Source organism: Oryctolagus cuniculus, chromosome 5 (assembly GCF_964237555.1).
Source record: "Oryctolagus cuniculus chromosome 5, mOryCun1.1, whole genome shotgun sequence".
Lineage (NCBI taxonomy): Eukaryota > Metazoa > Chordata > Mammalia > Lagomorpha > Leporidae > Oryctolagus > Oryctolagus cuniculus.
Window position 1 is genome coordinate 60324027 of NC_091436.1, and position 71035 is coordinate 60395061.

The 71035-nt window shown below is 45.9% G+C and overlaps 2 protein-coding genes and 1 long non-coding RNA gene across 5 annotated transcripts; 1 reads left to right on the forward strand and 2 right to left on the reverse strand.

Annotated features, from left to right (window-relative positions):
- Positions 1-19226: 19226 nt before the first annotated feature.
- Positions 19227-32718, reverse strand: MFSD4B (major facilitator superfamily domain containing 4B). The gene is made up of 4 exons (XM_051855406.2): positions 32579-32718; positions 25731-25899; positions 22524-22640; positions 19227-21249 (listed from the first exon to the last, which is right to left on the reverse strand). The coding sequence occupies exons 1-4, from the start codon at positions 32636-32638 to the stop codon at positions 20147-20149; spliced, it is 1449 nt and encodes a 482-aa protein (XP_051711366.1). The 5' UTR covers positions 32639-32718; the 3' UTR covers positions 19227-20146.
- On the forward strand, positions 28994-47355 carry LOC103349863 (uncharacterized). Of its 2 annotated transcripts, none has more exons than XR_011388584.1 (3): positions 28994-29127; positions 36327-37828; positions 47075-47355. It is a non-coding gene; the product is annotated as an uncharacterized lncRNA (long non-coding RNA). The 2 variants fall into 2 exon arrangements; XR_517975.4 differs by having other exon boundaries at positions 36327-36436; positions 47075-47213.
- LOC100351165 (sodium-dependent glucose transporter 1) lies at positions 36200-53373 on the reverse strand. Of its 2 annotated transcripts, XM_070073698.1 has the most exons (5): positions 52349-52477; positions 41849-41998; positions 41329-41497; positions 40038-40154; positions 36200-38094 (listed from the first exon to the last, which is right to left on the reverse strand). In XM_070073698.1, the coding sequence occupies exons 2-5, from the start codon at positions 41870-41872 to the stop codon at positions 37097-37099; spliced, it is 1308 nt and encodes a 435-aa protein (XP_069929799.1). In that variant the 5' UTR covers positions 41873-41998; positions 52349-52477; the 3' UTR covers positions 36200-37096. The 2 variants fall into 2 exon arrangements, with proteins under 2 accessions (XP_069929799.1, XP_069929800.1); XM_070073699.1 differs by lacking the exons at positions 41849-41998; positions 52349-52477 and adding an exon at positions 53111-53373.
- Positions 53374-71035: the final 17662 nt, after the last annotated feature.

Consider the following 71035-nt stretch of genomic DNA (forward strand, 5'->3'; position numbering starts at 1 on the left):
ACATAAAAACACTTCCAGGCAATAGATGTTTTACATAAAGGCCCAAAAGCACAGGCAACAAATGCAAAACTAGACAAATGGATTTTGTCAAAATAATAAGCTTCTGTACATCAAAAGAAACAATCAATAGAATGCAGAGACAAAATGAGAGCAGACATTTAGAAGCCATTCACCCAAGAAAGGGCTAATATCCATAATATACAAAAAAAGCAACGTAGGGAAGACATGGGCAAAGAATGTGAACAGATATTTCTCAGAAGAAACACAAATGGCCAATAGCACTAGCCATCAGGAAAATGTAGATGATATTCATTATACTTCAGTTAGAATAGCTTTATCAAAACACAAAACTGGAATGGATGTTATGGCACAGTGGGTTAAACTGACACTTGAGATGCCAGCATCCCCTATCAGAGCGCCTGGTTCCAGTCCTAGCTACTCCTCTTCTGATCCAACTCCCTACTAAGGCACCAGAAAATGGTCAAAGTACAGGAAATGGAGCTCCTGGCTCCTGGTTTCAGCCTGGCCTGGCCTGACCCTGGCTGTTGCAGGCATCTGGGGAGTGAATCAGCAGATGAAAGATCTCTGTTTAACCCTCCCCCACCCACCTTGCCTGCTGTAACTGTGTTTTTGAAAGACAAAATGAATGAACATTGACAAGGGTGTGGAGAAAAGGGAACTCTTACATACTAGTGGTGGAAATGCAAATGAGTGCAGCCATTATGGAGGGCAGTGTGGAGGTTCCTCAGAAAACTAACAACAGGCCCACACATGACCCAGATGTCCCAGTCCTGGGGAAGTGAAAGCAGTGTGTCAACGAGATGCCTGCCCTTCAGCATCCACCGCAGCACTATCACAACAGCCAAGACTTAGAATCAACCTAAGGAGCCGTGGATGGATGAGGGGATAAAGAAAATGTGGTGCAGCTACACAATGGAATATCATGTAGGCATAAAGAATAATGAAAACCTGACATGTGTGGCAAAATGGGTGCACCTGGAGATTATGATGTTATGTGAAATAAACCAGACACAGAAGGACAAACACCGCATGTTTTGAAAGATCTATCTGAACTTGTAATAGTGATTACTAGAAGCTATGAAGGGTGGGGGTGGGGAGATAGAGAGATGTCGCATAACAAGTTCCAAAACCAGGTTAGATTTGAGGGAGTGATAAGTGCTGTGACTACAGTTTCACAATGGTACCTTATAACGACCTGAAAGAGAGGACCTGACAGGCTCCAAACATAAAAGAAAACCATACACACAATTTTAAATATTGCACGATACCCCATAAAAACATGCAAATGTCACAGTAATCAAAAATGCTAGTAACTGGCCGGCGCCGTGGCTCACTAGGCTAATCCTCCGCCTTGCGGCGCCGGCACACCGGGTTCTAGTCCCGGTCAGGGCGCCGGATTCTGTCCCGGTTGCCCCTCTTCCAGGCCAGCTCTCTGCTGTGGCCAGGGAGTGCAGTGGAGGATGGCCCAAGTGCTTGGGCCCTGCACCCCATGGGAGACCAGGAAAAGCACCTGGCTCCTGCCATCGGATCAGCGCGGTGCGCCGGCCGCAGCGCGCCGGCCACGGCGGCCATTGGAGGGTGAACCAACGGCAAAGGAAGACCTTTCTCTCTGTCTCTCTCTCTCACTGTCCACTCTGCCTGTCAAAAAAAAAAAAAGAAAAAGAAAAGAAAAAAAAATGCTAGTAACTAACAAAGCAGAAGTAGCGAATACGTTAATTAGCTCAAGTAATCATTCTACAATGTATACATATTTCAAAACATGTTGTACATGATAAACACATACACTAGTTCTTCAAAAAGCCTGTGGAAAATGGGATGACAAGTTTCCTTTGGTGGAAAACTTTTGAAACCTATGTACACCCTTTGGGGTGGTATCTTCAAAAAGTTCATGGAAAACGCACATTATGAGAAAACTACACATGGATTTCAAAATGTCATTGCAACACAATAAACTTTTCATTCCATTCTTCCACAAATATTTGATGTACCCTCACACAATATTTAGCAATTAAAATAAATTAACTTCAGGGGTCCATGCTGTGGCATAGTGGGTAAAGCTACTGCCTGCAGTGCTGGCATCCAATATGGGCACTGGTTCGAGTCCCAGCTGCTCTATTCCCAATCCAGCTCTTTGCTAAGGCTTGGGAAAGTAGTGAAAAATGGCCGAAGTCCTTGGGCCCCTGCACCTACGTGGAAGGCCTAGAAGAGGCTCCTGGCTCCTGGTTCCTGGCTTCGAATCAGCCCAGCTCCGGCCGTGTGGCCATGTGGGGATTGAAGCAGCAGATGGAAGACCTCTATCTCTCTCTCTCTCTCTCTCTCTCTCTCTGCCTCTCTGTAATTCTGCTTTTCAAATAAATAAATCTTTTTAAAAATATATCATAAAAATAATTAAAGTTATAATAAAGCAGAGGTTTTTCATTTTTAAAAAACATTTTTGTAAATGAAGAGATGTAAAAAATGGAAAGATGAAAGATGCACAAAAATAACAGCACAGTGGCACGAGGTGGTGGGGGTGGGGACGGAAGGTCTGGGGTGAATAAGTCTATTTTTAAATTCACCTCTGTTACTACTTGAGTTTCTCTTTTTCTTTCTTTTTTTAAGATTTATTATTTATTTGAGAGGCAGAGCCACAGACAGAAGAGGGAGAGACAGAGGTCTTTCATCCACTGGTTCACTCCTCAAATGGCCACAACAGCCAGAGTTGGCCCATCCAAAGTCAAGGGCTGGGAGCTCCATTTGGATCTCAGTTAGGCAGTTGGCTCTGGGAATGCCATGGTTCCTTCCATGGATAGGGGAGGTTTGGGAGGCTGAGAGTGCATGCCCTGCCCCCTGTGACTTCGGGAGACCTCTGACCTGTGACTGTGGGAATTTTGTGACTGTGTGATAGGGCATGGAACAGGGTGGGGCTGTAATCACTGTGTCGGGCTTCAGAAGCTCAGGGTTCCATGCTTTCCAAGGAGGAGCACACACATCCTTTGTGCAGCTCACGTGCCTGTGTGGGTGAAGTGCCTAGATACTGTGGGCTCACCCTGGGTGGCTGGTTCACCTTGGCAGAGAGGGGCTGACACTGTGATCATGCCAGCTAACACAATCATACCCTCTCCCTGCTGATGATAGAGATCCACCATGCCCAACTTGGTTTTTTTTTGTGTTTTTTTTTTTGTTTTTTTTTTTTTTTGACAGGCAGAGTGGACAGTGAGAGAGAGACAGAGAGAAAGGAGAGAAAGGTCTTCCTTTTGCCGTTGGTTCACCTTCCAATGGCCGCCGCTGATCCGATGGCAGGAGCCAGGTACTTATCCTGGTCTCCCATGGGGTGCAGGGTCCAAGCACTTGGGCCATCCTCTGCTGCACTCCCGGGCCACAGCAGAGAGCTGGCCTGGAAGAGGGGCAACCGGGACAGAATCCAGCGCCCCGACCGGGACTAGAACCCGGTGTGCCGGTGCTGCAGGCGGAGGATTAGCCTATTGAGCCGCGGGGCTGGCCCCAACTTGGGTTTTACCCTGACTCTTGACCACCCTTGAGCACTGGCCGGAGCTCCCTGGCCACACCTAGCATTTGTCTGGGGATATCTGCTGAAGGAGCAGACATTCCACTGAGCCACAGAGGTATATTTCAAAGATAAAAGCCATCAGAGGAGAAAACCAAGAAGTGTTTCCACAAATGCCTAAAAATAAATGTAGAGATACAACATGAACAAGAAAGACAATATGACTTCTCAAAAGGAACACAACAACATTTCAATATTAGAATGCAGACGAAGAGACTGATGAAATGCCTGAAAAGGAATGCAAGAGAATGATCAAGACACTACTCAAAAAACAAACAAAAAAGACCAGCAAAGCACATGTATTAGTTAAAGAAATCCATTAAAGATGTGGCTGAAAAATTCTGCCAGGAGATAAGAGATATTGAGGAGAAATCAATCTGAAATATTAGAAATGAAGAATTCAATATGTCAAATAAAAAATACAGTGGGAAGCCTTCACAACAGACTTCATGAGGCAAAAGACTATCCATGATAAAGACATTTGGAAATACCTCACACACACATACACACAAAGCAGAAACACCAAAAATAATGTTCAAGATTCATGGAATACTATCAAACATAGGTATGAAAAGAGAAAATTAATTAGAAGACTGATTCAGTGAAAAAATCACAGAAAACATCCTTAATTTGGAGAAAGATATGGACGTCCAATAACAGGAAGCATATAGAACCCCTAATATGGGGCCAGCGCTCTGGCGCAGTGAATTAAAGCCCTGGCCTGCAGCACCAGCATATCATATGGGTGTTGGTTCGAGTCCCGGCTGCTCAACTTCCAATCCAGCTCTCTGTTAATGTGCTTGGGAAAGCCGAAGAGAGCCCAAGTGCTTGGGTCCCTGCACCCAGGTGGGAGACCCAGAAGAAGCTCCTGGCTTCAGATCAGATCAGCTCCAGCCATTGCAGCCGTTTGGGAAGTAAACCCAGAGGATGAAAGACCTCTCTCTCTCCCTTCTCTCCTCTCTCTCTTTCCCTCCCTCCCTTCCTCCTCTTCCCCTCCCTCTCCCTAACTCTGTCTTTCAAACAAATAAAAATAAGTCTTAAAAAAAAAAGAACCCCAATAGACATGAACAGAAAGGATCTTCACTACAACATGTTATAGTCAAACTTTCAAAAATAAAATATAAAGACTCTAAAATGTGCATGAAAGAAATGCCAGATTACTTTCAAAGGATTTTCAATTAGACAGCTGATTTCTCATCAGAAACCCCAGAGGCTATGAGAATGGAGAGACATAGTCCAAGTCCTAAAAGAATGAAACTGTCCAACCAGAATACTGTACCCAGCAAAGCTCTCATTTACAAATGAAAGTGAAATAAAGACCTTATACAGAAACTGAAAGAATGTGTCACCACTCATCCAGCCTTACAAATGATACTTAAGGATCTACTACAGAAAGGAAGGAAGGAAGGAAGGAAGAAAGGGAGGGAGGGAGGGAGGGAGGGAGGGAAAGAAAGAGAAATAGAGAGAGAAAGAGAGAGAAAGAAAGAGAGAAAGACAGAGAGACAGAGAGACAGAGAGAAAGAGAGAAAGAGAGGAGAGAAGGAAAGAAAGAAAGAAAGTCATCATGAAAGAATGTGAAGACAGAAAATCTCCTAGCAACGTACAAAGCAAATCCAAAACAAACAATAGGATATTTATGGAAAAATGGCAGGACCAAGTCATTACTTATCAATAATAATCTTGAATGGCCTAAATTCTCCAATTAAAAGATACATACTGGCTTAATGGATTAAGAAACAAAGACCCATTTATTTGCTGACTGCAAGAAACATACCTCACCAACAAAAACACATGCAGATCAAAGTGAAAGGATGGGAAAAGACATTCCATGTTATCAGAAAGCAAAAAGAACAGGAATAGCCATCCTAATATCAGACAAGATAGACTTTAACACAAAAAAACTGTTAATAGAGAAAAAGAAGGGCATTATGTAATGATTAAGAGATCAATTTGGGGGCCGCACTGTGCCACAGCAGGTTAACACCCTGGCCTGAGGTGCCAGCATCCTATGTGGATGCCGGTTCGAGGCCCAGCTGCTACACTTCAGATATGGCTTTCTGCTATGGCCTGGGAAGGTGGTGGAGGATGGCCCAGGTGGCTCCTGTGCCCACATTGCGGGCCCAGAGGAGGCTCCTGGCTTTGTTGCAGCTCCAGCCACTGTGGCCAACTGGGGGGTGAACCATCGGATGGAAGACCTCTTTCTCTCTCTCTGCCACTCCTCTCTCTGTGTAACTCTTTCAAATAAATAAATAAATATTTTTTAAAAAAAAGAGATCAATTAAACAGGAAGATACAACTATAGTACATGCATATGCAACCAATGCCAGGGTGCCTGGCTATTTAAAAGAAATGTTAATGGATCTAAAGGCAGACAAAGACACCAGCACAATAATAACAGGGGACTTCAAAACCCTAATTTCATCAATAGACATATCAATTAGGAAAAAAGTCAACAAAGAAACAACAGAGCTAATCTATACTGTGGACCAAATGAAATTAATTGATATCTACAGAACATTTCATCCCACACCTGAAGAATACACATTCTTATCATCAGTGCATAGAACTTTTTCTAGGATAAACTACATGCTAGGCCACAAAGCCAGTCTCAAGAACAAAAAACTGAAATCATATCATGCATCTTTTCTGACCAGAATGGAATGAAGCTGGAAATTAACTTAAGAAATTCAAAAAATATGCAAACACATGGAAACTGAACAACATGCTCCTGAATGAAGAGTAATTCAATCCCATCAAGGTTGCATGTACCAATGCCATCTCACTAGTCCCGGTGATCAATTTCTGTTCACAATTGATCATAATGATAGGACTAAGAGCCAAAGGGAGCACATAAACAAGACTAGTGTCTGCAAACACTAGCTGATAGAATAAAAAAGGGAGAGAACGATCCAACATGGGAAGTGAGATACACAGCAGACCCATAGAATGGCAGATGTCCTAAACAGCACTCTGGCCTCAGAATCAGCCCTTAAGGCATGTGAATCTGGCTGAAAAGCCCCTGAGAGTATTACAGGCATGGAAAACCAAAACACTCTGGCAAAAAAAAAAAAAAAAACAAAAAAACAAACAAACAAAAAAAACAAAAAAAAAAAAAACACAGGTCATCAAAGAAGGAGGTACCTTTCTCTGAAGGGAGGAGAGAACTTCCACTTTGACTATGACCTTGTCTAAATATGATCAGAGTTGGTGAACTCAAAAGGCTTCCATAGCCTTGGCAACTCACGACAAGAGCCTAGGGTGATTACTGATGCCATAAACAAGAGTGTCAATTTGTTAAGTCAACAACAGGAGTCACTGTGCACTTACTCCTCATGTAGGATCTCTGTCCTTAATGTGCTATACATTGTGATTTAATGCTATAACTAGTACTCAAACAGTATTTTTCACTTTGTGTTTCTATGTGAGTGCAAACTGTTGAAATCTTTACTTAATATATGCTAAATTGATCTTCTGTATATAAAGAGAATTGAAAATGAATCTTGATGTGAATGGAAGGGGAGAGGGAGCAGGAAAGGGGAGGGTTGCGGGTGGGAGGGAAGGTATGGGGGTGGGGAGCCATTGTAATCCATAAGCTGTACTTTGGAAATTTATATTCATTAAATAAACGTTAAAAAAAAGAAATCATAAGGGAAATAAAAAAATTCATCAAAATGAATGAAGATGATAATGCACATAAAAAAACTTACACCCATGTGAGAGACCCAGAAGCTCCTGGCTCCTGGCTTCAGATCAGCGTAGCTCCAGCTGATACAGTCATCTGGGGAATGAATAGGTGGATGGAAGACCTCTCTCTCTCTCTCTCTGTCTGTCTCTCCTTCTCTCTCTGTGTAACTCCAACTTTCAAATAAATAAATAAATAAATATTTTTTATTTGATAGAGTTACACAGTGAGAGAGAGAGACAAAGAGAAAGGTCTTCCTTCCGTTGGTTCACCCCCCCCCCAAACAGCCGCCACAGCTGGCACTGCGCCAATCCAAAGCCAGGAGCCAGGTGCTTCTTCCTGGTCTCCCATGTGGGTGCAGGGGCCCAAGCACTTGGGTCATCCTCCATTGCCCTTCCGGGCTACAGCAGAGAGCTGGACTGGAAGAGGAGCAACCGAGACTAGAACCCAGCGCCATATGGGATGCTGGCACCACAGGTGGAGGATTAACCAAGTGAGCCACGGCCCTGGCCCCTAAATAAATATTTTTTAAAAAGCTTATAGGATATAGTACAAGTAGTGTTAAGAAGAAAGTATAAAGAAATTGGAAAGGCATCAAATGAATGATATAACTGCATCTCAAGGACGTAAAAAATAAGAAAAAAATAGGAGGAGAAAAAAAATTAAAATAGAGAATAAAAAATTGAAACCACCCAAGAAATTATACAAAAATCAGTAAAATGAAAAGTTGGGGGACTGGTGCCTGTACCCGCATGGGAGACCAGGAAGAAGCTCTTGGCTCCTGGCTTCGGATCGGCATAGCTCTGGCTGTTGCGGCCATTTGGAGAATAAACCAACAGAAGAAAGACCTTTCTGTCTGTCTCTCTTTCACTGTCTGTAAACTCCACCTGTCAAATAAATTTTAGAAAGCTGGTTTTTTGAAAAAATGAAAAAGATTGATATACCATTGGCCAACCTAAACACAAAAGGGGGGACCAAAAATGAGAAAATCAGAGATGAAAAAGGAGATGTTACAATGGAAACCACAGAAATAAAAAGTATCATCAGAAATTAATGCAATGAGCTATATGCCAACAAACTGGAAATTTGGAAATGGATAGATTTCTGGACACATACACTTCACCAAAATTCAGTCATGAAGACACAGAAAACCTAAACAGACCAATAACCAAGATGGAGACTGAATCAATAATAAAGACCCTCCCAACAAAGAAAACCCCAGGACTGAATGGCTTCACTGCTGTTTTCTGCCGAACTTTTAAAGAACTAATTCTAATTATTCTCAAACTACTCAAAGCAAATGAAAGACAGGGAATCCTCCCAAACTCCTTTATGAGGACAGCATTACTTTAAATCCAAGATCCAGAACCAGACAAGGATTTTCACTTTCAGCACTGCTATTCAATATAGTTCAAGTTTTAGCCAGAGCCATTAGGCAAGAAAAAGAAATAAAAGGGATACAAATTGGAAAAGAGAAGGCCAAATTATCCCTGTTTGCAGATGACATGATCCTATATAGAGGGGAACCAAAAGATCACCAAGAGACTCTTGAAACTCCTAAGAGGGTTTGGTAACGTTGCAGGATAGAAAATCTACACACAAAAATAAATAGTCTTTGTACACACAAACAATGCCATGGCTGAGAAAGAACTTGTAAAATCAGTACCATTCACAATAGCTAAAAAAAATTAAATGCCTTAGAATAAATTTAACCAAGAATATGAAAGATCTCTACAATTAAAATTATAAAACATTAAAGGCTAGAAGAAGATATACATGAAAAAGTGAAAGAATCTTCCATGTTTGTGGATCAGAAGAATAAACAGTATCAAGATGTCCATACTATCCAAAGCAGCTTACAGATTCAATGTGATTCCAATCAAAATACCACTCTTCCCAGATTTAGAAAAAAAGTTGTTAAAATTTATATGGAAACACAAGAGACCCCAAATAGCCAAAGCAATCTTAAACAACAAACAAAGCTGGAAGCATCACAATAACAGATTTTAAGACATACTGCAGGCCTGTTATAATCAAAACAGCCTGGAACTGGCACAAAAAATAGACAAGTAGTCAATGGAACTGAATTGAAACTTGATAAATGAATCCACGTAACTACAACCAACTAATCTTTGACAAATGAGCTAAAATCAATCCCTAGAGAAAGGACAGTCTCTTCAACAAATCATGTTGGGAAAATAAGATCTATGATGCAGAAGTATGAAACAAAAATCGACTCACAATGGATTATAGATCTAAATATATGACCTAATACTATCAAATTACTAAATAAAAACATCAGAGAAATTCTGCAAGATATTGGTACAGGCAAAGACTTCTTGGAAAAGACCCTAGAAGCACAGGCAATAAAAGCAAAAATAGACAAATGAGATTACATCAAACTAAGAAGCTTCTGCACTGCAAAGGAAGCACTCAACAAAGTGAAGAAGCAACTGACAGAATGGGAGAAAATATCTGCAAACTATAATCTATAAAGAGCTCAAGAAACTCAATAACAATAAAGCAATCAAGTTAAGATATGTGCAAAAAGACGTGAACAGGCATTTTTCAAAGGATGAAATACAAATGGCCAACAGCACATGGAAAAACGCTCAGGATTATTAGTCAGCAAGGAGATGCAAAGAAAAACCACAGTGAGATTTTACTTTACCCCAGTTAGAATGGCTACCATCCAAAAACCCACAAACAATAAAGGCTGGTGAGCATGTAAGGAAAAAATGTACCCTAATACACTGTTGGTATAAATGTTAACTAGTACAGCCATTATGGAAGACAATATGGAAGTTCCTAAGAAATCTGAAAATAGATCTACTATATGACTCAGCCATCCCTCTCATGGGAATTTACTCAAATGAAATTAAATCAGCATATGAAAGAATTAGTTGTACCTCCATATTTATTGCAGCTCAATTCACAACAGCTAAGATATGGAATCAACCCAGATGTCCATCAACTGAAGACTGGATAAAGAAAATGTGGTTATATATACATTATGGAATACTACTTTTCCACAAAAAAAGAATGCAATGTGTCTTCTGCAACAAAATGGATGCAACTGGAAAGCATTGGGCTTAATGAAATAAGCCAGTCCCCAAAAGACAAATATCATGTTTTCTCTGATACATGGTAGTTAATTTAGAATTACCAAAAAATGTATAGGAATGAAATGGACATCTAATGATTTGCTATTATTTGGCCCTTGTTTATGCTCTGTGGAACTGTGGTCTTTATATTTTTATTTGTTGATTATTATAGTTAGTAGTACATTAAGTCTGTAATTATAAGTGGTCTTAAATTGTTTTTACAAAAAAATTAATGAAAAAAAAAAGGAAGGAAGGAGGGGGATTGAGGGAGACCTAGAAAGAGTGCATTATATTTATCAGCATTGTATTTATAAAATACATGAAATCTTTTCATTTTATATTAATAAAATATTTTTAAAAAGAAATCACATCTGGGCAGAGATCACCCTTTCACCATCACCCTACATAGAAGCTACTTTCATACTGGCTTGTCCATTACAATCTCCCTTAGCACAGACAGCGAAATGGCTGCTGGGTGAGTAAATGGGAAAATACCACCCTCCAGATCATCATTAACTTTTCCCCTGGGATACAGAAGAGGAACTACAGCCAAGCTTCCAATCTGTCCTTAGGGACCACAGTGCATTACCCAATGCTGCAGGCCCAGGGAGCCTGCTAGTAGTGGTGATGTGGTCAGAAGTTACCCACAGAGCCCACTCTTTGCCCCACCAAATCCATTGAGATGAAGTTAAGTGGAAGGACAAATAGCCCCAGCCGTGGCTGCCTACTGGAAAGTAATGGGAACCCACATTACACAGATTTATATATTATGTCAAGTGAAACTATAATGTAACTATCAGGTATATTCATTGTGATTTAATACTATAACCAGTACTCAAACAGTATTTTTCACTTTGTGTTTCTATGTGGGTGCAAACTGTTGAAATCTTTACTTAATGTATACTAAACTGATCTTCTGTATATAAAGAGAATTGAAAATGAATCTTGATGTGAATGGAAGGGGAGAGGGAGCAGGAAAGGGGAGGGTTGCGGGTGGGAGGGAAGTTATTGGGGGGGAAGCCACTGTAATCCATAAGCTGTACTTTGGAAATTTATATTCATTAAATAAAAGTTAAAAAAAAAACTATCAGGTATATGAGGAACTAAAACATACCAACATTCCAGAAATATTCTTGAATGATTCCTAAAAGAGAGATGCAAAAGGCATTTTGTATCACCAATAAAACACAATGAAACATCTTATTGACATAAATTTTATTGAAATCAATATTTTATAAATAAACTCTTATCCTGTGCAAAGCCATGTAAACAGTGAGGAGTCACACATTCAGATGTATGGAATATTTAATGTATAGGAGTGCCACACTTTTAAGTACCCAAAATGAATGCTACTTAGTAAACACCTGGCTAGAAGATCAATCTGCAAAATCCCTGGGTTCAGTTCAGCACTTTACCCGTGAGTACTGATAATCACCTTTAATTCACCAGACAGCAGGAGATAACAGAAAACAGGAGCTTTCTTCCTGTCCAGTTTTCCTTCATATGCAGTGCACAGAATTTGAGGCATCCACTAAAGCAGCATAACTAAACCAAGCTGCACGCTGTTCTTAAAAAAAAAAAAAAAAAGACATGTAAAGAACACATATGACCAGCAGCCAGCTCTCCACGCTGACGAAAGCAGGGGTTCACAACCTTGGCTGAGCGTTACGATACTGGGACAACTTTGAAAATATCAGCGCTGGGGCTGTGAAACAAGAACCCTCTTCCTCAGCCTGAGGGTACTCAGAGCTGAACCCCAACAGCCACTTCAACCATCAGTGCCTCCTCTCAACTGCATGGAGTGAATCCCAAGACTGGTGTTGGTCTCCTTTACTGGGGTTTTCTTAAAGAAGATGTTAGCTCTATCAGTGAAAAGGCTCTGGACTAAATATTTTTTATAAAACTCAAAATCAAGAAAACAGGAAATAATGGAGCTGAACAAGCACCAATACATACCAGGAAGCCAAGAGCTTGGCTACTTGACTGTTTTGGAACTGCCTGACACCTATTAAGTAAGCATCCCTGGCTCTCCAGCTAATAGAAACGCGGTCACTGCAAATCTTACTTGAAATAGTAAAACACAAGTTCGGGGAAGGCAAGGATGTCAATCTGTTTTGTCCTAGTGCGCTGTATATTCCCAGGGCTCTGACTACTGGACATGGCAAATGCTCATTCAATAGCTGTTAAACAACTGAAAGTCACGAACTTGGAAGCCGTCTGCATCATAGACATGACAGCTGTCATACCTCTTGCAAACTGGGAATCCTCTTCTAGGTCATTCAGGTAGAAATGCTACCCCATTAGGATGGAGCTTTTCTTCCCCCCAGCCCTGTGTGGTAGGCTCTTGCTGAAAAGTCTGTTATGTGATGTGATTTCCAGTGATTGAAAGGATGAGTCAGGCCTCCAGTTCCAGGGCCTGACCATCGGCACACACTCAGGCATCTCTCTGCTGTCTGTGCCGGGCCCAGCCCTGCCCTGGCAACAGCAGACACAGGAACCAAGGACAGGAGAGTAAGTTCATTAGTACTTCGTCTACTGAGCCTAGTTCATGGGAAGCTGCCAATAACTTGCCCAAGAACTGATCACAGATTGGAAGTTGAGATCACAGAAGTCTAAGGTAAAGCCTGACATAATCTTTGTTTGAGAGGATTAAGCTGTTTGGATGCCTGACAGCATCTCATACGGGAGTGCCAGCTGGAACCCCGACTGCTCCCTTTCTGATCCAGCTCCCTGCTAACATGCCTAGGAAGGCAGCAGGTGGTGGCACAAATACCTGAGCCACTGCCACCCATGTGGCAGACCAGGATGGAGATTCTGGTTCTCGGCTTTGGCCTGGCCCAGCCCCAGCTTTCGTGGCCATGTGGGGAACCTGCAGACAGAGGCCTCTTTCTCTGTCACTCTGCCTTTCAAATAAATAAATCTTTTTTTTTTATTTAATAGAGCACTAAGCCCTTGACCATAATGTAAAATAAAGAGAGATTATCTCAAAAGTGAAGGTAAGAAGGGGAAAAAGAGAGAAGGAGAGAGGAAGTATCATTATATTCTTAGAATTTTATCTGTGAACTATACTGAAACCTATTAAAACCTTTAAAAATTAACACACACATGCGCACGCGCACCCAGACACACACACACACACACAGGTTAAAGACAGAATTACCGCATGACCTAGGAATTCCGGTCACAGGTATGTATCACAAAAGAACTGGATGCAGGGTCTCTGGAAGGCATTCCCACCTATGCCACCACACCAATGAACTTTGCAGACATTATGTTAAGTCAAAGAAGCTAGGCAGAAAAGGACAGTGTCTGGCTTTGTGGCACAGGAGGTTAAGCCGCCACTTGAAATGCCAGCATCCAATCTCAGAGTCCCAGCTCGAGTCCTGGCTGCTCTACTTCCTATCTACCACCTGCTAATGTGCTTGAGAAAGCAGTGGAAGATGGCCCCTGCACCCACACAGGAGACCTTGATGAAGTTCTAGTTTCCTGGCTTTGACCTGGACCAGCCTCAGCCATTGCAGCCACTGGAGAAATAACCAGTAGATGAAAGCTCTCTCTCTCCTGCCCCTCTCCCTTTCTCTTACTCTGCCTATCAAATAAATAATTTTTTAAAAAAAGAAAAAGGGCAATTCTGGTATGATTCCATTTATATGAGGTACCTGAAGCAGTCAAATTCCTGCACAGAGAATGTAGCTTAGTGGTTGCCAGGGCCTGATGGGTTGTGCAATGGGCAGCTCCTGCTTCACAGGCACTGAGTTTCAGTTGTGTGAGATGAAGAGATCTGTGGATAGATGGTAGTGAGGGTGGCCCGACAATGTGAATGTCCTCAATGCCACTGAGCTTAGAAATGATTAAAACAGCCAATTTTATGGCATGTCTATTACTATGACTAAAAATACACATATGTATATATAAATAATTCTTAACAAAGCATTGCATAATCTCAAAGAGCTATTCAGAAGCTTGAAAAGTCCATCCCATGGAAGCCACTCGCTGACTTTGAAACATTTCGCCAGGCCATCTACAAACTAACTCAAACCCAGAAGCATCAAAGGCAGGCTGAAATAAATGTACAGGCCAGATGTTAAATGCATTCAGCAAGTAAAAAATCTCATGCAAAAGGAAGGCACAGATACAACACAGAAAAATTAATAGCCAAAGGACATGGGGCCAGCCTTGTGGCACAGTGAGTTCAGTTGTTGCCTGCAACACCGGCATCCCGTATGAGTGCCAATTTGAATCCTGGCAGCTTCACTTCTGATCCAGCTCCCTGCTAATGTGCAACAGAAGATGGCTCAGGTACCTGGGTCCCCACAAGGGAAACCTGGAAGGAGTTCCAGGCTCCGGGCTGCAACCTGGCTCAGCCCCTGCTATTGTGACTAAATAGGGCACTGAGTCAATAGATGGAAGCTCTCCCTTCTCTGTCACTCTGCCTTTCACACAAAAATATCTAGAAAAACAAAATACTCAAATAGCAGCACTAATCTCTGAAAGAATGAAAACAAGGCATAAATAGATGACAAGAAAAGACATCACGACAGCAACCACCATACGAATGCTGAAAACTTAAGAAAAAAATTTTAACTGTAAAAATTCAACATTTAAATTTTTAATCACTAAGAATAAAGGTTTCACAACTAAATAAAAATATGACTCAAATGCTGACTGGTCGAAGTGTATTTAAGAAGGAATTTGGGGCCAGCGCCGCAGCTCACTAGGCTAATCCTCCGCCTTGCGGCACTGGCACACCGGGTTCTAGTCCCGGTCGGGGCGCCGGATTCTGTCCCGGTTGCCCCTCTTCCAGGCCAGCTCTCTGCTGTGGCCAGGGAGTGCAGTGGAGGATGGCCCAAGTACTTGGGCCCTGCACCCCATGGGAGACCAGGAGAGGCACCTGGCTCCTGCCTTCAGATCAGCGTGATACGCCGGCCACGGCGGCCATTGGAGGGTGAACCAACGGCAAAGGAAGACCTTTCTCTCTGCCTCTCTCTCTCTCTCACTGTCCACTCTGCCTGTCAAAAAATAGTAATAAAAAAAAAGTAGAAAAAACAAGGAATTTGATCTATTCTGCATCTTATCCCTTTCTTCCTTCTGACAGCCAAGGTCACCAGCCTCACTGTGCTCCCTTTACACACAAGGGAAGCCAAAGACTTCTTTTCTAAGCACTAAGCACCCCGTCTACTGTCCCAAGTGCTTCATACCAGGCCTTTCTTAAGGGATGTGACATGCATTTGATATCATGCACTTGATAAGGTTTCTATAAAACCTTCCCTGCCCCAGGTCCTTGTTGCTTTCTAGCACACTAGGAAACAAATCCTTCCTGGAAACACCTTGTGCGATTGTCTGATGTCTTGTTTTTCCCACGAGGCCTCTTCTATCCAATATAGCATTGCTACTCCCGTGCATATTTAAGTTGACATTTGAATTGAAAATCAATTCACTGTCATTCTAGCCAAGCTTGAAGGTCTAAACTCGACAGATGTGGCCAGTGGTTTTCCTGGGCAGTGCAGACCGGTAACTCTTCCATCATCTCAGCAAGTTGTACTGCACAGCCCCACAGTAGAGGGGAAGCCCATGAGGACAGGAACCCTCTGAGCTCTTAACCAGTGCACGTCCAGCTCCTCCCACAGACTGCCAATCAGGGGGTCCTGCACACCATGCAGCTCAAGAGCCAGGATGGCAAATCAAGACAACTGAAGAGAACTGTCTTAGAGACCTGTTCCCTGGATACATAGGGCACATAATTTGTGTTGCATGTATGTACACACCACAGAGAAAAGAAAGGATCCACAGGGATTGTAGACTACCAAAGAGCTAGGATCAGAAATAGAAAAGCTAAGACTTCCATAGTAGCAAAAAATTCAACACTCCCCAAAACCTGGACATTGCTACCCTAAGTGTGGCCCATGGGCCATGAAAATGCAACTTCTAGCAGCCTGTTAAAAATTGTGGCTTTCATGAGGCCAGCATTATGGCAAAGATGCTTAAGCCTCTACTTACAATGCCAGCATCCATAGCAAAGCAATGGTTTCGAATCCTGCCTGCTCTGCTTCTGAACCAGCTCCTGCTAATGTGCCAAGGAAAGCAGAGCAAGATCACCCAAGCAAGTAGGCCCCGCCACCCACATAGATGTCCCGGAGGAAGTTCCTAACTGCTGGCTTCAGCCTAGCTCAGCCCCGACCACTGCAGCCACCTGGGAAGTGAACCAGCAGACAGAAGATTTCTTTGTCTCTCCCTGTCATTCTGCCTTACAAATAAACAAATCTTTAAAAAAGAAATAAATGGTGGCTTCAGTCCCACCCACAGCCCTGCTACACTAGAATCTGCATTTTAACAGCTAAGTCTAACATGTAACAGATTACAAAGTCTTGTAGACTGAGCAACTCAGAATTTTTAAAAATAGTACGTACAACTGACTGTAAGTATATAGTCTCCATAAAATTGTCAATTAAAAAAGAAATCCTTTTATTTATGTATTTTTATTTGAGAGACAGAGACTGGCTGTCAGAGGCAGCTCTGTTGGTAGGTTTACTCCTCAAATTCCCAGGAGAGCTGGGGCTGTACCAGGTCAAAGGAAGGAGCTGGGAATTCAATCCATTCTCCCCTATGAGTAGCCAGGACACAATTACTTGAGCCATTACCTGATGCCTCCCAGGGTGCACCTTAGCAGGAAGCTGAAATCAGCAGAAGGAAATGGAACTCTAACCCAAGCATGATGATCTAAGAGGCAGCTATCCCAACTAGCAGATTAACCATTAGGCAAAGTGGCCATCACTGAAGAAAAAGAAAAAAAAGATTTTGAAACACCTGCACTTGTATCCAGACTTTTTTTTTTTTTTTTTTTTTTTTTTTTTGACAGGCAGAGTGGACAGTGAGAGAGAGAGACAGAGAGAAAGGTCTTCCTTTTTTTTGCCGTTGGTTCACCCTCCAATGGCTGCCGCGGCCAGCATACCGAACTGATCCGATGGCAGGAGCCAGGTACTTATCCTGGTCTCCCATGGGGTGCAGGGCCCAAGCACCTGAGCCATCCTCCACTGCACTCCCTGGCCACAGCAGAGAGCTGGCTTGGAAGAGGGGCAACCAGGACAGAATCCGGCGCCCCGACCGGGACTAGTACCCGGTGTGCTGGCACCATAAGGTGGAGGATTAGCCTAGTGAGCCGCGGCGCCGGCCCGGACACTTTCTGTATCCCTTCCTTATCACCGCCACAGCTTCTCACTGCCGCATTATGGCAGAACATCAAACACACAATATCCGTGGCTTCATGTTGTACATAGTATAGAAACGTACACACACAGCCCTGGAAGAGGAGCCTCAGCTCCAGAGAAGGCAGCACTGCCGGAAGTGACTGCAGGCCTGGAGACCATGAGCTGAGGACGCAGACAGCTCCCAGATTCCCAACCCTCACGAATCGAGCGATAAGACACATCTTCGGATTTCAGCTGCGACATGTCTGCTGACGGGTTACTCAGCAACAGAAAACCGGGCACCGATTCCAGTGTAGCAGCAGACCGCTAAGAATTCATGGCTAGGATGAATGCCGGTCCAGGGAATACTGAATTTTGTTTTCTTCCAATATGGAGCTACATGATCACACTGTAAACAAGCCTTCGATCTCATCTGGCGTGCTCACATGGGGTTGAGGAACCCTCGCGGACTTTCTAACGAGGCATTCCAAACCGTCTGCCAGGCTCCCATTACCCACCCCCTTCCTTGAGCCCCGCATCCAGCCTCTAGAAGTAGGCGCTGCATGCCCAGTCCCATCTGAGCCCTCCGCTGCCGAACAACTGCTACCGCCTAACCCCCCAGCCTGAGAAACGGCCTGGGACTGAGCGGTCACTGCCGGGTCAGACAGAGGGAAGAGCACGGAACAGAAACAGCAGAGCCTGGGGGTGTCGGTGTCTCCACCAGCCCTCCCCAAAGTCGTTGGTGATGAACATGAACCAAAACAGATGCAAGCAGATGGGCAGGCAGCAAATGGTGATGAAAGGTGTTGTACTGCACACAAGACAGGACAAATGCAAATTTCTAGACCACACGTAAGAGAAAGCAACAGTGCAAGGCAGATTTGTGAGGTCACTCAGCATAAGATGTGGGGAGACGTACACAGAACCTGTCATTGGTTCTACGCTTTGTCAAAGGGCAGCCACAGCAGTTCCGCCACACTCCTGGGCAGGGCCCTTCTCGTCCCTGACTCCCAGGCCACCAGCCCTCCGCCAGTTTTCACTTTGGCTTTCCAGCTATTTCAAACTCAGGAAGCATGGGCCCTGGGTGAGCAACACAAGTACTCCAGTCTCTGGAAAAGACTGCTCCTCGCACAGGACCCTGTGCTCACCATGCGATCACCAACCAAAGCCATGTGGGCTACATCTCACAAAAGCAAGGCCTACATCAGCCCCTGTTACTGAGGTAAGCAAAGGACCTCAAAACACCCATCCACAGCCTACTCCTGATGGGGTAGCTCTGAATCCTGGGTTAGACTCACAATAGTTTCTCCAAGTCCCATATGAACTAGAAAATTAGCCTAGAAAAACGCCTTTTCTTTTAAAAATGTCTGTAAAAATAGTGTCATCTCCATAACTGAATGAAGTACTAGATCTCACTGAATCTAAGACACCAAATACAAAATGCAACTCTATATTATACAGGTACATGAAAAGGACTGTGAGATAAACACTGTCAATGTTAAATGACCACTGATGGGAAGATATATCTTGATTGCAGAGATGGTAAGTACAGAAAAATGTGTCTGGAATCGATGAAATGCAGTACTAAGAAAAATATTCTTCAAATAACCAAATAAAGTATTAAACATTAAGTATATTACTTTGACAAGTATTCATAATCAGTACTACTTTCTTAAAGCTATTTATAATTTTGTTTCAGTTCTCATTTGAAATGAAGAACATCAGGTACTTATATGAGAGGTCTTCACAGAGCTCATGGAAACAGTGTTATGAAAATGCTATGCATGAGCTTCAAAAGTTTTTGCATCAAAATATATGACTCTTGTAATTCCACTTCCAAAGTTTTGAAGTAGCCTCGTCCTAATTATTAGAAGACACCTTACATAAATGTTAAAATTGATGGATTCCTAATGTGAAAATCATTCTTTTCATTTCTAGAATCACAAAGTCCAAGAGATGAACTGAAAGCCCTGTGCTGTGTTCTGTTCTTGGAAATCAAAACACACAAGAGTCATTAGCATTCTTTGACTCAGCCTAGATAAGGCAAAGTAAGTAAGTAATAAAACTGTCCATTTACTTTCCCCAACTTCCCTGGCACTATTTTGATGCCTGCTAATTTGTTCAGCGAATCAACTCCACTTCTAAGGATTTTGTCCCACCAGAACATTACCCAGCTTCTCAAAAACAAGTGACTTCTTTGCATGCTCTAAAGGGGTGAAGACCAGAAAACAGGACCTAGTCGGTCACATGCCAAACACTAGCCTCATACAGCTCCTGCTGTGGGAGACCCCTGGGCTACTTAGGGAAGAATCTGGGAGCAGCGAACATTTCAACACTTGCTGGCGTTTGCTATGAAGAGACCTAGAGCGGTTGCTGCCCAAAGCAGGCTGACAACTGCGATGCTCGGCTCTGCCTGGCCCCTTCAAGCAGTGATCACCAAGGGAGCCAATAAAGGAGCCCTCTCCTCTCAGTGCTGGTCCCCTCTGCTCTGGTCCCTGGCGAGAACTCCACAAAGGAACTGCCAGTCTGGAGCAGAGAGCACTCCTACACCACAGCATTAGCCAGACGCTGGTCAGACACTTCCAAGGTGGGCTCCATCAGAGAACTGCTAGATGGCCGTCACAGAGGGCCTCAATGGATCCTGCATTTCAACCACTTCAAAATCCATCTCATTCCACTCTTCTGCATCTTCGTCTTCGTCCTCTTCTTCATAATCATTTATACTAGGGTTAGACAGCAAAGCTCTCTGGTCCTCGCTCTTTCTGTTTGCTTTGTGCTGGTGAGCAAGAGGCCAGGTGGCTAATTTATACATCACAGGAAACAAAATAGCAGTGAATACTGCTGACCCCAAACACGTATACAGAATGACGGGCAAATCAGGGTATTTTCCTTGAAGAATTCCAATTAACGCAGGAATAGCCATTTCTCCCAAGGTACCACCAACTACAAAGAAGGCTGCTGATTTCCCATGGATGGTCGTGTACTGCTCGATCCAGGACACGCCACTGGGAAACGTGGTTGCCATCGATGCCCCATACACCGAGGTGGCAACCCAGAGGCAAACCGGGCTCTTGTCAAAAAGCACCAGGAAGAAAGACGACGCCAGGCTGCCAACGTTGCTCAACACAATCATGGTGCCGGGCTGTAAACATGTCGCAAAAAGGATGGCCAGGCCCCTGCAGGCTGCGAACGTGGCCCAGAAGATGGAGTTCAGCCCGGCCGCCTCGCTCTCTTCCATGCCCACATGGGTGGTGGCAAACGAGAACACGTAAGAGCCATAGGTGACCTCGGCGCCAACATAAAAAAAGAAGAACAGAAAAAGGAGGCAGAGAAGGGCGCGGTGGTATTTCGCCCTTCGAAAGGTCTGAGCAGACATTTTTGCTTTGGGCCCTCTTGAGCTTTTCTTGAAAAACAGCACAAACAGAAAGGAAGACACTATGAAAACGTAAGTCCCGATGACAGCATAAGCCCACAGTAAATTCATGTCCTCAGGGGCTCCAAACACAGGTCCCGAGTCTGCCTCAGCTGACTGGTTGAGGGCGGGGTGGAGAGGGTCAGGCTCCGTGTGGTTCCCAGCAGGCTCTGTCGTACCCAGGGCCAATTTAGCGAGCAGGGGAGCCAAAAAGGCACCCAAGGCAAAACTGAAGTGTAAGGCTTGCATATGGGGGGCTCCTTTGTCTCCCCAGAGAGCCAAGATAAGCACATTACCACCTACCAATGAAAAACAGGGAAAATGATCTAAGTTAAACTCGGTAACTTAGGGAACAAATAATTCATTGCAGAAAAGGATTGAGTCTACTTTTTATGGCACAAGCATTCTTCATTATCAAGCATAGCAACAATGTCGATTCTGTGATTAAGGAATTCTAACCCCCCAGCACCATGGAACTCAGAATGTAACATCACATCCTCCCAAGTGGAAGCTACAGGATAGTAACCACTGCCTCCAGAGCCAGGCACTGTAGGAAAAGGCTACATAGTCTGTCCACACGTTGTGGGACTAATATTCACTACTGATTCATTTATAAAGATTTTAAATACCTATATATTTAAAAGGTAAAATTTTATCGTCAGATAGCAGCCAAATTACCAACCCTGCTGTCCTTGTAATCAGTCATAACTTCAGAGATATTTAAAAGCAAAACACACGTTCTGGAACCCGATACTGCAGCATTCTGGTGTGCCCAGTGCAGGAAACGAGACACCATTCGCCATCTGCACTCCACACTGTCTGGACGCCAACAAGGCGCAGGGCAAGAAGCTTCAAGTGTTCAAGTGTCCTTTGCATTCATAGGTATTTTTAGAGTAAACAAATTTCCACCCTGTAATTTCACAACCCAATTAAGTCGAAGGTAAAAAATCATTTTCCAATCCATGCTACAAAATGAAAGCAGGGAAGGGGAGGGCCAGAGGGCTGGATCTGGGAAGGGGCTGCCACATGTTGTTCAGGAGGTTTGCACAGACATGATGCATGGAGGGGGGACCTGCTGAGCGAGGGCAGGAAATTTTGAGAGTGCAAAAAAACAGGAAAGAAAGAAAATGAAAGTAGTGCACAACAGGGGGTTTCCCTTAGCTGGAAAAGCGCAGTACATTTTATAATGGGTGGCAGCCTGTATGCTTTCTTTCAAAATAATGGTTCCAGACGTGGTTTAACCTATGAAACCATCAATCTCTTCTACCCCTCAATGATAACGTTTCATCCAGAAAAAAGCCTGTTCTCACGCAGTGTCATCACCCACTCTGCGCATTCTTAATCAGCATTTTTTTCTGGAACAAAATTAAGTTCACTTCATAGTTGGCTGCTCAAAATTAGGACCCCTGAGTAGCAATAACAGATGCTTGACAGGTGATTCTGACTGGGTGATGCCAACATAGTAGGTCTGTGTCATTTACGGGGGCACTGCAAGTGACAGTTTAATATTTACTCTACTTTTCCATAGTAGAAAATTCCTACTCCCAGGGATGGCACTGTAGGGCTTACTGACCTGTATCCAAAATGCCAGCTGAAACACCAAAGACAGACATCATGACGATCAGTAATACAGCTGTCTTGCAAAACGGAACAAGGTAAAGACCTACTGTGGTAGCCAATGTCGACACCCCTGAGAAGAAAGGTGAGAGTCAGCCATTAAAAATAATATTCCTGCATTCACGGTCAGCATCATAAAAGCTTCCAACAATGTAAGGACAAGTCAAAAGGAGTAACAGTGAGATGAGAGCTGCAGATTCTACACAGGTTGATTCCATTTAAATCTTTGACAATTTATGAATTACAAAAAAGAAATCACTGTAACATGAACACTTGGCTAGCAACGCTAATAACTGAACTATAAATTATACAAGACAAGGTTTTCTAGCAAAAGACATGAAAACCAGGGACCAGTGTTGCGGCACAAGTGTTAAGCTGCCACTTGCGATGCCGGCATCCCATCTCAGAGTCCTGGTTCAAGTCCCAGCTGCTCTGCTTCTGATTCAGCTCCCTGCTGATGCTCCTAGGAATGCATGGAAGATGGCCCAAGTCCTTGGGGCCCTGCCACCTATGTGTGAGCCCCTGATGGAGTCCACGACTCCTGGCTGTTAGACATCTGGGGAGTAAACCAGCAGATGGGAGATTTCTCAGTCGCCCTTTCTGTCACTCTGCCTTTCAAATAAATAAATCTTAAAAAAAAAAAAAAAAAAAAAAAAAAAACAGAAAAACATTATTTATTTAAATGTTTCATATTTAAGAACCCAAAGAAATGTTTAAGACATGAGGTATGACACTGAAAATGACAAATAAATGCAACTAGAAGACCAGTTTTTGGTAAACTTTAGTAATACATTACTTTGGAGTATAGGGAGGAATTTTTTTTTCCCGCATTAGGAAGTTTATTAGGTTCCTAATTTCCATGTCTAGAACTTGAACATGGATTTACATACATGGTTTCTTTTTGTGGATCTTACATGCGTGTAGGCTTCTGCCAGCTGGATCTTTGACTCTGCTTGTCAGTAGTTTGTAGTTAGCTCAACGTGAGTAAATGACAAACAAAGAATAACATACAAGCCATAGCAGCAAATCCCTCCCAATAGCATGTACCATTTTGTTCCCCGAAACCATTTCACTACTCTCTCTTGTAAAAAATAAGTTTCAGCACGAGGCATTTAATTGATCTGAGAAAGATAAAGATAACTCTATCATTTCAAAATTCAGCAATGAATGTCCAACTATGGCTGAAAGGTACACCCTGAGAATTAGATGATTTTAACAAACCCATTAAGGTTTATGAAGCCGTGTCAACCTAATGTTGGGAAGGGACACAAGATACAGGCACAAACATCCCTGATTATTTTGCTGTGCAATTCTCCTAGGATGCAGTGTTATACATGTCCTCATTGTCTTCGATGCCCAAGGTGTCTGCAGAGCCAGGATCACTCACCACAATGCCCACAGAAGACAGACTGGTGATGAAGGCATGCCTAAAGACCCCTAAGGTAGCCCTGGACACTTCTCTGGCGGTCCTCACTGCACTGGTCCACATCAATGTCCCTTTGCTTCTGCCAGTATTTGGAAAACCTGTTGAAGATGATGGTGCTAGGCAGAGCCACCAGCGTCCGCAGGGCCACAGATGACGCACAGGCTGACATGAGCTTCCCGGCCAAGGTGACCAGGTGGTGTTTCCATAGCTGACGGTCATCATGCTAATGGTGTTAAGGTGTAAGATGTGTGGGCATCTTTCTCCACGGGGTAGATGAGCCCAGAGAAGATGGAGCTGCAAGGATCAGGTCTGCCACCGTGGCAGCAAGGAGGGCAGGGCAGCCAGCATGGATCGTGGGTCCACAAGCCCGGCTGGCTGGAACACAGCGCCTGTGGGCAGCGGGCCCGGAGGAAACGTTTTTTAAAATTTATTTGAAAGGGAGAGTTACAGAGAGAGGCAGAGGCAGAGGGAGAGGGAGGTCTTCCATCCACTGGTTCACTCCCCAATTAACTGCAATGGCCAGAGCTGCGGCGATCCGAAGCCAGGGGCCAGGAGCTTCCTCCAGGTTTCCCAAGAGGGTGCAGGGGCCCAAGGACTTGGGCCATCTTCCACTGCTTTCCCAGGCCACAGCAGAGAGGTGGATCGGAAGTGGAGCAGCCGGGACCTGAACCATTGCTCACATGGGATGCGGGCACTGCAGGTGGTGGCTTTACCCACTATGCTACAGCGCTAGCCCTAGGAAAATTTTTTTTAAATAGTCTTTTTTTTTTTTTTTTTTTTTTTTTTTTTGACAGGCAGAGTGGACAGTGAGAGAGAGAGAGAGACAGAGAGAAAGGTCTTCCTTTGCCGTTGGTTCACCCTCCAATGGCCGCCGCGGCCAGCATACCAAACTGATCCGATGGCAGGAGCCAGGTGCTTCTCCTGGTCTCCCATGGGGTGCACCTCCACTGCACTCCCTGGCCACAGCAGAGAGCTGGCCTGGAAGAGGGGCAACCGGGACAGAATCCAGCACCCCGACCGGGACTAGAACCCGGTGTGCCGGCGCCGCAAGGCGGAGGATTAGCCTAGTGAGCCGTGGCGCCGGTCCTAAATAGTCTTTTTTGACCCACTATGGAAACAATAAGAATTATATATTTATTCAGCAACAATACATTGCTGTCCTTGCTTCTGAATGAATTCTACAACATTATCTACATTTTCATTAACCATGTCAGTTTATTCAATTGGGAGAATGCCAATAGCTTTGCCATCTCATATTTGCAGGATGAGTGACAGCAGTCTGGGCTTGTCATGGACATAAGGCAGTAGGGTCAAATACGTAGCCTGTATCAGTTCCCCCCTTCCTTCCTCCCTTCAGTCCTATCCAGTGTCTGCCCTGGGCAGGTGCCAGGAACTTATTCTGACTTCTCGTGGCCTTACAGCCTGATACATCGAGTTTTTTGCATGACAGCTGTGTGACCCAGGACTAGTGCTTCAATTACAGTGAACATCTGGAAGGTTCAGAATTGCTAACACACAGTAGGGCCAATCTAAGTTTGCAGTGTGCCCAGCACGGGTTGCCTATAGCTGCCAAGGTGAAAGCAGGCACCAAGGAAACCCAAGTTCCATCGAGGCCACCTAAACACTACCCATTTCAGATGTCAAATTCTGCAGTTTAGTATTTTTTCATATTTAAAGACAAACTGTGAAGTCACTGAAAATCACAGAGAAGTAATTCTCAAATTAGTGCTTACTTACCCAAAAGCAGAAAGTTATTCATAATGTCAAAAAGTATTCCACCAATCACAGAGCCACTCAAATATCCAAAGGCACGGCCCACAAAAATTAGAGAAAGACTGCTGATGTTTCGGTTCACATTTGTTGCCAGATCTTGAAATGTGGGTCCTAGGATGGAGATACTCATTCCCTAAAATTGAAAAAGGCAAGAGGTTTTACTGACGGTAAAATAATGTCTACTAGGGCAGGCAGCGGCCCACATTGGAGCTCCTGCGTTCTACCCCCAGCTGCACCCCCAGCTCCAGCTTTGTGCTGATGCACGCCCAGGAGGCACCAGGGGACAGCTCAACCAGGTGGTCCCATCACTCAGAAGGGAGACCCGGACTGAGTTCCTAGCTCCCAGCTTCAGCCTGGCCCACCCAGCTGTTTTGGGCATTTAAGGAGCAGAAAAGTGGGTTGGAGCTCTGTCTCTCAAAAAAAAAAATTTTTTTTTAGATCGTTAAATAATATGTATCTATATAGTAGTTTTTTACTTTATACCAGAAGAGTAGGGTCAGGGGATAAAATATAATTAATGAAGGGCTTTATTTTAAAATCCAATATTCAGGGAAAATTCACAAGTAATTATCACTAAAGCTACAGATTCCTACTGCTTTTTTATTTCTCACAGGTCTCACTTTCAAAAACTCTTTTAGTACTCTGGCTTTTTGTTGCCATTCTGTTCGCTTTTAAGCAATATCATAAAAAATATTTTGTATGCCATGTGATTAAAATATAACAAGACTATTCTTGAAATAGCTCTATACAGTGTGAAACATACTACATGTATCAATGTTATAATTTTGATGTTGAAATTTTAACATCAAAATACAACTCTTCTTTTTGATGTTAAAACAACAATAATGGGGACTGTCCCATGAACTACCCATGGAAAACATGCAAGACATAAACAAACATTTCCTCAAAGACCTCAAGGTATGAGGACGGAAGCCTGTAGGGCTCTCGAGGAGGTGAGACACATGCTGGAGCCTCCACTGTCCCCAGAGGCGCAGAGTTTGGGCACAGCAGTTAAGACGCCCATGGCAGAATGCCTGCTGGGAGAGACAGCTCTGCTTCCAGTCCAGCTCCCTGACAGCAGCATTCTGGGAGGCAGCAGGAGATCCTGAGTCCCTGCCTCCCGTGTGGGAGGCCTGGATTCCATTCCTGCTCCTGGCTCCTGCCTGGCCTAACCATGAACCAACAAATGGAAGCTCTCTCTTACTCTGTCACTCTTTCAAATACATTTTCTTTAAAATCTTATATAAAAAAAAAAAAGTTCAGGGGCCAGCATTATAGCACAGCAGGTTAAACATCCTCTCTCCCTACGCCCTGTTTGTCACTCCAGCATCTCCTATCAGAGAGCTGGTGTGAGTTCCGTGTATGCTCCACTTTCTAACCAGCTCCCTGCTAATGCACCTGGAGAGGCAGTGGATGATGGCCCTGATACTTGGGCCCCTGAACCCATGTGGGAGACCGGGTTGGACTTAGGGGCTCCAAGCTTCAGCCTGGCCCAGCCATGGCCATTTGCAGCCACTTGGGGAGTGAACAGCAGATGGAAGATCTGTCTCTCCCTCTCTCCTTGTCCACTCTACCTTCCAAAAACACATAATTCTTTATTTTTAAAAGTTCATGGTAAAAGTATATTTTGAAAAACCTTTGCTTGCATTTCAAAAATATTCTTGCATTTCGAAAATAAGCATCTCTCAACTATATTTTCCGGGAGCTTTTGGAAGTCCCCTTGTATATATTTATAGAATAACTTGAACAATGAAACCTTAATCACACACCTAGTCTTAGCAAGAACTATGGTTACAGCTGGCTTTCAGAGGAAGTTCACTAGACACTTACAGAAAAAGGGTATCTAAGCAGTCCAGATTTCAAAAATAACGGACTCAAACTGTACTTCTCTGCTCTAAACGCATCGGTGTACTCTACCGGAACAGGAGCGGCCCAAAGACAAGGGGTGCGGAGGCCCAGAGCAGGCAGCGGGGACAGGGAGCGAGAGCAGCTGAGCCCAGGCTCTCATCAGAGCGGTTCACCCCTGCGAGGACTCAGCACAGCACCTGGCACCGGCCAGGCTCGCCAAGCCTCCAAACTCGTTTTTCTCTTTCTCAATCTGCCCCTAACAAAATACTCACAGAAGGAATGCGCCTGGGGTCCGCCAACGCTAAGTGACCCTCACTCTCCCAGCTCCCCAAACCCCAGCGTTAAGAGGGCGGCTCCCCAAAGAGGAAACAGGGCAGCCCAAGGGGTAGGCAAAAGCTTCCAGCCTCGCCATCTGCTCCAAGAAAACCATTGGGAATGTGAAGGCTGGTTTTAAAGGGGACTGTGGGCCGAGTGAGAGACATGTTCCTCCTCTACCACCCGTGCCATCCCCAGAGTCACTTTCGTCTCTGGGCCTATTTCCCGCTATGCAAAATTCAGCGGTTGACAGAATTTCGACAGGTGACGGAGAGGAGGAAATCCGAGAAAAACAGCGTTTCAGAGTCCTAATTGGGGAGTTAGCTGGGGAAGAGTGGTTGGTGCAGACCACAGAGCCTTAAACACCCTGGAATCCCTCAACCCCACCTCCCACAGAGGTACGAAGATTAGATAAAGCTGGGAAAATCAACTTTGCACTTGACCACAACCCTCCACGATTAGAGCTGTGCCCATTTTCCAGAAGACGAAACTGAGACCCGCGCTGATTAAAGAACGCGCCCAAGGTCAGGTCGGCGGCGGCAGAGGCCAGGCGCGCACGTCCTCGCGCCCCGGCCTGGGAGGATCCAGCCCCAGCGCTCACCAGCCCCAGGAAGGCGGCGTACAGGACCACGGTGGTGAACCAGCGCAGCACGCTCCCGGCCCGGCTGCCGCGGCGCCCGCACCCCGCCGCCGCCGCCGCCGCCGCCGCCGGCTCCCGGTCGGCCGGGGCCGGGGCCTCGGCCTGGAGGAGCTGCTGCCCGGCAGCAGGGGCGCCGCGGAGCTCCAGTGCCCCGTCCAGCTTGGCGGCTCGGGGGCAGGGGTCTCGCGGCCGCCAGGCTTGTCCGCGGGGCCTGGGAGCTCCGAGCCCAGCCCACGGCCCGCCCCTCGAGGCGCGGCTGTCCCTCCTGGGGCCAGCTTGCCGGGGGCTGCCCTGAGTCCGGGCGGCAAAGTCTAACTTTAGAACCCGCGGCTGAGGAGGACAGCGAACGCGCGCCCGTCAGCTCACAGGGCGCGTGCGCGGCTCATGTAGCGGAACTAAAGAGCCGCCTGTAAACCGGAAGTTGGTGTGGTTGTCTAGGCGACCGGACGCCGTTCTCGGGCCTCCGGGTCACAATCCGCTGAGCTCACGGAGGCCGGGAGACGGGCGCCCCGTGGCGGAGCCAGCTGGACCTACAGCCCGGCGCTGGGCAACCAGGAGGTAAGGAGAGGCCACACCCGCTCAGGAGGAAATCGGGCCAGGAATAGCGAGGTGGGCCCGGGGCCCCTCCGCGGGTCTCGTGCGAGGAGGCCGAGGTCTGATCCCTAGGCAACTTGCTGAAATCCCTGCCCTTGCTTTTTGGAGACCTGTTCTGAATTGGTCCCTCGTTCTGTCTCCCGCGCATCATCTCAGGCCTCACAACCCTCTGGGTTTATCGGAAGGTCAAGTCATAGAGGAGTAGCGACAGGCCCAAGCTCAGTCAGCGAACTGATGGCAAATACTCCTGCCGTGAGCACGTGGAGCGCGGGGTCCATTTGCGGGACCCCCAGGAAAGCTTGCTGCTCCCCTTTGCTCTGTCCCTAGGCTGACCAGAGCCCCCAGAGCTTTTCTCTGCCGTCCACCTGAAATGCTCGTGTGCCCCTGACCCCTGTAGCCCCCATCCGCGGAGGCCCGCGGGCTGCCCAACTTAGTTCATCCTTCCTGGCAACCTAGGTACAGTCCTATCCTCATCAAGTTTTTAGCCCACTATTATAAATTATTGCACAAAAATTTTTAATGATTGTGCTAAGTACAATGAAGGGAACGGTAGAAGCTATGACTTAAGAAAATGTTAGGCCGGCGCCGCGGCTCACTAGGCTAATCCTCCGCCTTGCGGCGCCGGCACACCGGGTTCTAGTCCCGGTTGGGGCGCCGGATTCTGTCCCGGTTGCCCCTCTTCCAGGCCAGCCCTCTGCTGTGGCCAGGGAGTGCAGTGGAGGATGGCCCAGGTGCTTGGGCCCTGCAGCCCATGGGAGACCAGGAAAAGCACCTGGCTCCTGGCTCCAGCCATCGGATCAGCACGGTGTGCCGGCCGCAGCGCGCCGGCCGCGGCGGCCATTGGAGGGTGAACCAACGGCAAAAGGAAGACCTTTCTCTCTGTCTCTCTCTCTCACTGTCCACTCTGCCTGTCAAAAAAAAAAATTAAAGAAAATGTTAGATTTGGGGGTTAGTGTAGGTCTCCTTGAGAAGAGTTTGGAGTGGTTAAAACAAGAGGTACATAAAGCACAGCAGAAATGATATGGGAGAGAGAGGTTAAATCTCAGTTCTAAAGAGCTTCGTGTGCCACACAGACGAGTTTGAACTTCAGGAACTCACTTCTATTGACATACTGAGCTTTCATAAAAACCAAAGATACAGTGTAGGACTACCATGATTCACCATAATTCATCTTTACCACCTTAAGTGAGCCCTTCTTTTTCCTCAATGCACCTGAGCCCACTTCGGTGGTAAGGTATGCTGGCACCACCACCTGTTTCCTCATTTCTGTGAGGAATCAGATTTCCTGTCTTTTTATTTACATATATACTTTTATTTGTGTGTATCTCATAAATACAACATTAGGAACATAGTAATTCTTCCCACCATGCCCACCTTCCCACCCACTCCTCCCCTTCCTCCTCCCTTCTGTTTAGTCCAAGAAAGGAAAAAGAAACAGAAAGGAAAAAAAAAAAAAAAAAAACAAAGAATGCAATTAAAAAACCTAAGAGAACTGTGCCCCAGCGGCCTACACAAGGGCTGTTCTAGGTTATTGCTTCTAGAAGGTGATTCTGCCCCCCCTTTCTCTTTTTCCTTCCTTCTTCCCCCTTCTTTATTTTAGAACATAACTGTCTTTAAAAAAGAACCAAGCCCGCATCTATTGTGGGCTCTTAGACATAACTATAACTATGAGACACAAGAATATCCTCCATTTAATACACTAAAAGGAAGTGATTCTTGGGAACACGTTTTACTATGAAGTCTCATGATACAACTTTTTGGGGACAGAGGTCCTGCATGGGAAGTTAATGCACAGTGACTCTTGTTTATTTAACAAATAACACTCTTATGGATGACATCAGTGATTTATTTATTTGAAAGTCAGAGAGAGAAGGAGAGGCAGAGAGAGAGAGAGAGAAAGAGCTCCCATCTGCTGATTCACTCCACAGATGGCCACAATACCCAGAGCTGCACTCATCCAAAGCCAGGAGCCAGGAGCTTCTTCCTGGTCTCCTACACGGGTGCAGGGGCCCAAGGACTTGGGCCATCTTCTACTGCTTTCCCAGGCCATAGCAGAGAGCTGGATTGGAAGTGGAGCAGCTGGGACTCGAGCACATATGGGATGCTGGCACTGCAGGCAGCAGCTTTACCCACTATGCCACAGCGCTGGCCCCCCAAGACTCTTGACATGAGCTGCCTCGGCTATGAAAGCCCTATGGATCTACTAGCTTGACAAGGCCATAAGCGAAGTGGAAGTTCTCTCCTCCCTTCAGCGGGAGGTAAATCCTTCTTTGGTAGCCACTTCTTCCCACTGGGGTCTCACCCACAGGGGTCCTTTATGTAGGACATTTTTTTCCCAGAATGTCTTGGCTTTCCATGCCTGAAATGCTCCCCCTGGGCTTTCTAGCCAGACTAGAATGCCCTAAAGGCTGTAGATATCCTGTTTTGATGCCTCCTGTTTTCTCTCTCAAGTTATTGCCAAGTCCTAATGATTTCATTCAGTAGATATTTCTAAAATCTGACTCCTTTCAGTCAAAAGTCAAAATTACAGAAAATTTCTTTTTTTTAAAAAAGATTTTTATTTATTTGAGAGAGTTACAGACAAGGGAGAGAGAGAGAGAGAGAGAGAGAGAGAGAGAGAGAGAGAGAGAAAGGTCTTCCATTTGCTGATTCACTCCCCAAATGGCTGCAGCAGCTGGAGCTGGGCCAATCCGAAGCCAGGAGCCAGGAGCCAGGAGCTTCTTCTGGGTCTCCCACACGGGTGCAGGGGCCCAAGGATTTGGGCCATCTTCCACTGCTTTCCCAGCCCACCAGCAGAGTTGGATCTGAAGTAGAGCAGCCAGGATTCCAGCCGGCACCCATAATGGGATACCAGCATCACAGGCTGAGGCTTAGCCCACTATGCCACAGCACTGGCCCCAGCAAATTTCATTTAAAGCCCTAACTTCCTTCTCTTTTAACAACTGATAATCAGTTATTTCTATAAATTTTGAGTAAGATGCACCAAGGAGTTTTGTTTTATAGGAAGAAGGACCGAGGAAAGAGGCACCAGAAATAAAAATATATTAGTTCCTTAAAAGCTATGTTCCTTGCAGCCAGTGTGTGGCAAGTGGATTAAGCTACCTGTAACCCCATATGGGCTGCCAGTTTGAATCCCAGCTGCTCTAGCTCCCATCCAGCTCCCCACTAATGTGCCTGGGAAAGCAGCAGAAGATGGCCCAAGTGTGTGGGCCCCTGCCACCTACCTGGGAGACATGGATGCAGTTCCTGGCTTCAGCCTGACTTAGTCCTGGCTTTTGTGGCCATCTGGGGAGTGAACCAGCAGATGCAGATCAAAGATATCTCTCCTTCTGTTTCTCTCTTTCTCTCTTTCAAATAAATAACTAAACATTTTTTAAAAATTACCTCTGTATAAGGTTAAAACAGAGTTCCTTACCAGTCCTTCTGATTGGTTGCTATGTTCTGATTGGTGGTTGCTATGAGACTCTAAAACCATGAGGTCTGCTATGCTCCCCAGCGCGGCCCAAGCTGAGCACAACGCCTACATGTGGACGTCACTCAACCTCCTGATGCATAACTGTGGATTAAAGGGTTAAAAATTGCCACGCGGTTGTTGCTGCTGTGGACAGGAGGGTGGCTGGAGCCAGATCACAATGGACCAAGAGCAAATGAGGGGGCTGAATTACCCACCTTGGTCAGGAGGTCAGATTGTGTCTGACAACCCTGAGCTGGATTCTCCTGAGGCCACTCACCCTGCCTTGTGTATGACCACCTTGTCTGTGCCTCTCTGCATCCCATGTCTTCCACTTAGGATACCAGTCATATCCAATTAGGGCCATCTCTGATGACTTCATTGTAGTGGAATTGCCTCATTAAAGACCCTATCTCCAAATCCAATCACATTCTGTAGTACAAAGAGTTAGAACTTCGATACAGGCATTTCGGGGGGAGATAAAATTCATATTCATAAATACAAGGACATATGCTAAGTGCTGTGTGGCATTATCTCATTTAACTCATAACTCCAGAAAAGAAAAGGCCCAGAGAAGTAAGTAATGAGACTATGGGAGTATTGGGAGGTAGAGTCGGAAATCAAATCCAGGGGCCGGCGCTGGGGTGCAGCAGGATATGCCACTGCCTGTGATGCTGGCATCTCCTGTGGGCGCTGGTTCACCTCCTGGCTGCTGCACTTCCCATCCAGCTCCTGCTAACGTGCCTGGAAAAGTAGATGATGGCCCAGTGCTTGGAGCATGGACCCAGTTGGAGTCCTGAAAGAAGCTCCTGCTTCTGACTTCAGACTGGCCCAGCTCTGGCCTTTGAGGCCATCTGGGGAGTGACCCAGCAGATGGAAGCTCGCTCGCTCTCTCTCCCTCTCTCCCTCTCTCTGTAACTCTTCCTTTCAAATAAATGAATGAATCTTTAAGAGAGAAACAGATGAAGCAAGGAAGGAAAGAAAGGAGGGACAGATGGAGGGAGGGAGGAAAGGAGGGAGGGAGGAAAACAGGAACCAAGGGAAAAAAAATCCAATCCAGGCAGAAATTCCAGAGCTGCCTTTGCACCACCCCGCCCAGGAGCTGCCTTCATGCAGTCTCCCAGAGTAAAATGGCTGCTGGGAGAGGAAATGGGAACATTTCACCCCCCAGACCATCATGAACTTTTCTTCTGGGCCACAGCAGAGGAACCACAGCCAGGCCTCAAGTGTGTCCTGAGGAACCGCAGCGTATTCCCCACCCTGCAGGCCCAGGGAGCCGTTAGCAGCAGCGGTGTGGTCACTCTCTGCCCCACCAAACCCGGGAAGACGAAGCAGTGGAAGGACAAACTGAGCCCCAGCCACGGCTGCCTTGTGGGAAGCACGGGGGACCCTTGGATGTCACACAGGCAGATGCTGGTGGCAGCTTGAAGTCCTCTTCTCTCCTCCCTGTGCCAAGGCTTTCCAGGAGAATCCAGAAAAGGCCTGGCTGGAGACAAAGATAGGAGAGGATCCCAGCCCCGAGTGGAGTACGCGACTATAAACTCAAGGCCACCGACAGCAGAGATGATAGCTGCCAGATAAGGACACCTGGTGTGCCTTTCAGTAAAGCTGCTTAGATGTGACAAGGGACAGTATGGTCCTTTCACTCCCCTTAACCTTCCCACCTTCAGAAATACCTTAGGACAGGCATTTGGAGAAGACCTCTGCATCCCACATCAGAGTACTTGTGGCTGATACTTGGCTCAGCTCCTGACTCCAGCTTCTGGCTAATTGAGACCACTGGAGGCAGCAGAGGGCTCCAGTGATTGGGTTCTTGCCACCAGCATGGGAGACTTGGATTGAGTTCCTGGTTTCCAGCTTCCTCTGGCCTCGCTGCAGCCGCTGCATGCACTTGTGGAGAGAACCAGTGGATGGGCTCATCTGCCACTCTGTCTCCCAAGTAAACCAAACTTTTAACAATACACAGTGGGAAGAAGTGGCCATCAAAGCAGGAAGTACTTTTCTCTAAAGGGAGGAGAGAACTTCCACTTTGCTTATGGCCTTGTCTAAATACTGACAGAGTAGGTGGACTCAAAGGGTTTCTATAGCCTAGGCAGCTCATGTCAAGAGCCTCTAGGTCACGTAGGTAGAAATGCTACCCCATTAGGATGGAGCTTTTCTTCCCCCCAGCCCTGTGTGGTAGGCTCTTGCTAAAAAGTCGGTTATGTGATGTGATTTCCAGTGATTGAAAGGATGAGTCAGGCCTCCAGTTCCAGGGCCTGACAGTCGGCACGCGCTCAGGCATCTCTCTGTGCCGGGCCCAGCCCTGCCCTGGCAACAGCAGACACAGGAACCTCTCTGTTGGTTATGAGCCTCTGCACTCAGTGCACTGGGAGTAGAGTGCAGAGGCGCCCACTCTCAAGAAGTTCTTTCTCAGCCATGGCACTGTTTGTGTGTGCAAAGACTATTGATTTTTGTGTGTTGATTTTCTATCCTGCAGCTTTACCAAACCCTCTTATGAGTTCCAATAGTCTCTTAGTGATCTTTTGGTTCCTCTCTGTATAGGATCATGTCATCTGCAAACGGGGATAATTTGGCCTTCTCTTTTCCAATTTGTATCCCTTTTATTTCTTTTTCTTGCCTAATGGCTCTGGCTAAAGCTTCCAGAACTATATTGAACAGCAGTGCTGAAAATGAGATATATCTTGATTGCAGAGATGGTTAGTATGGAAAAAGCATATCTTAGAATCACTGAAATGTAGTACTAAAAAATGCATTCTTCAGAATATTACTCAAATAACATATTAAGCATTAAATATGTTAAATTGATAAGTATTTATAATCAGTAGTATATTTCTAAATATACCATTTTTGTTTCACGTCTCATTTGAAATGAAGAACAGGCTGGCACTTATATGAGGGGTCTTCAAAGAGTTCATTGGGAGTGACTATTATGAAAAAGCTATTCAAGCTTGAAACATCTTTATGCCAAAATAATTTTTAATTCCATTTCCACAAATTTTGAAGTAGCCTCATTTTAATTACTAGGAGACAATCATACTGATGGATTTCCAAATTGAAAATAATTTTTCATTCAGAAATTATACAAATCAGAGGATGAAGTAAATGATGCCTTCGCCATAACTAAATACAGACACAGAGGCAAAATCATGGTTTGCAGCTGGGTCTCAAGTCCTGTGCTGTATTCATAATCAGTACTACTTTCTTAAAGCTATTTATAATTTTGTTTCAGTTCTCATTTGAAATGAAGAGCATCAGGTACTTATATGAGAGGTCTTCACAGAGCTCATGGAAACAGTGTTATGAAAATGCTATGCATGAGCTTCAAATTTTTGCACCAAAATAAATGACTCTTGTAATTCCACTTCCAAAGTTTTGAAGTAGCCTCGTCCTAATTATTAGAAGACACCTTTCATAAATGTTAAAATTGATGGATTCCTTCCTTGCTTAGTGTATACTAAGTTGATCTTCTGTATATGAAGGTAATTGAAAATGAAATTCTATGAAGGGCGGGATGGGAGAGGGAGTGGGAGAGGGGAGGGCCGCGGGAGGGGGGGAGGTTGGGGGGAAGCCACAATACAAAAGTTGCACTTTGTAAATTCACATTTATTAAATAAAAAAAAAGATATAGACTGGCTGAATGGATTAAAATTGTTAAATCAAAAAAAAACTGATGGATTCCTAATGTGAAAATCATCCTTTTCATTTCTAGAATCACAAAGTCCAAGAGATGAACTGAAAGCCCTGTGCTGTGTTCTGTTCTTGGAAATCAAAACACACAAGAGTCATTAGCATTCTTTGACTCAGCCTAGATAAGGCAAAGTAAGTAATTAATAAAATTGTCCATTTACTTTCCCCAACTTCCCTGGCACTATTTTGATGCCTGCTAATTTGTTCAGCAAATCAACTCCACTTCTAAGGATTTTGTCCCACCAGAACATTACCCAGCTTCTCAAAAACAAGTGACTTCTTTGCATGCTCTAAAGGGGTGAAGACCAGAAAACAGGACCTAGTCAGTTACATGCCAAACACTAGCCTCATACAGCTCCTGCTGTGGGAGACCCCTGGGCTACTTAGGGAAGAATCTGGGAGCAGCGGACATGTCAACACTTGCTGGCGTTTGCTATGAAGAGACCTAGAGCGGTTGCTGCCCAAAGCAGGCTGACAACTGCGATGCTCGGCTCTGCCTGGCCCCTTCAAGCGGTGATCACCAAGGGCGCCAATAAAGGAGCCCTCTCCGCTCAGTGCTGGTCCCCTCTGCTCTGGTCCCTGGCGAGAACTCCACAAAGGAACTGCCAGTCTGGAGCAGAGAGCACTCCTACACCACTGCATTAGCCAGACGCTGGTCAGACACTTCCAAGGTGGGCTCCATCAGAGAACTGCTAGATGGCCGTCACAGAGGGCCTCAATGGATCCTGCATTTCAACCACTTCAAAATCCATCTCATTCCACTCTTCTGCATCTTCGTCTTCGTCCTCTTCTTCATAGTCCAGCCAGAAGTAAAGAATAAGCTCTCTGGTCCTCGCTCTTTCTGTTTGCTTTGTGCTGGTGAGCAAGAGGCCAGGTGGCTAATTTATACATCACAGGGAATAAAATAACAGTGAATACGGCTGACCCCAAACACGTATACAGAATGACGGGCAAATCAGGGTATTTTCCTTGAAGAAGTCCAACTGCTGCAGGAATAGCCATTTCTCCCAAGGTACCACCAACTACAAAGAAGGCTGCTGATTTCCCGTGGATGGTCGTGTACTGCTCGATCCAGGACACGCCACTGGGAAACGTGGTTGCCATCGATGCCCCATACACCGAGGTGGCAACCCAGAGGCAAACCGGGCTCTTGTCAAAAAGCACCAGGAAGAAAGACGACGCCAGGCTGCCAACGTTGCTCAACACAATCATGGTGCCGGGCTGTAAACATGTCGCAAAAAGGATGGCCAGGCCCCTGCAGGCTGCGAACGTGGCCCAGAAGATGGAGTTCAGCCCGGCCGCCTCGCTCTCTTCCATGCCCACATGGGTGGTGGCAAACGAGAACACGTAAGAGCCATAGGTGACCTCGGCGCCAACATAAAAAAAGAAGAACACAAAAAGGAGGCAGAGAAGGGCGCGGTGGTATTTCGCCCTTCGAAAGGTCTGAGCAGACATTTTTGCTTTGGGCCCTCTTGAGCTTTTCTTGAAAAACAGCACAAACAGAAAGGAAGACACTATGAAAACGTAAGTCCCGATGACAGCATAAGCCCACAGTAAATTCATGTCCTCAGGGGCTCCAAACACAGGTCCCGAGTCTGCCTCAGCTGACTGGTTGAGGGCGGGGTGGAGAGGGTCAGGCTCCGTGTGGTTCCCAGCAGGCTCTGTCGTACCCAGGGCCAATTTAGCCAGCAGGGGAGCCAAAAAGGCACCCAAGGCAAAACTGAAGTGTAAGGCCTGCAAATGGGGGGCTCCTTTGTCTCCCCAGAGAGCCAAGATAAGCACATTACCACCTACCAATGAAAAACAGGGAAAATGATCTAAGTTAAACCCAGTAACTTAGGGAACACATAATTCATTGCAGAAAAGGATTGAATCTATGTCTCACGGCACAAACCCTACAGTGTTCTGTTATCAAACATGGCAACAGAATGGTTGGCTGCTTGCTTTCTTACCTCTTTCCTTCCTTCCTTCTTTCCTTCCTTTTTTTCTCTCCTTCAATGGCAGAGTTTGAGAGAGACACAGAGAGAGAGACAGAGAGAGAGAGAGAAAGAGAGATCTCCTCTATCTGCTGATTCACTCTCCGAATGGCTACAACAGCCAGGCAGGACTGGGCCAAGCCATAGCCAGGAGCCAGGAGCTTCATCCAGGTCTACCATAAAGGTGGCAAAGACGCAGGTTTTGTGCCATCTTCTGCTGCTTTCCCCAGCACATCAGCAAGGAGCCAGATTCAAGCCAGGACTTGAACCCGCACTCTTATAGGATGCTGGAGTTCAGGCAGCGGCTTAACCCACTATGCAACAACACTGGCCCCCAAAGTGACTTCTATGATTCCAGAATTCTTAGCCACCACCTCCAGGGAATTCAGCGCCATAACGTCACATGCTCCCAGGTGGAACCTGCGGGGCAATTTAAACTGCCGCCTCTCGGACTACAGTTCTATCACAGACTGAGGCAGGGATCCTCACATAGTTACTCATTCGTATTTCAAGTAGACGTGTTCATTTTAAGTATTTACTTGAAGAGCAGAGAGAAAGAATGACAATAGAGAAAGGGAGAGGTCCCATCTGCTGGCCTCTCACCACATGCCTGCAATAACAATAAAGCTTAGGAGGGAACCAGAAGACTCAGTCCACGTCCCTCATTCGAGTGGCAGGAACCCAGTTAGCCCAGGCATCACCTGTGCCTCCCAGGGTCTGCATCAACAGAAGATGCAAGCAGGAGCCAGAGCTGGGTTCAAATGCAGGCCCCCAGGCATGGGACACAGGCATCCCAACTGCTAAACCAAAAATTATATACTTAACAGGCAAAAATGTCCCAGCAGATAGTGGCCTCATTGTCAAAGCTCCTGCATGTGCCGTCAGTACCCACCTAAGGAATATTATGTATTTGTGTAAACAGTAGATGCAGAACACGCATTTAGAATACTCCAGCTTTCTGTGTGTCCTCTACAGAACACAAGACACTATTCACCATCTGCACTTAACTCCGCCTGATCAGCTACAAGATGTAGGCCAAGACTATCGAGCTTTGAAGGGTGTTTTTCATTAAAAGATAATTTCAGACACCCACCTAATTGTTCCCTGTATTTTCACAAGCAAACTTAGCTTGAAGTAGAAAATGTTTTCTGGATCTATGAAGTAAAATTAAATCAGGGGAGGGTGGATAGAAAGCTGGATTTAGGGGCAAACCAAAGTCACATACTTTCTTTAATACATTTCACAATGATAAAATGGAGAGGACCTCTGGAAGGAGGGAAGGAACTTTTGAGAGAAAAGAACAGAAGAGAGAAGGAAGGTAGTGCACAGCAGGGGTTTCCCTTAGCTGGAAAAACGCAGTGCATTTTATAATGGGTGGCAGCCTGTATGCTTTCTCACCAAAATAATGGTTCCAGACGTGGTTTAACCTATGAAACCATCAATCTCTTCTACTCTGCAATGATAAAGTTTCATCCTGTTCACCTGCAGTGTCATTACCCACACACAGAGGACTGTGCCCTGTTTGCAGGTTGTAAATCAACACTCTTTCCTAAAACAAAATTCCTTAAGCTCGCTTCATGGTTGGCTGCTCAAAACTAGGGCCCCTAATTAGCAAGAAGAAAAGTTGCCCGAAGGGTGATTCTGACTGGGTGGCACCATCCCAGTAGATCTCTGTCACTCTGGGAAGCAAGGCAAGTGACAGTTTAATACAGTAGAAAGTTCCTACTCCCAGGGATGGTACTGTAGGGCTTACTGACCTGTATCCAAAATGCCAAAGGAAACACCAAAGACAGACATCACGATGATCAGTAATACAGCTGTCTTGCAAAATGGAACAAGGTAAAGACCTACTGTGGTAACCAGCGTTGACACCCCTGAGAAGAAAGGTGAGAGTCAGCCACTGAAGACAATATTCCTTTGTTTTTTTAATTTTTAATTTTTTTAATTTTTATTTTTTGACAGGCAGAGTTAGACAGTGAAAGAGAGAGAGAGACAGAGAGAAAGGTCCTCCTTTTTCTGCCGGTTCACCCCCCAAGTGGCCACCACGGCTGGCGCACTGCGCCGATCCGAAGCCAGGAGCCAGGTACTTCCTCCTGGTCTCCCATGCGGGCACAAGGCCCAAGGACCTGTGGTCACAGTCAGCATCATAAAAACTTCCAACAAGGACAAGTTAAAATGAGTAAGAGAGGAGATGAGACCTGCAGCGTCTATATGTGGTGATTCCATTTAAATCTCTGACAATCTTTATGGCCTATAAAATAGAAATCACTGTAACAGGAACATATTTCTAGCATTGCTAATAATTGAGCTATAAATTATACAAGGCAAAGTTTTATAGCAAAATCATTATTTATTTAAATGTTTCATATGTGAGAGCCTAAAGATATATTTTTTTAGATTTCAGGTAAAATATCAAAAGTAAGATGAAATTCGTAAACTTTCATAGATATATTACTTTGGGGATTACAGAAATACAAAAAATGTATTCTTTCAATCTATGTTGGAAATAAGAGGGATTGTTGTATTCATTCACTAACAATAAACTATTCTCTTTACTTCCAAATGAATTCTATCCCATTAACCTACATTTTCATTAAGCCTGTCAATTTATTCAGTAGAGAGAATGCTAGTAGCTTTGCCATCTCCCATTTGCAGGAAGAGGGAGGGCAGTCTGGAGTCAACACTGTGTGAGTTCCTCCACCCCTCCCTCACTATCCAGTGGCCACCTGGGCAGGTTCACGGAGCTTATTCTGACCTCTGCCGACACCCTGGTAAGCAGAGCTTTTTTTTGCATAACCAGTGGGTGACCCTGGAGTAGCGCTTCAATTACAGTGCTAAGGATTTAGCACATCCTGCGGCTTATCTTCATTTCCAGAGGGCCCAACACAGCTTCTCTGTAATTGCCAGGGCGGGAACAGGCACCAGGGAAACACAAATTCCCACCCAAACACTACCCATTTCAGTGGCCTAGAGATAGTAGTTTTCATCTTTAAAGACAAACTGAATTCACTGAAAATCACAAAGAAGTGAAAATTAGCGTTTACTTACCCAAAAGTAAAAAATGATTTACACTATCAAAAAGTAATCCACCAATCACAGAGCCACTCAAATATCCAAAGGCACGGCCCACAAAAATTTGAGAAAGACTGCTGATGTTTCGGTTCACATTTGTTGCCAGATCTTGAAACGTGGGTCCCAGTATAGCGACATTCATTCCCTAAAATTTAAAAAACAAAGGCTTTACAACATTAAGATAACTCTATGTGGTAGATTTTTCCACTCAAAAAAGGGTGGGATTACCATGTAATATAGGAAATTAGTTTAATTCCCACCATCAGGGAACATTCACAGTATCAATAATAGCATTACTAGAGAAACCTACTTCTGTTGTTTTGCTATTTTTTATAACTCTCAATTTTTAAAAAGTTCATTAATTCTTTAAGTAATTAGGGGAAATTTCATTTTCCTTTTGGACAATACCTTAAAAGACAGTTCCACATTAAGTGTTAATAAAATATAACATTGAAACATGCCACAATGGTTGACACTGTTTGGGACACACACACACCCTGTTGGAGTTCTTGAGTTCCATTTACCAGCTCTGCTTCCAATTCCAGCTTTCTGCTAATGCACACTCTGGGACAGCAGTGACATCTCATATCCTGGGAGCCCCAGATTGCATTCCCATCTCCTGGTTTTGGCCTGTTCTGGCCCCGGTCTGTTGTGGACATATGGGTAGTGAATTAGCAGATGCAATATCTATCTGTCTGTCTGTCTATGATTCTCTGCCTTTCAAATAAAAGCCAGTAAACAATTTTTAAATAGCTTTGTAGATTTTGAAATATGCCACATGTACAAATGATGTGTGAATTTAATGTTTAAAATTCAAAGTACTAAAACATCAAAATATTGTTCTCATTTCTTATATTAAACAGCAATGCATTTCTGGACTCACATGGAGTCCTTCCTGTGAACTACCCCTATAAAACATGCAAAGTATTAATAATTGAAATGTTTCTAAATCTGTACTTTCCTTCAAAGAAAACCTCCAAGCCATCAGGAAGGTAGCCTCTAGTGCTATTATATTATATTATAGTACAGGGTCACACCTACAGTGACTTTAACAGTAAGTAAAGTGATTTAACTTTACTCAAAGCCCATACAGAGTGTTAAGTTATTATGTTAGCCTAGACCCGCCTGCATTCATAGCAAACTGTAATCTACTGGGCAGGCACTGTGGTGCAGCGGCTGAAGCTGCTGCCTACAGTGCCGGCATCCCATATGGGCGCCGGTTCAAATCCCGGCTGCTCCACTTCCAATCCAGCTCTCTGCTATGGCCTGGGAAAGCAGTGGAAGATAGCGCAAGTCCTTGGGCCCCTGCACCCGCATGGGAGACCCAGAAGAAGCTACTGGCTCCTGGCTTTGGATCGAGACTGTTCTGGGTATCATGGTCATCTGGGGAGTCAATCAGCAGATGGAAGCTCTTTCTCTCTTTCTCTCTCTCTTCCTTTAATTGGTATACAGAGGCATCTAAGAGAAATTAATCAAAGACCACCTTTGTGGTTCCTTACAGAAGACAAACTTAAAAATTCTTAGTCCTTTTCATATGTCAGTCAAAAAGCTTCAGTCATCTTGGGTGGGAAATCTTGTTTTACTGGCTAGAAAAATAATTTGGATCCAGGTATTATTCAAAAAATTTGTGAGTTTTATTTTACTTGGCACGTGTCTAAAATTTTAAAATCTGTAAGGTATGTGCTTATTTCTATCTGTAGGTATGTGTATATGAGATGATATTTATAGATGACATTTTTCTATTGCCAATTTCAAACTTCATTTTTTAAAAACATTATTTATTGTATTTTTCTGAAAGGCAGAATTACAGGGAGAGAGAGAGAGAGAATTTTCCATCTGCTAGTTCACTACCCAAATGGCCACAATAGCTGGAGCTGAAGCTAAGAACCCAGAGCTGCTTCTACTTTTTCAAAAAGGAAACAAAGATTCCAGAATTGAAGGGTAACTTATTTCTGATTGTTTATAATAATCACTCTAAAAAAAGATTTATATATTTATTTGAAAAGCAACATGACAGAAGAAAAGAGAGAGAAAAATGGCGGGGGAGGGGGTGTGTGCGTGTGAGAGAGAGAGAAATCTTCCACTGGTTGGTTCACTCCCCAAATGCCTACAACAGCCTGCCCACAGCCAGGTGCAGGGACCCAAGCACTTGGGCCATCTTCAGCCGCTTTCCCAGGCACATTAACAGGGAGAGGGATCAGAAGTGGAGCAGCCGGGTCTCAACTGGAGCCAATATGGGATGCTGGCATCACAGGTGGAGGCTTAACCAGCTATGCCACAGCACCAGGCCCAGTTGGTTTTCAGAATCATAAATGCTTGTATAAATGAAGTATTCTCTTTCAAAAAAAAAAAAAAAAAAAAAAAAAACCTAACCAGATGCTTTTCAGGTTCATGTGACTTGGTGATCTTTGGTTAAATAAAGAATATTGATCTAATTAAAACAGGCATTCTTCAGTCTTCAGCATCAAATATCATACAATTGCATGGCTCTTCCTACCTACATTTACTGATAAACAAAGCTTTATGTTATCTCTATATTAAAAGTTTTTGTCAGCAAGAAAAATAACATGATGGCTAGCTGTTAGATGTTTCATCTTTAGAAACAATTCAAGCATAATTGTTAAAAATAAGTGAGTTTGCCAGCGCCGCAGCTCACTTGGCTAATCCTCTGCCTGCGGCACCGGCACCCCAGGTTCTAGTCCTGGTTGAGGTGCCAGATTCTGTCCCGGTTGCTCCTCTTCCAGTCCAGCTCTGCTGTGGCCCCGGGAAGGCAGCGGAGGATGGCCAGGTCCTTGGGCCCTGCACCCGCATGGGAGACCAGGAGGAAGCACCTGGCTCCTGGCTTTGGATCGGTGCAGTGTGCTGGCCATACTGGCCTTTTGCGGGGTGAACCAACAGGAGGAAGACCTTTCTCTTTGTCTCTCTCTCTCTCACTGTCTCACTCTGTCTGTCAAAAAAAAAAAAAAAAAAAAAAAAAAAAAAAAAAAAAAGTGAGTTAAGGGCCGGCACTGTGGCGTAGTAGGCTGAGCCTCCGCTTGTAGTGCTGGCATCCCCATATGGGTGCCGGTTCAAGTCCTGGCTGCTTCTCTTCCAGTCTAGCTCCCTGCTAATGTGCCTAGGAAAAGCAGTGGAAGATGGCCCAAGGGCTTGGGCCTTGCATCCATGTGGGGAGACCCAGAAGAAGCTTCTGGATCCTGGCTTTAGATTGGCCCAGCTCCAGCTGTTGTGACCATTTGAGGAGTGAACCTGAGGATGGAACACCTTGCTCTCTTGTTTCTCCCTCTCTCTGTCTTTAACTCTTTCAAATAAATAAAATCTTTTTAAAAAAAGTGATTTATGGCCAGTGCCGTGGCTCACTAGGCTAATCCTCTGCCTGCGGTGCCGGCATACCGGGTTCTAGTCCTGGTCGGGGTGCCGGATTCTGTCCTGGTTGCCCCTCTTCCAGGCCAGCTCTCTGCTGTGGCCCGGGAGTGCAGTGGAGGATGGCCCAAGTGCTTGGGCCCTGCACCTGCATGGGAGACCAGGAGAAGCACCTGGCTCCTGGCTTCAGATCAGCACGGTGCACAGGCCACAGTGTGCCGGCCGCGGGGGCCATTGGAGGGTGAACCAACGGTAAAGGAAGACCTTTCTCTCTCTCTCTCTCTCACTGTCCACTCTGCCTGTCAAAAATAAATAAATTAATTAATTAATTTTAAAAAGTGATTTAAACAGATAAAAGATACAATTCCCATATAAAAGATGACCTTCTTATATCAGAATGTTTTAACATTCTTATCAAGAAGGGAAAGTTGAGGCTGAGAGAAATCTGTCCAAAGAGCTGAATACTCAGGCACAGCTTTTATTTTTTTTAAATAATTATTTTATTTATTTTGAAAGACAGAGGAGTTACAGAGAGAAGTAGAGCCAGAGAGAGAGAGAGAGAGAGAGGTCTTCCACTCCACTGGTTCACTCCCCAAATGACTACAATGGGCAGAGCTTAGCTGATTCAAAGCCAGGAGCTTCTTCCGGGTCTCCCACATGGGTGCAGGGACCCAATCACTTGGGCCATATTCCACTGCTTTCTCAGGCCATAAGGAGAGAGCTGGATCGGAAGAGGAGCAGCCAGGACTAGAACGGGTGCGCATAAGGGATGCTGGCGATGCAGGCTGGGGCTTTAACCCGCTGCACCACAGCGCCAGCCCCTCAGGCACAGCTTTAAAATAAGAAACAGATGGAGCCAGTGCTGTGGTGCAGCGGGTTAAAGCCCCAGCCTGCATCGCCAGCATCCTTCATGGGCACCTTTTCTAGTCCCGGCTGCTTTTCTTCTGATTCGTTCTCTATGACCTGGGAAAGCAGTAAAGATGGTCCAAATCCTTGGGCCCCTGCACCTGCGTGGGAGACCCAGAAGAAGCTCCTGGCTCCTGGCTTCAGATCGGCACAGCTCCGGCCGTTGTGGCCAATTGTGTAGTGAACCATCGGATAGAAGACCCCTCTCTCTCTCTCTCTCTCTGCCTCTCCTCTCTCTGTGTAACTCTTTCAAATAAAGAAATAAATCTTTAAAAAAAGAAAATAAGAAACAGAAAAAAAGATAAAATTTTGCCTTTTCTACAGTTTCTTGTTACAGAGAAACTAAAGATATTTGGATCTGTTAAGACGCATGTTCTGTGCTTCACTGACAAACTGTACTACTGGGAAAGCTCATGCTTCTAGAAATTGTGATTCATAGATTTGCCAAGCTACAGGTTGGTAGTATGACCAGTCATAATTGCTTGTATCCTAGTATTCCTAGAAAGCAAGGTCCCTAAGTGTTAAAAATTCAAATATAGGGGCCAGTGCTGTGGCACAGGGAGTAAAGACACCTTGGACACCAGTATCCCATGTGGGTCCCGGTTTGAGTCCCAGCTGCTCCACTTCTGATCCAGCTCCCTGCTAATGCACCTGAAAAAGCAACAGGAGATGGCCCAAGTGCTTAGGCCCCTGTACCCATGTGGGAGACCCAGAAGAAGCTCCTGGCTCCTAGCTTTGGATTGGCCCAACTCTGGCCATTGTAGCCATTTGGGGAATGAACCAGCAGATGCAAGATCTGGATATCTACCCCTCCCCACCTCCCCTTCTCTCTCTGTCTCTCCTCTCTCTGTAACTCTGCCTTTCAAATAAATAAATAAATAAATATTTTTTTAAAATTCTGATATAGATAACTAAAATCATTAGGAAAATGATGGGAATAACTCTATCTGCAAGTATATGAGATAAATAAGATGGGTTTTTGGTAAGGAAAAGCCAGAAGGTATGAGGATGTTTTCTTTTATGAAGAGAAAAAGTCTTATCTGTTCTAAATGAAAATGGTTGTTCCGAAATGACGAAGTGAATGTACAGGACAAAAGCTGAATGCGTAAGAAAATTAGAGGAGCTCCTAGACGATGACTCTTGTGAAAAAAAAGAAAAAAAAAAAAAAAAAACTTTGATGTGACCAAGCTAAGATTAGAAGGTAATGAGTTTGTGAGAAAACTGAGTCTTGGGTCCCTATCTCTGAAAGGGGCCTGTCCAGACTCCCGGAACCACAGACCTACTGGAGGTGTTCGGGCAGTCGGCCAGAGCTCTCCCTAGAAGCAGATGGCGTCATAGATGTGGACAGATCTCCCAAGACTACAGCTCCGCGCTTCTCTGCCTTCGTGAAAGACGTCTCTTTTTCCCCCCTGTTACTCCGTATCCCACTGTCCTAATTCCTTCCCTTTCCTTACAGGAAAATCCACGGGACCATAATACGTAAGCGGTTTTAGCAAAAACACGCTCTAGCGAGAAAAGAGAGCAACTGGAGGCTTGAGGCTAGCACCTCAAGGTCAGTTCACACTCCCACCACTGCCAATGCCTCTGTGGGTTCTCAGTGACCATCACCTTGAAACTCCAGAGAGCAGGGGTGGGGAACATCCAGCCTGAGGCCACAGAAGGGCCCCTGCATCATGCCGTCCGCCCTGCAAGGCAACCACAGACAGGACTGACTTCCATAAAAACAGACTAAGCTGATAACTCTTGTATGGCTCGAGAATGATGTTACAAATATCCAAACGGCCCTTGGCAGAGAAAGGCTTGCACACCCCTGCCCCAAAGCAGAGTGGAAAGCAGTTCTTGATATTGTAGACATCGCTCTACTTGCTTTCCTGTATTGCCTGGAAAGAGCAGCCCGACCCTTCCAATTACCACCGTCACCAGCACATGTTAAACCTACTCAAGTGGTAGGTGTAAGAGGTACTGTGCTTGCCAGCATGGGGCACTCAAAGACCAGAGTCCTACCTGTGTGGGTCCAGGTAGTTGCTGTATGAAGTCAGTGTATGAACTCCTGTAAGGTCCCTTTCCACAAAATATAGTTCTGCACCCTTACAGCATGCTGACAAGACCAGAAAACAAACCAAAAACCCACCTGACTTCCCCACTGAACCTAGTTCAGCAACTACACTGATGTGTGGGCAAACGAATTCAGCTGACCTCTGCTAAAACACCACTAGGTGGCCTGCTTTTCCAGTCCTCCAGGCTTTTATTGGCTCTGTAGAATTTGCTCAGCTGATCCTGCCTCCTCGCTGGTTCAGATCTTGTTAACTTGGCCTGGCCCACTCCTGCCTTCAAACAGCTTTCCTGAAAGTTCCCATTATCAGAGGCCAAAGTGGCTAACACTGGAAATTAGGACCACCTGTGAAACATGACGCGCGAGTACTTTCCTCTGCGTAAAGTTTCTAATACAGTTCCTGGGGGCTCACTCTGCAACGAGGTGCCAGTTGTATGCAATGTGTCAGCTGTGGGAAATCTTAGGTTTTTGTAGTCAACCAGACCACCCGCTTTCCCCGGGGGTTCACTCTCTGACAGGTGGATGGGAACAGAAACACTTGGTGGGCCCTCAGGCAGCTTCACATGTCCTCTTTGCCCATGCTGTGGGCGTGTGCGGTGTGCGGTGCTGAACAAAATACCGAACGTTGCAATTCACTTTCCCCTGACATTTACAGGAAACTTAATTTAAAAGGTGGCTTATACCTCTAGAGAGTGCCACAGCTACATCAAGAAATTTCTCAGGGCAAAGGAACACATGCTGTGCTTACGCAAAGGGGCTCCCCGTTGCTTGGCAGGCACCTGAATGGCGGATGGCAGCCTGGCTGCTGGGGTCTAACTATGGTCTGTCCTCCCTGACACTCCTGTTGGCTTTCACTCCCCACTGTGGGCTAGGAAGAGGGTGGACACGCAATCTGGACCTTCTGGATGAGACCTTTGGGAAGGCTGAGATAAGATCGTGCGCGTGGCAGGGACTGAGGCGAGCAGACGTACACACGTGCACTCCCTGTCTCCTGCACCACCTTGGGACGCTGTCAGCAATAAAGCCATCACCAGAATGAAGGCTGCTGAACTTGGACTGGAATCATGAACCAAAATAAGCCTCTGCCCTTTCCTTTTTTTTTAAGATTTATTTTATTTATTTGAAAGACAGAATCACAGAGAGAGACAGAGACAGACACACACACACACACACACACACACACAGAGAGAGAGAGAGAGAGAGAGAGAGAGAGGTCTTCCATTTGCTGGTTCATTCCCCAGATGGCCGCAACGGCCGGAGCTGTGCCGATCTGAAGCCAGGAGCCAGGAGCCTCCTCTGGGTCTCCCATGCGGGTGCAGGGGCCCAAGCACTTGGGCCATCTTCTACTGCTTTCCCAGGCCATAGCAGAGAGCTGGATCGGAAGAGGAGCAGCTGGGGACCAGAACCAGTGTCCACATGGGATACCGGCACTTCAGGCCAGGGTTTTAACCCACTGTGCCACAGCGCCAGCCCCAACCTCTGTCCTTTCTAACAATTTAGTAATACAATGGCTATTCCAAGGTTGTCTAACCTTTGACTACTGGGTTTCCAGTTTACTGATATGTTACCAACCTAACTACAAAAAAAAAGGATACACTTTTAGTAAGACTTTTTTTTTTTTTTTTTTGACAGGCAGAGTGGACAGTGAGAGAGAGAGACAGAGAGAAAGGTCTTCCTTTTGCCGTTGGTTCACCCTCCAATGGCCTAGTAAGACTTTTTTTTAAAACAATGAACTATGGTCCTTAATCACCCCCATGCCCTGAACAAAGACTACGACCAATTGGACTCGAACACTGTTCAACTGATTTATGGCCTGAACGTTGAACTGTTTGATTTTGATTTCAGTCCCTAGAGACTCCCGTTAAGGTGTCTACTTCAGTCTCTTCCTCTGAGCCTCCCAGTGGCCACGTAACAGTCTACCTGTTACTGCCACTCTTCCCACAGTAAATCGTTCTCTTAGATGGTTAGAACAGCAAAAACATGAAGAAAGCCTAAGAATCAATCACAGCCAGCGTTGTGGCACAGTGCATTCAGCCGCTGCCTGCATCCCATATGGGTGCCTGTAGGAGTCCTGGCTGCCCCACTTCGGATCAGGCTCCCTGCTGATGTGTCCAGGAAAGCAGTGGAGGATGGCCAAGTGCTTGCGCCCCTGCCACCCATATGGAGACCTGGATGGAGTTCCAGTCTCCTGGCTTCAGCCTAGCCCAGCCCCAACCATCTGGGGAGTAAACCAGTGGATGGAAGCTAACTCTGCCTTTCAAATACATCTTTCCCACAAAACCATTCAACTAATCTGATATTGAAAATCATGATTTTTTTTTTTTTTTTGTGACAGAGTTAGACAGTGAGAGAGACAGAAAGGTCTTCCTTCAGTTGGTTCGCCCCCCAAATGACCACTACAGCCAGCACGCTGTGCCGATCCGAAGCCAGGAGCCAGGTGCTTCCTCCTGGTCTCCCATGTGGGTGCAGGGCCCAAGCACTTGAGCCATGCTCCACTGCACTCCCGGGCCACAGCAGAGAGCTGGACTGGAAGAGGAGCAACTGGGACAGAACCGGCACCCCACCCAGGACTAGAACCCAGGGTGCCGGCGCCGCAAGCGGAGGATTAGCCTAGTGAGCCAGGGAGCCGGCCGAAAATCATGAATTCTATGATATGAAGCCAGTCCATTATTATAGCGAAAGAAATTGGTGTCAGTGCCCAAGATTTTAGTCAATTTCAAAATTGACAGGATGGATAAAAAGAGGGGACATTTAAATTAAGATGGCCTTAAGCTGCCTGCACAAGAACCAACTGTAACCTAACACAGTAGGTTTATTTTTTTTAAAGATTTACTTACGTATTTGAAAGTCAGAGTTACACAGAGAGAGGAGAGGCAGAGAGAGAGAGAGAGGTCTTCCATCGGATGGTTCACTCCCCAACCGGCTGCAACGGCTGGAGCTGCACCAACCCGAAGCCAGGAGCCAGGAGCTTTTTCCGGGTCTCCCACGTGGGTGCAGGGGCCCAAGGATTTGGGCCATCTTCTACTGCTTTCCCAGGCCATAGCAGAGAGCTGGATCAGAAGTGGAGCAACCAAGTTCGAACAGGCGCCCATATGGGATGCCGGCACTGCAAGCCAGGGCATTAACCCAATGTGCTACAGCGCCGGCCCCACACAGTATGTTCAAAAACTGCAACCTAGGGGCCAACAATGTGGCGCAGTAGGTTAAGCATCCCTCTGAGGCACCGGCCTCACATATGGGCACTGGTTCGAGTCCCAGCTGCTCCACTTCCAATCTGGCTCTCTGTTGTTTCCTGGGAAAGCAGTGGAAGATGGCCCAAGTGCTTGGGCTCCTGCACCCACATAGTAGACCCAGGTGGAGCCCCTGGCTTCTGATTGGCTCAACTCCAGCTATTGTAGCCATTGGGGAGTAAACCAGCAGATGGAAGACTTTTCTGTCTCTCCTTCTCTTTAACTCTGCCTTTCAAGTAAATAAATCTTTAAAAACAAACAAAAAACTGTGAATATATGTAAGTATCATAGCCACCAAGCTTTCAGCCAATCTCAGGTTGCAATTTCTCAGACATGTCCAAATAAGGCAAGGAACTGTAGCCACTCAGGGAATTTCTGTAGCTCACTTTCTCTGTCTGTAGACTGCTGGGTAGAGCTTTCTAAACTTCAGTGGTTAAGGATGTGGTCTAGTTCCTGAATCACTTCCTGGCTCAAAGAAACTCTGCTAAATTTAAACTGTTTAAAGTTTTTCACAATTCGCAACAACTAAAGGTTCCAGTTGGCATCCAGAGGAAATTCGCTGCGCTTTAAGAAAAAAATCCTAACTGATCCACTTTTCAAAAACAACTGACTGTAACTACGCCGCTGGAAGTAGGCGGCAGGCAGCTGGTCTGAGGCGGGAAGCCAGAGCACGGGCTGCAATGCAGCTAGCTCAGCCTGAGGACCGAGAGCAGGACCGGCGGCACGGCCAGGCTCACCGAGCCGCTAGCGGTCTCCTTCCGCCCCCTCCCCGTCAAAACACTCAGGACCAGCTGTGGCTCAGGGTCCCCGAGACGCTAAGGGAACTCCCTCTCCCAGCTCCCCGTCCTCACAGGGATCAAGGGCTCCAGAAGGAAGCCCCCCAAGGAGGGAACTGAGGGGCAGCCAAGGGGTAGGCAGAATTCTCGCCTTGCAGTCTGCTGCAAAAAAACGTTTAACAATCTGAAGGCTGGTTTTAAAGGGCCTGTGGGCCGAATGACAGATAAGTCGGCTCTGCTCTTAACCACCAGTGTCGTCCAGAAAAGTCTTTCCTCTCTGGGCCCATTTCCCGCTATGCAGACAGATAAGTCGGCTCTGCTCTTTCCTCTCTGGGCCCATTTCCCGCTATGCAAATTGGTAAGAGTTTGGTCACACCACCAAAAAGAGGAAATGCCAGAAAACCAGCTTTTCTGTTTGACAGCTGAGTGGCTGGGGGAGGAGGACATCCCAGGAAAGGCAGGAAGGTTTGCTGAAGCAGGAAACATACTGGGAAAATCAACTTTGCACTTGACCACAACCCTCCACGATTAGAACTGTGCCCATTTTCCAGAAGACGAAACTGAGACCCGCGCTGATTAAAGAACGCGCCCAAGGTCAGGTCGGCGGCGGCAGAGGCCAGGCGCGCACGTCCTCGCGCCCCGGCCTGGGAGGATCCAGCCCCAGCGCTCACCAGCCCCAGGAAGGCGGCGTACAGGACCACGGTGGTGAACCAGCGCAGCACGCTCCCGGCCCGGCTGCCGCGGCGCCCGCACCCCGCCGCCGCCGCCGCCGGCTCCCGGTCGGCCGGGGCCGGGGCCGGGGCCGGGGCCTCGGCCTGGAGGAGCTGCTGCCCGGCAGCAGGGGCGCCGCGGAGCTCCAGTGCCCCGTCCAGCTTGGCGGCTCGGGGGCAGGGGTCTCGCGGCCGCCAGGCTTGTCCGCGGGGCCTGGGAGCTCCGAGCCCAGCCCGCGCCCCTCCAGACCTGGCCTGTCCCCCACTGGGGCCACCTCGCTCGTCTGCCCCTAGTCAACTGGAACTTTGGAACTCGAGGGTGTGGAAAAGAGCGCACTCGCGCCCGTCAATTCGCCTGCCGCGTTCGCGGGTCACGTGGTGGAAAAATGGCTGCCTGCCAACCCCGACCGCGACTCGAACCGGAAGTCGGTGTGGTTGTCTAGGCGACCGGACGCTGATAGCAAATACTCCTGCCGTGAGCACGTGGAGCGCGGGGTCCATTTGCGGGACCCCCAGGAAAGCTTGCTGCTCCCCTTTGCTCTGTCCCTAGGCTGACCAGAGCCCCCAGAGCTTTTCTCTGCCGTCCACCTGAAATGCTCGAGTGCCCCTGACCCCTGTAGCCCCCATCCGCGGAGGCCCGCGGGCTGCCCAACTTAGTTCATCCTTCCTGGCAACCCAGGTGTCCCGCCCCCTCCGAGTGGTCACCGCGTCCTTCCTGTCTACCTGGGAAACGTCGCTCACGCCGATCCCAGCTCTGCCGTCCGGCTCCCTTAGTTCTTCTTGTCCGGCTTGGACGACAACGAAAGCGGTCTAACCCATCTCCAGAGCTCCTGTCCTGAAAACCCCAGGGGCGTCTCTGGCAGGTCGAGGTGAAGACAGGAGGCAGGACCTTCACAGGGAGGGCCGGGCACTCAGGACAGACAGTTGCAGCTGCAAGTTCGTATTTAGTTGAAACGATGAAGGTCAAGTGGCTGTGGACCACAGCATTGTGCTGCAGTAGAAGTATAAATAGGAACCGAGGGCTATGGGCCAAGTCGAAGGGAGGAATTAATCCCATTTGGGAGAGCTGTAGAGTGTTCCACAGAGAAGTTGGGTCTTTGAAGGCGAGGTAGAATCTGCCTTAGCAATGGGTATTTTGAGTGGAAAACAACTGTTAGTGCAGATGTACCAAGAAACCCCAGTGCGTGGAGTGTTTGTAAGCTGAGCTATGCTAAATGCTGGGAAACCAGTGGGCTCAGATACAATCCTACTCCCAGTGAGTTTATAGACCACTGCTGAACAGATAATGCACAAAATAATGCAATGAAGGAAAGTGTAGAGGCTATGATATAAGCGAACTTATTTTAGATTTGGGGGCCAGGGAAGGTCTCCTTGAGAAGTTTGGGGTGATTGAAACAAAAGCTTATGAAACACAACAGATGACGACATGGGAGAGGAAGGTTAGGTCCCAACTGTAAAGAGCTTTTTCTGCGGGACTGGTGTTGTGTGGTGGGTAAAGTATCCCCTGTGGGTGCCAGTTCAAATCCTGGCTGCTCCACTTCTGATCCAGCTCCCTGCTAGTGGGCCTGGGAAAGTCTTTGGGCCCCTGCACCCATGTGGGAGACCTGAAGGAGGCTCCTGGATCCTGGCTTCCACCTGTCCCGGCCGGCCGTTGTGGCCATCTGGAGAGTGAACCAGTGGATCAAAGATCACTCTCTGTAACTCTGCCTTTCAAAAAAATCTGCCATACAAAGGAATTTGGACTTCAGCAACTCACTTCTGTTGGCCTACTAAGATTCCATAAAACCAAAAACATAGTGTAAGAATATCAAGCTCCATAATAATTCATGATTATATCCTAACCCTGCATTCATCTTTTTCCTGATTAAGCCCCATCCCAATTCTGTGGTATTTCAGATTGTTACCACTATCAACTGATAGTGTGAGAAGTCCTCAAACAGCTCATGGATATGTATATAACGAAAAAACCATGCATGGATTTCGAAGATTTTTTTGCACAAAAATAAGCTTACCTCTTAATTCCATCTTTCCCAAGTGTCCTGGAGTTCCTCATATAAGGAATCAGGTCCTGCCTTGCTGCCGCCTCCTTTCTTCCTCCTCCGCTTAACACCACGGCCTGCCAATTTTACTCTTGTAGCTATTTCTAAAATCAGGCCTCCTGTCCTTTAAAAGACAGAGTTACAACAAATTTAAAGATCTGATCGTCTTTTATTGATAATTCACCCAATTCTGTAAACTATAATGTCTCAGTGACCACCTGAGACAAGGTGGCCAACTTTGGAGACAGAGAAGGGCCGAAGAAGGCAGAAGCGAGAACAGAGAGGACTGCTCATTTCCGAGTTATTTTTCTGATAAGGTTAAAGTGGAGGAGAATTTCTCATCATGTCAGCTCCGGTACACTGGGATCCTCCCGAATGGTTGCTGTGACCCTCCTGGGGTTTCTTTGGAAATCTGCTCCAAGTTCAGTTTGATTGTGTGCCATTTAGCAGGAGTAACACCGTTCTGGTCTGGTCTGGTCTGTTAGGCCTAGTGCAGGCTCAGTCCAAAACAATGACCTCCCATAAACTGCATTTAACGTCTCTATCCCTGTTGTCACAGCCTACTTTTAAATCATCATTTCTCACCACAACTGTTGCCCCAGCTTCCTAACTGGCTTCCTTCCACTTAGTCCTCCGTCCTCCAAATCCATCTGAAATACAAGTCTCCACTTCAAAACTTTCAGCACTTCCTTGAGAAGAAAGTCCGGCTTCATTTGTCCCTGACCAGCTCTCTAACATCTCTTGCTCTTCCCAACCCGGTGTTTACAATGGAGCAACATCAAAATTGCAGTTGGCTTTTTACACACCACGTGTTGTTTCTCACTCTTACCTACAGCCCCCTCCCTTCCCCCTGCTATGGCAGAGACGCTAGCTATTCAGGAGACCCCCTTTGCTCTTTCTTCTTAAGTAGGCAAGTTGTAATCTGCAGCTCACCCACGTGTCTCAGCTGAATTTGCAGCCAGGGATGCTGGCGGGATGGGGGCAGAAGGGCCAGGCACCCTCAGACACTGGTAGCTTAGTCTCCCCTAACAGCAGCTGCCTCCTTTCTGCCTTTCCTTTTGATAATCATATTTTAAAATATTTAAGAGAAAAGAATCGCTTTTTATGCTGACCCAGACCACATTTCCGATTGTTCTTTCACCTCTAAAGACCCAGGCCTTGCTGTGGCATGTTCCTGTCCGCCTCGAGAGCCTCCTTCAGCACTCAGGGCGAGTCTGCTGGCATCGGAGAATTCCTTCATTTCCTGTCCACTGCTGCAGCTGTTCTGACCACGGAGTCCCAGGTTAGCTGCTGCTTCCTTTCCATGCCCAGCCGTGGCCTTCACTGCCGTTGGCCTCCACAGACTCCCTGACCACTCAGACCGTGCTATGCTGTATCTATGCTCCTTCCCACTGGCTGCCACTGAGACTCTCCACCTTTGATTTTCAGCAGTTTCATTTTGATGCTTCTAGGCATGGCTGCCTTTGAATTTTAACATCTAAGCTTCATCAAGCTCCTGGAATCCATAAATTTATGTCTCAGCAAATTTGGGAAGCTGTTGGTTATTATTTCTTCAGACCAAGTTTTGCGCTTCAATCTTTTTCTCCTGTCCTTCTCAGACATTAGTGATTTGTACAACAGACCATTTATTTTGGTTTATTTGTTAAATTTGTTTGAAAGAAAGAGATCTTCCATCAACAGGTTTACTCCCCAAATTACCAAAACAACTCAGGCTGGGCCAGGCCAAAGCCGGAAGCCTAGACCTCAATCTGGGTCTCCCATGTGGGTAGAAGTAACCCAAGTAGTTGAGCCATCACCTGCTGCCTCCCAGGGTTCACGTTAGCAGGAAGCTGGAATCAGAATTGGAGCCAGGACTTAAATCCAGGCACTCCGAATTGAGATACAGTCATCCCACTGTGCCAAGTGTCTGTCCTTGCATTAAACCTTCTAATATTGCCCCACATGTCCCTAAAGTTCTTCAATTCTTTTTTTTCCCCCAATCTTTTTTTCACCCCTCTGATCTTCAGGTTGGATAGTTTCTATTAATTAATCTTCAGTTTAATGCTTCTTTCTTTCATCATCTCCATTCTGCTGTTGCATCAGTGAATATTTAAAAATTTTTAAAGTTGTACTTTCAAAAATGTTCCACTTGGGGCAGGTGTTTGGCCTAGTGGTTAAGATACCTGTATCCTATATGAGAGTATCTGGGTTCAAGGCCCGGCTCCAGCTCCTGACTCTAGCTTCCTGCTAGTGTATACCCTGGAGATTGAGTTCCTGCCACCCATGTTGGAGACCTGGATTTGAGTTCCTGGCTCACAATTTTTTTTTTTTAATTTATTTATTTGAAAGACAGAGTTACAGAAAGGCAGAGGCAGAGAGAGAGAGAGAGAGTCTTCCATCTGCTGGTTCGCTCCCCAAATGGCTGCAATAGCCAGAGCTGCGCCGATCCGAAGCCAGGAGCTTCTTCCGGGTCTCCCTTGCAGGTTGGGCCATGTTCTACTGCTCTCCCACACCATGGCAGAGAGCTGGATCAGAAGTGTAGCAGCTGAGACTCGAACTGGTGTCCATATGAGATGCCAGCACTGCAAGCAGCGGTTTTACCTGCTACACCACAGTGCCGGCCCCAAAGAGCTCACAGCTTTAACCTGGCTCAGCCCTGCCCATTGCAGGCATTTGGGGAAATGAACCAGCAGTTGAGAGCTCTCTAATAATTTTTTTTAGGGGCTGGTGCTGTGGCCTCAGCAGGTTAACACCCTGGCCTGAAGTGCTGGCATCCCATATGCACGCCAGTTCGAGACCTGGCTGCTCCTCTTCTGATCCAGCTCTCTGCTATGGCCTGCGAAAGCAGTGGAAGATGGCCCAACTCCTTGGGCCCCTGCACCCACGTGGAAGACCTGGAGGAAGCTCTTGGCTCCTGGCTTTGGATAGGCACGGCTCCGGCCATTGCAGCCAATTGGGGAGTGAACCAGTGGACGGAAGACCTCTCTCTGTCTCTCCTCTCTCTGTGTAACTCAGACTTTTGAATAAATAAATCTTTTAAAAATAATTTTTTAAATGCCCACTGGTTCTTTGTTAGTTTCTCTTTCTCAGCTATAATCTCAGATGCCTTTACCTTTACCTCGAGGAGTACACACAGCAGTTCAGTCTCTGGTGCATCGTTCTGGCATGTGTGTTATCTCAGGGTTGATCCTTGTGGAGTGTCTTTTCCCTTGGGGTTGGGCACACTTTCCTGGCTCTTCTGCATCTTGTGCAGACTCGGGGTCCTGCTGAAGTCCTGCTCTGGAGAACGTTTTTTTTTTTTTTTTCTTTTTTCTTTTAAGCGCACAATCAGCCTGATAAATATATAGACTGAAAGTTTGGCTTTGCCTCCTGTGGGTGATGGTTCCAATCTGAGCTCAGTTTCAAAGCCCCTGCAGTGCTGCTGTGGGTGTGTCCTAAACACAAACTCCTCCAGGGTTCATCCTGAGACTTAGGCTGGGGCTTCACTCTTCCATAAATTCTCAAAGCCACCGCCATGCTGCTCCTGGTCTCACACAGGTGCAAGGGGCTACCTAAGACTTGGGTGGGCTCCCACACAAAATCAGCTCTCAACTCTCCCTCCTCTCCACTCGCTTTCCAGCTCACAGAGGCTCCTTTTCTCAGTTCCTTAGCCTGGAAAGGTGGGGTTTCTATCAGAGTTTTAGCTACCCATGCCACCCATCACTTTCCAAGCACGTCCTCTCCTTTGGACAAAGCCACAGAGAAAAGTAGAAAGGGGGGAAACTCACCCCCTTTCTGCATTTACGCCTCAGTTTTGATTCCCCTTCATAATCCTTTTTTCTTTTTTCAGAATCTTCAGGTAGTTGCTATTTGCATTTTGTCATGAGTTTTTAGTTGTAATCAGTGAGAGAGATGGGCTGAAGGAGCCTTACGATGTCAAACCAGAACCTTTCTTTTAATCTTTTAAGAATTGGTCTATGGGAGAGAGTGGTTCAGTGGTTAAGACATTGCTTGGGCTGCCTGCATCCTGTTGGAGTAGCTGGCTGAAGACCTACTTGTAATCCAGCTTCCTACTGATATGCACCGTGGGAGGCAGCAGGTAATGGCTCAGAGAGATCCCTGCCACCCAGGTGGGAGACAGATTGGGTTGTGGGTTCCTGGCTTCTGTCTGGTCAATTCCTAGCTCTTCTTGGTATTTGGGGAGTGAACTACTAAATGGAACATATTTCTCTCTCTCTCAGTCTCTGAAGTAAAGTGAAAATAAACACCCTTTAAAAAAACAAATCAGACTACATGGAGTGGACTTTTAGCCTAGCAGACGATATCTGTGTCCCACATTAGAGTGCCTGGGTTTGATTTCCAGCCCTGGCTCCTGACTCTGGCTTCTTGCTAGTGCAGATCCTAGGTTGCAACATGACAGTGCTAGTACTTGGGTCCCTGCCACCCACATAGAAGTTCTTGTTTAAGTTCCTGGCTCCCAGCTTCAGGCTCCACAAGGAAAAGATAAAGGCATTTGACCTGAACATAAAGATAAAAGATTTCAGCTGAGAAAGAGAAACTAACAAGCAACCAGGGGACATTTAAAAAAAATTATTAGAGAGCTCTCATCTGCTGGTTCATTCACCAAATGCCTGCAACAGACAGGGCTGAGCCAGGTCAAAGTTGTGGGCTGTATTTTTATTAAAAATAAATATAACTTTATTGATTATCTTAAAAGAATTTAATAACCTACATGACTTAATTTGTCATACCAGAAACTATCTGAATTTTAGTCATTAGTCTGGTACTACCTTGACACACCTGTGAAATGGCAACAAGGAGGCAGGTTTTTTTTTTTTTAATTTTTGTTTATTTATTTGAGAGGTAGAGTTATGGCAGTGAGAGGGAGAGACAGAGAGAAAGGTCTTCCATCCGCTGGTTCACTCCCCAAATAGCTGCAACAGCCGGAGCTGAGCCGATCCGAAGCCAGGAGCCAGGAGCTTCTTCCGGGTCTCCCAAACGGGTGCAGGGGCCCAAGGACTTGGGCCATCCTCCACCGCTTTCCCAGGCCATAGCAGAGAGCTGGATGGTGTGGGGAGCAATCCGGACTGGACTAAGTTACTCGAATTAGGACTTATTCTATGCATCTGCTCTCCCACAATATGGCGCTGGGAGAGAAGTAAACAGCTTCCGTACAGCTGCCTCCAGTTCAACCAATTAACTGTAGGACTTGCTCCTGATTGGAGAGCAGCGTACTCAGCCGAGTTGGGATTGGCGGAGGAGGACTATAAAGGAGGAGAGAGACGGCATGCACCGGGAACATCTATGGGGAACATCTAAGGGAACCCGTGCAGCCCCCGAGAGACCCGGCCGGCGGTGTGCCGCTCCCCTGCGGAAGTGGGGAATGTGGCCAGGGGGAACTGCCCTTCCACGGAGGTGGAAGGGATAGTAGCCAACCCGGGAAGAACCAGCAGCAAACCCGGGGAGGGCCGAGCAGACGAAAGAACAGCGCAGGGTCCTGTGTCGTTCCTCCATGAAGAGGGGGAGCGACATAATGGTGCCGTGACTCGGATATGAAGCCTAGGCAGGGTTTAGTGTCGTTCCTCCATGAAGAGGGGGAGCGACAGATGGGAAGAGGAGCAGCTGGGACTAGAACTGGTGCTCATATGGGATGCCGGTGCTACAGGCAGAGGATTAACCTATTGCACCACAGTGCCACTCCCAAGGAGGCAGATTTTTAATATTTCAACTTGAAAAGTTACCTTGAGTGAGAGTGGAAAATGGAATAGGTCATGCCTGGGGATTGTGTATCACTGTTGGGACCTGGTTAACCTTTATCCTCCAGAAGGACTATCTGGCTACTTATCATATAAAGTCTAATTCATGTTCACGGCACATCATGAGGAACGAGGTGTCATCATAAGCAGAGGTACCAGTCAGCATACTAAGCCAACATCTTCAACCTCACTGCTAAAAGCCAAGTGTATTACAACCAGCTCTCAAGAAGGCTTCATCTCAGTAAGATAACTTCTGCTGTGCTATGTACTATGAAAAGTTGGAGACAGCAGTGAGATGGTATGACATTGGTGGCTGCTGGATGAAATGAATTCTTTAGTGTATCAAAATCTGTAATAGCGGTTGTATTTGGCCCAGCCATTAAGATGCTCCTTGGGATGCCCTCATCTCGTATGGGAATGCCTGGGTTCTAGTCTGTTCTGATTCCTGTTCAGCTCAAATACTTGGGTCCCTGTTCCCTCCTTTGGAGACCTGGGTTGAGTTCTGGGCTCTTGGTTTTGGCCTGGCCACACCCTGGCTATTGTAGGTATCTGGGAATTGAACAAGCAGATGGAAAATGTCTCTGACTTTTTTTTGGGGGGGGGGGGCAGAGAGAGAGAAGAGACATTTTGAGAAAGTGAGATCTCTCATCCTCTGGTTCACTCCCTAGAGGTCCACAACAGCCAAGGCTTGGCCAGGCTGAAGCCAGGAGCCAGGAACCCAATCTGAGGGACCCAAGTGTTTGCACCATCATTTGCTGCCTCCCAGGTTGCATGTTAGCGGGAAACTGGATTGGGAGAGTAGAGTAGCAGGGACTCTACATGGGATTGCCGGTGTCCCCAGTGGTGGTTAACCTGCTGTGCCATAATGCATGCCCCAAAGTTGACATTTTTAAGCCTATTCTTGCTTAACTGCTTCAAAGATGGAAATTATAAAAATTCTCAGGGGGGCTGGCATTGTAAGCCACTGCCTGTAGTGCTGGTATCCCATATGGGCACCAGTTCAAGTCCCGGCTGCTCCACTTTCTTTTTTTTTTTTTTTTTTCAGACCCATTGTCATGTTTAATCCCAGTGAGAGTCAAATTGGGAATTGATAACTTCTTTTTTTTTTTTTTTTTTTTTTTACAGAAGATCAGCCCAGCACACACCAAGCAAAGATTTCAACAGTTTGCACCCCATAGAAACACAAAGTGAAATATACTGTTTGAGTACTCGTGATAGCATTAAATCTCAATGCACACCGGCTGCTCCACTTTCAATCCAGCTCTCTGCTATGGCCTGGAGAAGCAGTAGAGGATGACTCAAGTCCTTGGGCCCCTGCACCCGCGTGAGAGACCAAGAAGAAGCTCCTGGCTCCTGGCTTCGGATCAGCGCAACTCTGGACATTGCGGCCACCGCGGAAGGTGGAAGACTTCTCTCTCTCTGCCTCTCCTCCCTCTCTCTAACTGACTTTCAAATAAATAAATAAATCTTTAAAAAAATTTTAAAAATTAAAAACCTTTAAAACATTCTCAGGAATCAAGTATCTTTTTTTTTTAAGATTTATTTGCAGACTCAATGTGATAGCAATCAAAATATCAATGACATTCTTCTCAGATCTAGAAAAAAATGATGCTGAAATTCATATGGAAAGACAGGAGACCTCAAATAGCTAAAGCAATTTTATACAACAAAAACAAAGCTGGAGGCATCACAATACCAGGTTTCAAGACATTCTACAAGGCAGTTATAATCAAAACAGCATGGTACGGGCCGGCGCCGCGGCTCACTAGGCTAATCCTCCGCCTTGCGGCGCCTGCACACCGGGTTCTAGTCCCGGTTGGGGCGCCAGATTCTGTCCCGGTTGCCCCTCTTCCAGGCCAGCTCTCTGCTGTGGCCAGGGAGTGCAGTGGAGGATGGCCCAGGTGCTTGGGCCCTGCACCCCATGGGAGACCAGGAAAAGCACCTGGCTCCTGGCTCCTGCCATCGGATCAGCGTGGTGCGCCGGCCGCAGCGCGCCAGCCGCGGCGGCCATTGGAGGGTAAACCAACGGCAAAGGAAGACCTTTCTCTCTGTCTCTCTCTCTCACTGTCCACTCTGCCTGTCAAAAAAAAAAAATAATAATAATAATAAAACCAGCATGGTACTAGTATAAAAACAAATGGATAGACCAAAGGAACCAAATAGAAATGCCAGAAATCAATCTAAGCATCTACAACCAACTTATATTTGACCAAGGAGATAAAACCAATCTCGGGAGCAAGGACAGTCTCTTTAACAAATGGTGCTGGGAAAACTGGAACTCTACATGCAAGAGTATGAAGCAGGACTCCTGCTTTACACCTTACACAAAAAATACATTCAAAATGGATTAAAGACCTAAATCTATGACTTGATACCATCAAATTACTAGAGAACATTGGAGAAACCCTGCAAGATAGTGGCACAGGCAAAGATTTCTTGGAAAAGACCCCAGAGGCACAGGCAATAAAAGCCAAAATTAACAAATGGGATTACATCAAATTGAGAAGTTTCTGTACTACAAAAGAAACACTCAGGAAAGTGAAGAGGCAACTGACATAATGGGAGAAATTATTTGCAAACTCTGCAACTGATAAAGGATTAATAACCAGAATATTTAGAGATCAAGAAACTCCACAGCAACAAAACAAACAACCCAGTGAAGAAATGGGCAAAGGTCTAAAACAGACCTTTTATTTGGGGGGAGAGTAGGCAGAGTTAGAGAGAGACAGAGAGAAAGGTCTTCCTTTTTCCGTTGGTTCACCCCCCAAGTGGCCGCTACGGCCAGCGCGTTGCAGCCGGTGCACACGTGCTGATCCAAAGCCAGGAACCAGGTGCTTCCTCCTGGTCTCCCATGCGGGTGCAGGGCCCAAGGACCTGGGCCATCCTCCACTGCACTCCCGGGCCACAGCAGAGAGCTGGACTGGAAGAGGAGTAACCGGGACAGAATCCGGTGCCCCAACCGGGACTAGAACCTGGTGTGCCGGCACCTCAGGCAGAGGATTAGCCTAGTGAGCCTCGGTGCTGGTCCAGACATATTTCAAAAGAGGAAATCCAAATAGCCAACAGACACATGAAAAAATGTTCAGGATCACTAGCCATCAGGGAAATGCAAATCAAAACCACAATGAGGTTTCACCTCACCCCGGTTAGAATGACTTTCATATAGAAATCAACAAACAACAATGCTGGTGAGGATGTGAGGGGGAAAAGGTACCCCAATCCATTGTTGGTGGGAATGTAAACTGATAAAGCCACTATGGAAGACAGTATGGAGATACCTCAGAAATCTGAATATAGACCTACCATATGACCCAGCCATCCCACTCCTGGGGAATTTATCCAAGGGAAATGAGATCAGTAAACAAAAGAGTTATCTGCACCACCATGTTTATTGCAGCCCAATTCACAACAGCAAAGAAATATGGAATCAACCTAAATGCCCATCAACCAAGGACTGGATAGAGAAATTATGGGATATGTACTCTATAGAATACTACTGAGCGGTAAAAAAAAAAAAAAGAAAGAAAGAAAGAAAGAAAGAAAGAAAGAAAGAAAGAAGGATAAAAGGAAGGAGGGGAGGGGAGGGGAGGGGAGGGAGAAAAAGAAAAAGAAAATCCAGTCATTTGCAACAAAACAGGTGAATCTGGAAAACATCATAGTGAAATAAGTCTCAATGGGACAAATACCATATGTTCTCCCTGCTCCGTGATAACTAATAGAGCACTAAAAGGAAATCTGTAGACATGAAACTAACATTCCAAGAAGGGATGGCTTGAGCTGCCCTTGTCTTGACTGTTGATGAACAGTTTTGTTTTGTTTTTTTCTTTTTTTCTTCATACTATTTGTTGAACTCTGTACTTAACATAGAGTGAACCATATGTGTATAAAGTCAATTCAAAATAGATATCAGTGGCCGGCGCCGTGGCTCACTAGGCTAATCCTCTGCCTGCGGTGCTGGCACCCCAGGTTCTAGTCCCGGTTGGGGCACCGGATTCTGTCCCGGTTGCACCTCTTCCAGTCCAGCTCTCTGCTGTGGCCCAGGAAGGCAGTGGAGGATGGCCCAGGTCCTTGGGCCCTGCACCCGCATGGGAGACCAGGAGAAGCACCTGGCTCCTGGCTTTGGATCAGCACAGCGCGCCAGCCATAACGGCCATTTGGGGGGTGAAGCAACAGAAAAAAAGGAAAACCTTTCTCTCTGTCTCTCTCTCTCACTGTCTAACTCTGCCTGTCCAAAAAAAAAAAAAAAAGATATCAGTAAAAATTAAAAGTGGGAACAAGAGAGGGAGGGAGGAGGACGTTTGTAACTGTAAAGCTGAATAGTTCTGTGTACACTCCTATGGACTTACTTCTAAGGGTACAGTTTAAAAACTTGCCATGGAATCCCAAGTCCCCTTGGGCTGAGTGGTAAAAATGTAAAAAAAGCCAGGGCCCCCACTCCAGGGCAGCATACACAGCCTACCTCCCAACCTCAGCCTCACCTGTGCTGGACCCCTGCATTCTGACCCCGGGACTTTTTGTCCAAAATGTTAGGAAGATTTACCTTTCCCCTGCCAGAATTGATAGAAAGGATAGCTTGGAGCTGTTGTGTGGAAGAACGCACCTGAATGAAGCCTACAAAACAAGGAGTACCTGGACTTAAAGTCACAATGAATGTAACATGGAAAGATTTTAGTGGGGAAAAAAAAAAAAAAAAAGGAAAGCATGTTGCCATAACTGAATGAGGACAACTGCAAGCAGCAAGTTCAGGGGGACATCAGGAGCTCAGTTGTGGAAATGTTCATCTGGCAGGCTCCTTTCAGTCATGCCAGTGGGGGGATGGCAGGTTGGCAGCTGCAAGGCTCTGGAGTGAACTCCACCAGAAGGCCTCGAGTGCTGGGAGTGGGCTGGGCCAAAGCTGGAGCTAGGAACTCAGTCCAGGCCTCCCGCATGGGTGGTGGGGACACAATTACTAGAGGCAACACTGCTACCTTCCAGGGTCTGCATTGTCAGGAGTGGGCGCTAGGGATCAGATCCAGGCACTCTCTGATAAGGGCACAAGGGTCTCAAGCAGCATTTTAACTGCTAGGCCACATGCACACCCTAAAACACCTCCTATTTTCCTTGAACTTTTTAAGTCCCCTCTAAATAACAGGTTAGAAGATGAACAGGACCCAGCAAAGGAGTGGCTAGAATGATAAGAGGAAAACAAGGTCACTATATCCAGAAGCCTGATTAGAAGTCAGAAATTGAGGAATTGATTCAATGTAGCAGAAGCTGCTGTTAACTCAGATACAAAGAGGATTGAAAAGTGATTACTGGATTTAGTGATCTCGGAGGCCAATGGTAACCTAGTGATGAGAATGACAGTTTCATCGATTTGGTAGGAGTAACCCCCCCACCCCCACTTCTGCAGGGAAGATTCAAAACAGAACTGATGGGGATAAAATTCAAGAGAAAATGTTTTTCTCGTTTTATCTTACAAATGGCTAAAAAGAAATGATGCAATGGCTGGTGGTCTCTTTTTCCCCACAATGGAAACAACACTAGCATGTATGCAAGCATTTACTAATGGAAATTACCTAGGGGAGCGCTGAAGTGATGGAGGAGAATCGGCTGAGGAAGCTGGAAGTGTTTCTTCCAGGCAAGGAGGTGCAGGGGCGACCTGAAGACTGAGAGGGAGGATCAGGGCTTGTGGGCTGCAGCGTGGAAAGTGAGGGAGGGAACAAAAACGGAAGACCTGATAGACTAGAATGGGAATGGGAAGGAAATGAGTCAGGAGGTGGATGGCCTCCGAGTTGAAGGAAGAGGGAACTGGAGGGATGGGGGAGGGGTGTGGGTGTTCATGGTTTCAGTGTTGAAGCCATTTCCAGAGATGACAGTGTTCCCAGTGCTGCCGTCAAGTCAGGACTCAAGTTCAAGTTGCTCCACTGGCCCACTAAAGTTGCTACAGTGCCAGCATCCCACAAGAGTCCCGGCTGCCCTGCTTCGGATCCAGCTCCCCACTAATGTGCCTAGGAAGGCAGCAGAGGATGGCCCAAGTGCTTGGGCCTCTGCCACCCGCGTGGGAGGCCTGGAGGAGGCTCCTGGCTCCTGGCCTCAGCCTGGCCCATCCTTAGTCGTTGCAGCCATTTGGGAAGTGAGCCAGCAGAGGGAAGACATTTCTGTCACTCCTTCTCTCTGTAATTCTGCCTTTCAAATAAATAAATCTTAAAAAAAATAATAAAGCTGTTCCACATGAATATTAGTCCTTGGACCACAGCCATTTGCTGGAGTCACTGATGAGTGCCCAGGAATGACCAGGCAGGTCCCCAGATGACTGTGACAAGGGCAGGCAAAACGTTGGCCGAGCATGGGAGGCAGAGAGCCCAGCTGTGGGGACCTCTGTGTGGGACAGCAGGCTTGCCCTGTTCTGCAAGGGTTCAACAGACACTGGTGACCCTGGGATAAGCATTTTAAGAAAGAATTCCTAAAATTAAAAAGTTCTAGGTTCATCTGCAGCATTCTATACCAAGAGAATCTTTGGTCCCAAAAAATCTGATCGTATAACTGAGTTATGCCTCTCAAATCAGGTTTTCCATGAAAGTCACAATTTTTTTTTTTCTGTACAAAACCATTTCCTTGGCACAGCGGCTGCTACCCCTTCTAGGATCAGTAACCACTTCTCAGCTGTTTTCTTCTGTGTTCCCTTAAAGCCTCTCCCGCGGCCTGCACAGAAGTTCTGCAGTGTAAGTAGGGGCTGGGCTGACAGCACAGATTTCAAGTTCTTGAGCTGAATGTACTTCATTTCTTTAGAATCATTAAACAGAAACAGTGACTGACTTTGTAGCCAGACATCCTCTGAGATCAGTCAGATTTTCTCCAAGGATCCACAGTAACAGCATTGTTTCTTAGAATTTCAGCCTGATTCTTGAGCAGCTCATGAAATGGTCAGTGGGGCCAGAGCTATGGCGCCCGGCATCCTATATGGGTGCCGGTTCGAGTCCTGGATGCTCCACTTCCTATCCAGCTCTCTGTTAATGCGCCTGTGAAGGCAGTAGAGGATGGCCCAAGTGCTTAGGCCCCTGCACCCATGTGCAAGACCCGGAAGAAACTCCTGGTCCCTGGCCTTGGATCGGCTCAGTTCTGTTGTGGCATTTGGGGAGTGAACGAGCAGATGGAAGATTTCTCTCTTTGCCTCTAACTCTGCCTTTCAAATAAATTTAAAAATCTTAAAAAAAAAAAATGAAATGGTCAGTACGAGCTCACTGGGCACTAGATGAATTTAAGATTAATCAGTGAAAATACAACAGTGATATCAAAACTACAATTACAGAAGGAGAGTGTCACATAGAGATAGTAGATATCCAATGTTTTCAGTTCAATCCTGTCCCTTTCCTGCCACAGAAAACAGGAAAAAAACCAAATACTCTTAGAAAACATACTTGTGCATGTGGCTTAAATATATAATATTTGAAAGGCACAGTTACATGGAGAGGGGAGGAGAAGGAGAGGGGGAGGGAGAAAGGAAGACAAAGAGGGGGAGAGGGAGAATAGGGGGGTGCAGATCTTCCATCAGCTGGTTAACTCCCCAAATGGCCACAATGGCCAGGACTGGGTCAGGTGGAAGCCAGGAGCCAGAAACCTCATCCGGGTCTCCCATGTGGGTGCAGGGACCCTAGCACTTGGGTCATCTTCTACTTTCCCAGGCACAATAGCAGGGAGCTGGATCAGAAGTGGAGCAGCTGAGGCCAAAACCAGTGCCCATACAGGACCCCAGCACTGCAGATGGTGGTTAAACCTTAAGCCACAGCACTGGCCCCATATTTGCAGCTTAAAAAGCACACAGTTCATTCCTCTTACTTCACACAGACTGTTTCCTGCATTCCCATTGTTTCCCCTAGTCTCCACCCCGGGAACTCCATAGACATAATCACAAAGCCTTCTAAGAATTTGCTAAAACTTGTTTTATTGAATTTATGGGAAATATCAGATTTTTCCATAGTAAAATGATCTTATCCTCCAATTGATTACAAAGCTCTTTTCATTAAAGAGGATTTGGTTATCTGTATTAAGTTGCACATTATAAAAAATCAATTATAAATTATACTCTTTAAAAAGAAATAATTTTTAAAAAGTACTAATATATACCACATACTGTCAAAACCAGCATGATCATTCAGCACAGTGACGTATACTGAAGCAACTACTGTGCCCCAAATGGCACCTGGGTAGGCGGGGAGAGAAGCAAGGCTACACTGCAGTGTGCACCGTGCACTTGGAATAATTTGGCTTTGATGTGTAAGATAAAGTGGTTTTCTAACTTGCAAAATATACAAAGTAATTTTAAAGTTAACTGTCATATAAACATTAAGATAATGATGTGAAAAATATAAAGACTTACTTAAAATATGCAAACTGTCAATAATACTGCAGGGTTCAATCTGTAGTAGCTATAATTTTCCAGCTATAGTAAATTGGTAGAACAATTGACCAAATGCAAATTTATCAAGCACTGTGTAGTGCCTTTACAATCTTAGTTTTCTCTCAAACTATAATATATTACTATTACTTTAAATAATATATTACCCTAGAGGGGTTTTAAAGGGATAGTCAATCTCATTCTGCTATAACTTGGGATTCATAAGCCCCATTCTATCTTCCACATATTACTTGTATTGTGGTAGAAAGGAGTTATCCTTAGTTAAGAGCTAGTCCAGTATACTGGATTATGGATGTGCCATCTTTTTAATTAGGGAAATTAAAGTGCATAGTTTCCCTAATTTATATTTATAAAAGTCCTCAAAATAAAGAGTGAAGGCAGAGTCTCTCTAGGAGAGCAGGATTCAGTTAAAATCTGTGATGCTGTTTACTTACAGGAACACGAGGACCCAGACTCACTTGGAGTCTCGGTGGGTATTACACAGCTGCCCACAGCTGTGATGCTCACAGCCCTTGAGGAATCATCAGAGATTTGCTGACACCAGCTCCGATGTAGTACTTACTAATTTAAGTCTCTGCTAAATCTGAAAGATAATAACACTTGTAATGAGAAATTTTAAAAAATAATTATAAAAATGTAACTGAGCAAAGAATTCAGCATTCAACTTTTGAGACTGGTGTCTTCAAAAACTAATTTTAGCTTGAAAAAATAGCTAAGAACTTCGAATTCTACTGTCTACTTAAGCAAGAGGAAAAAAAACTATTATACAAGTATATGTTATTTCTGAAAGTTCATGGAAAAATGGAATTAGAAGTTTAGGGGTAGGCATTTGGTGTAGTGGGTAAGCCACTGCTTAGGGTGCCTGTAGCCTATATTGGAGTGCTGGGTTCAAGTTCCAGCTCCACTTCGGATCCAGCTTTCTGCTAATGAGCATCCTGGGAGGCAACAGTTGATGGCTCAAGTACTTAGGTCCCTGCCACCCATGTGGGAGACCTGGAGGAAGTTTCAGGCTCCTTGCTTATGCCTAGCCCAACCCTGGCTGTTGCAGGCATTTGAGGAATGAAACAGTGGATGAAAGATCTCTGTCTTGCGGCCTTCCAAATAAAATTCAATGCTTTTAAAAAGCTTATTTTCAGGGTTGGCACTGTGATATAGTAGGCTAAGTAAGCCTCTGCCTGTGGTGCTGGCATCCCATATGGGTGCCGATTCGTGTCCTGGCTGCTTCTCTTCCAATCCAGCTCTCTTCTATGGCCTGGGAAAGCAGTAGAGGATGGCGCAAGTTCCTAGGCCCCTGCACCCACATGGGAGACCCAGAAGGTAGGCTCCTGGCTTCAGATGGGCCCAGCGCCAGCCACTGGGAGTGAACCAGCAGACAGAGGATCTCTCTGTGACTCTTTCAAATAAAAATAAATAAACAAAAAATTTTAAAGTTTATTTTGATGCAACAATATTTGAAATCCATGCATATTTTTCACAATACATATTTTCCACGAACTTCCTTTAGAACTTTAGTATATATGGATTCCAAAATTATATAAACCCTTCTTTTAAAAAAATTTACTTGAGAGCAAGCGAGCACGGGCATGCTCATCTGCTGGTTCAGTCCCCAAATGCATGCACGACCATGGCTGGGCTGGGGCCAAGGTGAGCAGCAGGAACCCAATCCAGGTCTCCCAAGTGGGTTACAGGGATTCAATTACTTGAGCCATCACTGCTGTCTCCCATGATCTGCACTAGCAGGAAGCTGGAGTCAGGAGCTGAAGACAAGTATTGAACCCAGGTACTCCAATATAGGATGTGGAGTCCTAACTAGCATTCTAACCACTAGGTAGGCTAAACCTCCCATGCAAAACATATCTTTTAATTTCATTTTTCCATAAACTCTTTTAATACCTTTGTATGTAGTTTTTTCACGTCCTCTTAAAGGTACAGCATATTTTGGATCACTTTGTACTAGAAACACTAACAGAGGTCTTTCTCTTTAAAGGCATTACCTTTGGAGGCTATGTTCATTAAGTTTTCATTTTCTTATGAGTTTCATATTTTAAAGTGTTAAATGTTAACCAAAATTACATACCTCTAAGTAGACAACTTGAATTCAACAATCACTGTAGGTTAGGTTTTTCCCCTTCAGATGTGTACATAAAAAGCAACATGTTTAATATTCTTGTATTTTCTACTGTTATATATATTTAAAAAGTACTTCTGAAAGGAAGTTTAGCTCCAATATTGATCTGATCTTTTTTGGTTAGGGTAAAATAAAAGAGACATCAACTACACAGCCCATTCATAGCCTGGGGTCAACATAGAGGCATTAAGAACAAGCCACGGGTCCCTGAAGTAATATTCCAATACAGACTGAATTATGCAAGACACTTTGACCCATTAGGGAAGACCTTAGAAAAGTTTGTGTTTACATACAGTGGAAACAAACGGACTGTTGGACTGATACTGAAAAAAACGGTCTGGTAAAGAATAAAAGCTGTAGACTCCGTAG

Coding starts and splice junctions, on each gene's coding strand:
- MFSD4B (XM_051855406.2), bottom strand. CDS start 32,638: ATGGTTTTAGAGTCTCATAGCAACCACCAATCAGAACATAGCAACCAA. Junction 22,641..25,730: donor GAATAACTTTCTGCTTTTGG/GTAAGTAAGCAC, acceptor CTTTCTTCTCAG/GGGTGTCGACATTGGCTACC. Junction 21,250..22,523: donor AGCTGGCATTTTGGATACAG/GTCAGTAAGCCC, acceptor TTTCATTGGTAG/GTGGTAATGTGCTTATCTTG.
- LOC100351165 (XM_070073698.1), bottom strand. CDS start 41,872: ATGGAACTCAAGAACTCCAACAGG. Junction 40,155..41,328: donor AAATCATTTTTTACTTTTGG/GTAAGTAAACGC, acceptor CTTTCTTCTCAG/GGGTGTCAACGCTGGTTACC. Junction 38,095..40,037: donor CTTTGGCATTTTGGATACAG/GTCAGTAAGCCC, acceptor TTTCATTGGTAG/GTGGTAATGTGCTTATCTTG.